The sequence below is a fragment of the Hyperolius riggenbachi genome, chromosome 6, assembly GCF_040937935.1.
Source record: "Hyperolius riggenbachi isolate aHypRig1 chromosome 6, aHypRig1.pri, whole genome shotgun sequence".
In the NCBI taxonomy this organism is placed as follows: Eukaryota; Metazoa; Chordata; class Amphibia; order Anura; family Hyperoliidae; genus Hyperolius; species Hyperolius riggenbachi.
The window spans coordinates 48,899,445-48,971,533 of NC_090651.1; the positions used below are offsets into that span (position 1 = coordinate 48,899,445).

The 72,089-nt window shown below is 45.2% G+C and overlaps 1 protein-coding gene across 1 annotated transcript; it reads left to right on the top strand.

Moving 5' to 3' along the window:
• Positions 1–13,290: 13,290 nt before the first annotated feature.
• Positions 13,291–60,453, top strand: ZRANB2 (zinc finger RANBP2-type containing 2). Its single transcript, XM_068239228.1, has 10 exons — positions 13,291–13,576; positions 28,066–28,118; positions 28,201–28,309; positions 28,830–28,912; positions 41,063–41,139; positions 45,593–45,742; positions 46,903–47,057; positions 51,990–52,070; positions 55,883–56,020; positions 60,121–60,453. The coding sequence occupies exons 1-10, from the start codon at positions 13,521–13,523 to the stop codon at positions 60,185–60,187; spliced, it is 969 nt and encodes a 322-aa protein (XP_068095329.1). The 5' UTR covers positions 13,291–13,520; the 3' UTR covers positions 60,188–60,453.
• Positions 60,454–72,089: the final 11,636 nt, after the last annotated feature.

Below are 72,089 nucleotides of genomic sequence, written 5' to 3' on the forward strand. Positions count from 1 at the left end.
ATCTAAATCCAATCGAGAATCTGTGGCAAGATCTGAAAACTGCTGTTCACAAATGCTGTCCATCTAATCTGACTGAGCTGGAGCTGTTTTGCAAAGAAGAATGGGCAAGGGTTTTAGTCTCTAGATGTGCAAAGTAGAGATGAGCGTAATGACCTAATTACGATTTTGCGAAATTTCGCGTAATTAGTGTAATTACGATTATGGCCGTAAGTACATAATCGTAATGAAGAAGGATTTCGCGAAATTTCGCGTAAGCGTAATTTTCGCATTACAGTCGTATCATGCCGTAATTTCGCATTAAACGCTACCGGAATTTCGCGTTAAACCGTAACGCTCCGTATAATATAAAAAAGCCGCCGACTTTAAGGGTTAATAGCAAAGCCCCCTTAAATGCTAAGAGCCTCAAATTTGGAGAATATATTAAGGAGATCAGGAGGAATAAGAGGAAAATGTTTTTTTTCAAAAAGACCTTATAGTTTTTGAGAAAATCGATGTTAAAGTTTCAAAGTAAAAATGTAAACATTTAAAAACCCGCCGACTTTAACGGTTAATAGCAAAGCCTGCTTAAAGTTTAGGAACACCAAATTCCCAGGGTATATTAAGGGGATCAGTGGGAATAAGCGGAAAAATTTTTTTTTCAAAAAGACCTTATAGTTTTTGAGAAAATCGATTTTTAAGTTTCAAGGGCGAAAATGTCTTTTAAATGCGGAAAATGTCAGGTTTTTTTGCACAGGTAACAATAGTGTATTATTTTCATAGATTCCCCCAAGTGGGAAGAGTTTTACTTACTTCATTCTGAGTGTGGGAAATATAAAAAAAAAACGACGTGGGGTCCCCCCTCCCAGACCTCTTTAACCCCTTGTCCCCCATGCAGGCTGGGATAGCCAGAATGCGGAGCACCGGCCGCGTGGGGCTCCGCACCCTGACTATACCAGCCCGCATGGTCCATGGATTGGGGGGTCTCGGAAGGGGAGGGGCAGCCAAGCTCTCCCCTCCCCCTCCGAGCCCTTGTCCAATCCAAGGACAAGGGGCTCTTCTCCACCTCCGATGGGCGGTGGAGGTGGAGGCCGCGATTTCCTGGGGGGGAGGTTCATGGTGGAATCTGGGAGTCCCCTTTAAAAAGGGGTCCCCCAGATGCCCACCCCCCCTCCCAGGAGAAATGAGTATAGAGGTACTTGTACCCCATACCCATTTCCTTTAAGAGTTAAAGTAAATAAACACACAGACACTTAGAAAAAGTATTTTAATTGAACAAAAAACATAACCACGAAAAAAGTCCTTTAATATTCTTAATTAACCATTAATACTTACCTGTCCCTTTAAATAAATGATCCCTCGCAATATCCTCGGAAATGTTCTATCAGTTACAATGTAACTTTGTTACATTGTAACTACGCCGCACCCGACGCCACTCGCCGCTCAGCCGCCGCATACGCGTCCGTGCAGGACGCTAAGTCCCCGCAGCTCCCGCTGTCCACCCCGCCCACATCTGTCACCCACATGTCACCCACATGTGGGTGACATGTGGGTGACATGTGGGAGAGGCGGGGAGGGCAGCGGAGCCGGCGGGGACTTAGCGTCCTGCACGGACCCGACAGAGCTCTGAGCTATATAGCTCAGAGCTCTGAGAAGCATCTTTGTATTTGGGCTCCAAGGAGCCCCATTGGTCCTTAGCAGACCAATGGGGTTCCTTCAAATCAGAAGGAACCCCATTGGTCTGCTAAGGACCAATGGGGCTCCTTGGAGCCCAAATACAAAGATGCTTTCGAGAGCTCTGAGCTATAGCTCAGAGCTCTGTCGGGTCCTGCAGCACAGACGCGGAGGCGGCGGCGGCGGTGAGTGACGTCGGGTGCGGCGTAGTTACAATGTAACAAAGTTGTTACATTGTAATAACTTTGTTACATTGTAACTGATAGAACATTTCCGAGGATATTGCGTGGGATCATTTATTTAAAGGGACAGGTAAGTATTAATGGTTAATTAAGAATATTAAAGGACTTTTTTCGTGGTTATGTTTTTTGTTCAATTAAAATACTTTTTCTATGTGTTTGTGTGTTTATTTACTTTTAACTCTTAAAGGAAATGGGTAAGGGGTACTACAAGTACCTCTATACTCATTTCTCCTGGGAGGGGGGTGGGCATCTGGGGGACCCCTTTTTAAAGGGGACTCCCAGATTCCACCATGAACCCCCCACCCAGGAAATCGCGGCCTCCACCTCCACCGCCCATCGGAGGTGGAGAAGAGCCCCTTGTCCTTGGATTGGACAAGGGCTCGGAGGGGGAGGGGAAAGCTTGGCTGCCCCTCCCCTTCCGAGACCCCCCAATCCATGGACCATGCGGGCTGGTATAGTCAGGGTGCGGAGCCCCACGCGGCCGGTGCTCCGCATTCTGGCTATCCCAGCCTGCATGGGGGACAAGGGGTTAAAGAGGTCTGGGAGGGGGGACCCCACGTCGTTTTTTTTTTATATTTCCCACACTCAGAACGAAGTAAGTAAAACTCTTCCCACTTGGGGGAATCTATGAAAATAATACACTATTGTTACCTGTGCAAAAAAACCTGACATTTTCCGCATTTAAAAGACATTTTCGCCCTTGAAACTTAAAAATCGATTTTCTCAAAAACTATAAGGTCTTTTTGAAAAAAAAAATTTTCCTCTTATTCCCACTGATCCCCTTAATATACCCTAGGAATTTGGTGTTCCTAAACTTTAAGCAGGCTTTGCTATTAACCGTTAAAGTCGGCGGGTTTTTAAATGTTTACATTTTTACTTTGAAACTTTAACATCGATTTTCTCAAAAACTATAAGGTCTTTTTGAAAAAAAAATTTTTCCTCTTATTCCTCCTGATCTCCTTAATATATTCTCCAAATTTGAGGCTCTTAGCATTTAAGGGGGCTTTGCTATTAACCCTTAAAGTCGGCGGCTTTTTTATATTATACGGAGCGTTACGGTTTAACGCGAAATTACGGTAGCGTTTAATGCGAAATTACGGCATGAACGAAACGCGAAATTTCGCGTTGAAAATTACGCTTACGGTATTTTCAATTACGATTTTAATGGCAATTTCGCTACGCTAATTTCGCATCGTAATCGCAAATTTCGCATGCGTAATTATAGTAATGCGAAATTACGAAAATTTCAGCTCAACTCTAGTGCAAAGCTGGTAGAGACATTCCCTAAAAGACTGGCAGCTGTAATTGCAGCAAAAGGTGGTTCTACAAAGTATTGACTCAGGGGGCTGAATAATTACGCACACGCCACTTTGCAGTTATTTATTTAAAATGTTTGAAATCAAGTACAATTTTTGTTCCACTTCTCACGTGTACACCACTTTGTTTTAGTCTTTCACGTGGAATTCCAATAAAATTGATTCATGTTTGTGGCTGTAATGTGACAAAACGTGGAAACTTCAAGGGGGCCGAATACTTTTGCAAACCACTGTATTTAGAAAAATGAGTCCTGTCTGCTGTCTTCACTTAGGAAAAGACTTCTAAAGACTTTTAATTAACTAACAATTTGTTTCTTCTCTTCATTCTTCCTGTAAGCCAAACTAAGAAAATGACAGCTGGATCCTCACTGTTTTTTCTTTTAAAGTGAAATCTTGAAGTGGATCCGAGATAAACTTTTACTCATTGCATAATTGTGTTCCTTTCATATAGTTTATAGGGCATTCCTCAAGCCAAATACTTTTTTTTTAATATTCTAATTCCCTATAAACTAATCAAGCCTCACCCACAGCTTCTCCAGTGTATTTAAACTGTATTTAAATAAGATATATAGACAAGTTACTTGTTATAGTTAGTTTGTCATCTCAAATCAAGTGACACCCATGCTAACCTAGACATAAAAAATGCATCTATAAGTAGATAAATTCTAGTTCTACTTACATAACAGATGTATTGCAGTTGGACACTGCAATACATCTGTTATGTAAGTAGAACTAAAATTTATCTACTTATATATGCATTTTTTCTGTGAATGTTATAAAGGAAAAGCAAAGAATCCTATTCTAGACAGTTTCCATCTTGGTTACCTTTGAATGAAGCTAATCCTGACATCATTTCCTCCCTCACTCTTTTATTCTCCTTTTGCTAATTGTGTATTCATTACCCACCCTCCTCCTAGAGCAGGGGTCTCAAACTCGCGGCCCGCGGGCCATTTGCGGCCCTCGATACAATATCTTGTGGCCCTCGCCGGCAAAAGCTTCCTTATAGTTCGCTTCAGTGTTCCCAAGTAACCTGCCGCATCCCCGCCGCTAAACGAGGGCTGCAGAGCCCCCAAATCGCCCGGGGGGGCAATCCACCGGCATTTCCTGGAAGGGGCAGAGCTTTCAACTTCAGCTCTGCCCCTCCTGACGTCAATCGCCGCACGGATCGCCGCCTCTCCCCACCCCTCTCTGTGAAGGAAGAGTGAGAGGGGTGGGCAGAGGCGGCGATGCACCGCGATTGTGAAATTCCTTATGCGGCCCAGCCTCATCCTGACTTTGCCTCCTGCGGCCCCCCAGGTAAATTGAGTTTGAGACCCCTGTCCTAGAGTCTTCAGACACTCCCACTGAGGTCTATACTAGGAAGTGCACTGTCATGTCATTAGAAGTCGATGGTAATGGCAGTTAAAAGGCCAGTGCTCTTAAGGTATGTGATAACTTCAAACCATAACAGCAGAGAAAGTTTTGACTACAAACTTTATCACTCAATACACTCAGACCAGTTGCTGTTGAAATTTGATTTTTATGGTGACAATCCTGCTTTAAAGGACTTACGAGGCGAAAGTAAGAAAAAAAGTTAATCACCTGCCTCACCTTTTAAGGCACGGAGGACGCCGTCCGCGCCGATTCGCCGGGCCCCCCCGCTCATTAGCCCCCCGGGCCGGCTGCCGACCCCACGGCTCGGGCTCTCTTGCCTCTCGTAAAATGGCCGCTTGTTGTGGCTGCGGCTGCGCAGTCCGCATAGCCGCTAGTGTGGCTGCGCAGCTCTAGGGCCAACCCCCCCGATCATCTCTAGGGCCAACCCCCCCGATCCACGCTACGTAGTGTGGATCGGGGGGTTGGCCCTAGAGCTGCGCAGCCGCACTCGCCGCTATGCGGACTGCGCAGCCGCGGCCACAGCAAGCGGCCATTTTACGAGAGGCAAGAGAGCCCTACCCGGGCCGTGGGGTCGGCAGCCGGCCCGGGGGGCTAATGAGCGGGGGGACCTGGCAGATCGGCACGGAGGGCGTGGACGGCGTCCTCCGTGCCTTAAAAGGTGAGGTAGGTGATTAACTTTTTTTCTTACTTTCGCCTCGTAAGTCCTTTAAAGGATACATGAGGTGATCTGAAAAGTAAAAGTTTCACTCACCTGGGGCTTCTTCTGGCCACTTGAAGTCTGTTAGGCCCGACGGCGCTCTGTGCCAGGCCTCCGCTCTCCCGCCCAGCTCACTGGCCCCATTCTCCGGTCCCAACTGCAGTCCGGGTCCGTGCTGCGCACATGCGAAGTAGGAAAAAGCACTGACCCAGCTACACAGGGACAGCGCTACGCAGGGACTCAGGGGTTTTATTATAGAGGATTTACCTTTGTCTCTATCCCCTGTTCTCAGAAGCCCAGTTCTCTGCAAGGAACATGTTTATGGCTGTAATGCCTTATCAGCGAGCTACGCTACAGTCCGAGTGTGTCCCAACTGGAGCGAAACTGTCAAGCTGCATAGTTGTATATTAACGCTTTCAGACAAAGGAAGAAGAAAAGGAACACAGCATATTTGTTTGCATGCCACTGTACATACACATGTCTATCTCATAATGTCACATGTCTTTTAAGTTTCCCTATAATCAGAGGCCTCTGCAATGGCTAGGGGATGCTCCACTTTCAGGATTGTAGCCATGGCCACCAAAGGCTGTTGGTTCACTTAAGGATCCCTTTAAGCAGAGGCGTAACTACTGTGGGAGTGGCCTCTTCCATGGCTGGAGGGTTGGGGGGAGCACTACTATTTAGCCTCAGGCCCCTTTACACCTCCAGAGCAGATGTTTTGGCAACACTAGTTAGGTGTGGGGAAGCCACAAGTGGGATGGAGGAAGTTCATGTTGGCCACACTTGTTGTATTATGCCTGGTAGATGGATCACCTTAAAGTGTAACTGAGGTGACAAGTGACAGGATAAGATAGACATGTACAGTGGGTTGCAAAAGTATTCGGCCCCCTTGAAGTTTTCCACATTTTGTCACATTACTGCCACAAACATGAATCAATTTTATTGGAATTCCACGTGAAAGACCAATACAAAGTGGTGTACACGTGAGAAGTGGAACGAAAATCATACATGATTCCAAACATTTTTTACAAATAAATAACTGCAAAGTGGGGTGTGCGTAATTATTCGGCCCCGAGTCAATACTTTGTAGAACCACCTTTTGCTGCAATTACAGCTGCCAGTCTTTTAGGGTATGTCTCTACCAGCTTTGCACATCTAGAGACTGAAATCCTTGCCCATTCTTCTTTATAAAACAGCTCCAGCTCAGTCAGATTAGATGGACAGCGTTTGTGAGCAGCAGTTTTCAGATCTTGCCACTGATTCTCGATTGGATTTAGATCTGGACTTTGACTGGGCCATTCTAACACATAGATATGTTTTGTTTTAAACCATTCCATTGTTGCCCTGGCTTTATGTTTAGGGTCATTGTCCTGCTGGAAGGTGAACCTCTGCCCCAGTCTCAAGTCTTTTTCAGTCTCCAAGAGGTTTTCTTCCAAGTTTGCCCTGTATTTGGCTCCATCCATCTTCCCATCAACTCTGACCAGCTTCCCTGTCCCTGCTGAAGAGAAGCACCCCCTGAGCATGATGCTGCCATTTGACAGTGGGGATGGTGTGTTCAGAGTAATGTGCAGTGTTAGTTTTCTGCCACACATAGCGTTTTGCATTTTGGCCAAAAAGTTCCATTTTGGTCTCATCTGACCAGAGCACCTTCTTCTACATGGTTGCTGCGTCCCCCACATAGCTTGTGGCAAACTGCAAACAGGACTTCTTATGCTTTTCTGTTAACAATGCCTTTCTTTTTGCCACTCTTCCATAAAGGCCAACTTTGTACAGTGCATGACTAATAGTTGTCCTATGGACAGAGTCTCCCACCTCAGCTGTAGATCTCTGCAGCTCGTCCAGAGTCACCATGGGCCTTTTGACTGCATTTCTGATCAGCGCTCTCCTTGTTCGGCCTGTGAGTTTAGGTGGATGGCCTTTTCTTAGTAGGTTTACAGTTGTGCCATACTCCTTCCATTTCTAAATGATCGCTTGAACAGTGCTCCTTGGGATGTTCAAGGCTTTGGAAATCTTTTTGTAGCCTAAGCCTGCTTTAAATTTCTCAATAACTTGATCCCTGACCTGTCTTGGACCTGTCTTGTGTGTTCTTTGGACTTCACGGTGTTGTTGCTCCCAATATTCTCTTAGACAACCTCTGAGGCCGTCATAGAGCAGCTGTATTTGTACTGACATTAGATTACACACAGGTGCACTCTATTTAGTGATTAGCACTCATCAGGCAATGTCTATAGGCAACTTTACATCAAACATTGCGAGATATACTTAAGTGGGTATGATCCGAATGAACAAACACCAACAAACTGATTCAGAACAAATCTATACAAAATCTTTATTAATCAATATTATCCAATAAAATTCACATTAAAAATGTGCCCCCGTTCTGCCTGCCTCCCTCCCCACCTAACGGACCACCCCACCCCCACATCAACCCCCTGCCAGCCCACCACTCCCCAAAGGATCACAGAAAAAAATAGTGAAGCATATGCATATAAAAGGCAAATATTAATCGTCCACCTGAGCTCAGGATGAAAAAAATTATATATAATAGGCCAGCAAGCTATATGCAGTTTGTCAACAGGCAGTATGATCCATGAGGAACGCTTGATCTGATAAGCATTAATTCCAGAAGTTTAGCGGGTGCATGCAATTCAGGAGAAATGGATACAGTCCAGCAGCTGTAGCAAGCCAGAGAAACTCAGCAGTTAGTCAGCAATTAGTATAGTAGCAGAGAGCACCTCTCCAGGCGGCCATGTAATGCAGCAAGCCATGCGGTAAAGCACACACAGTATTGTGAAAGCATATAGCTCAAGCATAGTTCAAAACAGGTGATAGTAACATCAGTGGCTCATTGTGGCATCAACATCCATGCAGCCAGCATTACAGTTTATCACATGAACCAGTTCTCCTGTGTAAATGTGGCATAGAGAGTCTACCACAATTGATGCCCATAGGGCTGCTTACGTCTCCTAGCGCTGAAGTCAATGTCTGGCAAGCGCTGGTATCCGGAAAGGACTGGTGGGGCTGGTAGCCCTGTGGATCCACTGGGAAGATGGGATGCCTTGATGGAGGCCTGTGGCCAGGCAGGTCCGCTGTGAGGGGGTACCCAGGTCGGGACGCAGCACATGCGTACCTTCTATAGGCAACTGACTGCACTCAGATCAAAGGGGGCCTAATAATTATGCACACACCACTTTTCTGTTATTTATTTGTAAAAAATGTTTGGAATCATGTATGATTTTCATTCCACATCTCACATGTACACCACTTTGTGTTGGTCTTTCATGTGGAATTCCTATAAAATTGATGCATGTTTGTGGCAGTAATGTGACAAAATGTGGAAAACTTCAAGGAGGCCGAATACTTTTGCAACCCACTGTATATGTACAGTGTCAAATATATCAATAACTAAGCTATGTTTTTTTTTGTTTCCTTTTACAGCCTGAAAGAGTTAAACTTCAGGCATGCAAGTGACAATTTCACTCTTGTTGGACCCTTGTCAGTTTATTTTGCAATCCTCACTGATAAGGAATTACAACCATAAAACTCAATGGATAAACTCCAATGACATTAATATGGAGTTTACTGGCAATTTTTGGTGACACTGAAGTGGAATTCTTGGACCTCATGATTGAAGTGGAGGAAGGATGCCTCACCACAAGGGGTTATAGAAAGACCACGGCCACCAATAGTCTCCTACATTATGAAAGCTACCACCCCAGACATGTAAAGGATGCCATCCTATACGGCCAATTTCTTAGGCTCAGAAGGAATAATTCCAATGTGAGAGTATTTGAAGCTCAGACATCTGACTTGACTATACGTCTTTTAAAAAGGGGATATCAGATGAAATCTATCGAACAGGCGTTGGAAAAAGCTAGATTAATACCTTGAGCCCAACTATTAACCAGACGGGCAAACAGGAAACAGGAAGAAAGGAGATTTAATTTCATATTTGATTATACCCCGATGTCCAATCAAATTCTTTCAGGTCTTCCAATATAGCAGCGTCCTTTGCATCATGTCCTTGGAAAGCCCTGGTGTGCATCTGGTTGGTGCAGATGCCCATATGTATATATACCTTTGGCTTTTTTGCCTTTTAGTTGAGCCTTGCAGAGCTGTGTGTTATGGCCTGTGAAGGGCATAATTGTTTAATAAAACTGCCCGAAACGAAACAGGTGTCGTTGCCACTTTTAATACATACATCAGTCAAGGGTTGCAACTGAAACATCGAGTCAAGCCAGAATATTGCCACTATCAGTCTTAGTCATTGTTGTTGATTATATGAAGACTATGTGGAACCAAAGATATCGGTTTTAACGTTTTTTGCTTTTTTATGCTATATGTATCAATAAAGTTTTGATGAAGAAGTTTTTGTATCAGAAAACGGCATCTCATTTCCTCTTTTTTGCAAACTCTGAGTCCTTTCCATAAAAGTAATAAAGATCTAAGTGGGCAAGGTGGACTGCCTCTTAAAAAGGACTGTGCTTTTTGGCCCTTTTTGCTATATAAAGGACTTAACCCTATTGTATTCTTATAGCTGTCCAATCAAATTCATCAGGTGATATGTAAGTCAATGGCATTTACTGTCACTGGACGAACATCTCAAGGAAGTTGTTAGTAGACCCCCTAGAGTCAGTTTTAGGAGGGGTTATACAATTAAAAGGATGTTAGTCCATAGTGAATTTAAATCAGTATAGGAGAAACAGGTAAACAGGCTTACGGAGAAAAAATGGAAAGGGAACTTCCCGTGTGGCCATTGCTCAGCTTGCAAATTCATGAAGACGGGCAAAGTGGTTCAGGTAGGAGGCATTACGTGGCAATTTATTAATTGTAGGTCCAGATATGATATGTGGTGTATTGCATTTGGTGGCCCTGTGGGAGATTCTACATAAAAGAAACCACTCAGCCACTCAAGAACAGGTTCTTACAGCATAAAAGATCGATCAGGAACAGGGTGGGATCCACACCGTATGATCGATCATGTAAATTCATGCCATGGAGGTGAAGCGGACTGCCTAAAAGTAGCTGGCCTTTTAAAATTTTCGGATATGGCTAGAGGGGGTTCAAAAGAGGAGTTGTTACTGTATAAGGAAGCCTCCTTGATATCTATGAACAATGCGTTGGGGAATCTGGGTTTTAAAGACAGAAATGAGATTTCAGCTTTTTTAAGATACATGAATCAGTTTTTATCTGCATAGAATTGTATGTATGTATATATTGTTCTTCCTCTGAAGGGTTAATGCTTAACCCTCCTGGCGGTTTGCAAAAAAATCGCCAGGGGGCAGCAAATCTTTTTTTTTAAATTTTTTCATGTAGCGAGACAAAGTCTCGCTACATGATAGCCGCTGCTCAGCGGCATCCCCCCAGCCCCTCCGATCGCCGCCGGCGATCGGAGATCCGGAGATCCCGTTCAAAGAACGGGATCTCCTGGAGGGCTTCCCCCGTCGCCATGGCGACGGGCGGGATGACGTCACCGACGTCATCGACGTCGTGACGTCAGAGGGGACTCCGATCTGCCCCATAGCGCTGCCTGGCACTGATTGGCCAGGCAGCGCACGGGGTCTGGGGGGGGGGGGGGCGGCCGCGGCGAGAGGAATTGCGGCGGATCGGCGGGTAGCGGCGGCGATCGGGCACTGCACGCAGCTAGCAAAGTGCTAGCTGCGTGCAGCAAAAAAAAAATTATGCAAATCGGCCCAGCGGGGCCTGAGCGGTGCCTTCCGGCGGCATAGCCCGAACTCAGTTCGGGCTTACCGCCAGGAAGGTTAAAGAACAAGCGACACCCATGCTAACCGAGATATAAAAACCACATATATAAGTAAATAAATACTACCTCTACTTACATAACAGATGTATTGTGCTATCCACGTAATGATTCCTGTGAATTTTACAAAGGAAAATCAGAAAATCCTTTTCTAGGCAGTGGCCATCTTGCCAAGCTAATGCTGACATCATATCCTCCCTGACTCTTCTCTCCCCCCCCCTCCCTTCTCTTGCTCGTTGTGTATTCATTAGCTGCCCTCCTCCCAGAGTCTTTTTTGTTATTTACACATCCAATCACTGAGTCACCTCAGCCTTGCTTGTAAACACAAGTGATCAGCTAGGCAGGGAAATAAATGGAAGAGGAGGAATATATTATAGATAAAAAGAACTCCCAGCATTCAACTTTTTGGCACTGTTTGGCATTAGTGCCAGTGCTCCTATAGTATGTAATAACTCCAAACCATAACAGCAGAAAAAAAGTTTTGAATGCAAGATTAGCATCTTTATCACTTAACCCCCTTGGCGGTATGAAAAATACCGCCAGGGGGCAGCGCAGCAGTTTTTTTTTTAATTTTTTTTTTTTTTAAATCATGTAGCGAGCTCAGCGGCATCGCCCCAGCCCCGCCGATCGCCTCCGGCGATAGGCGATCAGGAAATCCCGTTCAAAGAACGGGATTTCCTGGAGGGCTTCCCCCGTCGTCAGGACGTCATTAGGAGACCCGATCCACCCCTTGGCGCTGCCTGGCACTAATTGGCCAGGCAGCGCAGGGGTCTGGGGGGGGGGGGGGGGGGGGGGCGCGCGCCGCACCGGATAGCCGCGATCGGGCGCGCGGCGGCGGCGATCGGGGTGCTGGCGCAGCTAGCAAAGTGCTAGCTGCGTCCAGCAAAAAAAAAATTATGTAAATCGGCCCAGCAGGGCCTGAGCGGCACCCTCCGGCGGCTTACCCCGTGTCACACACGGGGTTACCGCCAAGGAGGTTAATACACTCAGAACAGTTGCTGTTGAAATTTGATTTTTATGGTGACAATACCGCTTTAATGCTGGGTACACGCTACGAGACTTTCTGGCCAATTTACTGTCAGATCGATTATTTCCAACATGTTCGTTTTCCTAACAGATCGATTTCCGAGCACTTTAATAGGAAGACGATCAGAAAATGCTCGTAAATCGATCGGAAAGCAAATAGAACATGTTGGAAATAATCGATCTGACAGTAAATCGGCCAGAAAATCTAAGTGTGTACCCAGCATAAGACTGTGTCTGAAGTGTATGTGCCTGCCCTCATAGATAGGTATATAGGTGGGGTTTGGAGAGGAAGGGGTGCGCATTGGTGTCCTGAGGCGTGGGGTCACGCAAAACAGCTGTCGACACAGGCATATTTGTAACCTGTTGAAAGTTTTGTACCGTGCTTAAATAAATTACTTCTGCATTGGAGTTCTGGAATCCGCCTTCTTCTTTCAACATTATACAACCATAAAACTCCTGGCAGAGAACAACTTCTGTGCAGGGGATATGTAAAAAATTTCAATATTTCATGTATTTTAACAATAACAATCGCCAGCGATCAGCAAATCGCTGAAAAATCACCCAGTGTGAACTAGCCCTCATACTTCATGTGCTTGAGTGTGACCATTTAGCAAACTTCTGATATAGTACATACTAACCAGCAAGTTCATGGTGACCCAGAACTCATTGGAGTGTGTAAGGGACTACAATGGTCCTAAAAGCCCCCTTACTAAGATGTTAAGAAAAACAAAAATTTGCTTTCCTAAAACAGAAAGAATTTGCGATAATTCAGGTTGGAGTGAGCTCGAGATGTCTCCCAGAGCACCACTGCTGAATATATGCAAATTAACCATTGTGCCCTTAGAAGCTATATATGCAAATTAACAATGGTTAATTTGCATATATTCAGCAGTGGTGCTCTGGGAGACATCTCGAGCTCACTCCAACCTGAATTATCGCAAATTCTTTCTGTTTTAGGAAAGCAAATTTTTGTTTTTCTGATATAGTAGACTCCTTTGCTCGGTACCTATAAAGGGATACTGTACAATAAAACAGAATGTGCACGTGCTGAAACGTCAGCTCTAGTAAACGCCCTTGTTTGTTTACGCACGTCACTTCCTTGTTTCAGCCCACCTTCGAAACGAAACGTCACTCACAACCCGCTCTAGGAAATGTTCTTGGATTGCGTGCGTCACTTCCTTGCGTTCCAGCCCACGCCTTCCCTCCGCTGCGTGAGCATACGGGGCCTCTTCAATCATTTAGTTGTCCTAAAAGAAGCCTGAGTAGATGTTTGGCTGAATAGGCCCGGATAGGCCGTGTCTTCCGTAGGAAAGCCATTTTGTGTAACGTCCTCGTCTCTTCCGGAGTGGTGCGGCGCGGCGGGCAGGGATTTGGTGGCCTATCGCAGCACACAGGCGTCTTGTGAGCGCTCGGATCCGGGGTCCTTCTTCAAAGTGAGGACGGTGGCCGCCAATATGTCGTCTAAGAATTTTCGCGTCAGTGACGGAGATTGGATTTGCCCGGATAAGAAGTGAGGGCGGTTGCTGTGCGGGCCGGGGTGGTGTTGGGGACTCTTGTGGGGGGTGAGGGGAGACTTCGGCGTGTACAGTGCGAGGCCTGAGCTAGAGTGACTGAGGAGGCCCGGGGGCTGTAGAGCTTGTGTAGGCCACTCCTCACTGCTGCCCTCAGCTCTGTGAGGAACCACCAGGCCTAACTAGAGATTATATAGTGCCCAGGCAGCTCAGGGTGACCTACAACCACGGGGAGAGTATAAAGGGCTAACAGACCAGCAAAAACCCTCTTACTCAAAGGTCAACTGCAGTGAGAGGTATATGGAGGCTGCCATATGTATTTGCTACATATCTAATCTTTCCTGGACAGAGATGGCGGCATACCTCTGGGTTAGGCTCCACCCCCTGACCCCAATAGGACAGCTTGCTTATAAAAACAAAACCCCGCCTTCCCCCGCCATTCTCTTTTTTCTGTCCTCTCATGGGCAGGTTTGCTTTTATTTTTTCTCTCATTTTTTTATTTTTAAAGCTGCCATTTTTGTTCCTTTCTTTGAATTTTTGGGCAGTTTGACGGGTTCAGCCTCTCCCGTCAGGCGGTACGCATTGCGGCCTCTAAATGGGGCTTAAATATGCGAGGGCAATCCCTTTGTTGCCGCCCCCCTGTGTGCTGTGAGCCGTCTTACCCAGCGAGAGTGGCTGCTATCTTCCGCCCTCTCTCCTTTACCTTCCGGATTGGGCGGCAAGTGACGTCAGAGGATCTCGCGAGATCCGGGCGTTCATTTAACTAGGCACATTACCAGGAAGTATTGTGCAGGACGCCAGAGCGGGTGCAGTGGGCTTGCTGCGGTACCGCTTTGCTCCGATCCAGGCTGCAGTTGGAGTGTACGCAGGAGGACCACCCGGTGCAGGAACGACAAGGTATTCCGCCAAGTCTGCAGGAGCAGGTGATATTGTTTTTGGTTACCTTTTGGATTCATCTGATGTTTGGATTGTTTGCTTTTTTAAGATGGAGGATGCGGATAAAACTGCCTCAAAGAAACAGATGAGGTAATGAGGGATTATTTAATCGCTCTTGATTCTATCACAGCACCAGGGTGTATATTTAAAGTTAATTGCACGGGCTTAAAAGAGGGCTATTTTCTCCCATCAGTAGGAGTGGATGTTTTAGTGGAACATATCTTTTTGTGTTTCCACAGTCCGCTTGATGGAGAAAGGAGGAGTGAGGGGTCTAAAGGGCGCCAATCCTCTGGAAAACTTCGATCCCCTTCGAGGTCAAACAGAGATGAAAGATCATCTAGAAGGGATTCGCCCAGAAGACAGAGCAAGAAACCTGATAAAAGACAATCGCCTAAGGAGCATCAGTCTAGGAGACGATCTCCCAGTAGAAGCAGATCTCCTAGGAGATATTATTCAAGCAGATATTATTCCTCACGCAGGAGTAGGTCTCCACAGCGCAGAAATTATTCACCAGAATACAGATCTCACAGACATAGACGCTCTAACAGTCCTTATGAGAGACGAAGATCTTCTCCAGGACCGAGCAAAGCACAAAGATATTCTCAGCCAGAAAAATCAGGTTGCTGGTCATGTGGGCAGGCAGCAATGCCTGACAAGATGGTATGCGAGACCTGCTTTATGGAGCTGGGCAAAGAGAAGGAGTCAGATAATCAGCAAGTAATGATGTTTATACAACAGGCGGTTCAAGAATCATTTGAAAAATTGGCTGCTACTCAGGCGCCTGCAGTTAACCCACAGAATCAGCCAGAGGAAGCTTCTACCTCTGCGGGTCTACCACCAGTAGGCTTTGACTTCGCACTAATTCCAGCCTTTGTATCGGAAGTGAAGTCGGCGATAGGCTGGGAAGAAGAGGGAGCAGCACAAGAACCGGATAAATATTATCCCCACCTTGACAAACAACCAAACAACTTTCCCTTTATGAAAGTGATTAAGGATATCTTTCATAAAGAATGGAGCAAAGTAGAACAGAAGCCGTCTTTGGCGAATAGATTCACAAAGCTTTATCCCTTCAATGAGGATGATGTTAAGATAATGGAGTCTCCGCCAGTGATAGACGCCTCAATAATGAGGTTAGCCAGGCACGTAACTCTCCCTATGGACAATGCAATTTCATTCACCAACCCTCTAGATAGGAAGATCGATACGGATTTAAAGAAGGCTTTTCTGGCAGCCGGAGCCGCTTGTAGACCAGCAGTGGCATTGACTTCTTTGGCAAAGGCGGCGAAGGTGTGGATAGAAAATATCGAAACAGCTTTAAATTCTGACACTGACAGAAGTGAAATTATAAAGGCATTGGATGAGTTGAAGTTGACCAGTGAATTCATGGGAGAAGCCGCTATCGACACCATCAGATCATCGGCAAGAGCAATGCTCCATACTGTGACAGCAAAGAGGGCTCTTTGGTTAAAACCGTGGTCGGCAGACCAATCATCTCGGAATAATTGGTGTAAGATTCCGTTCGACGGAAAACACCTATTTGGCCCTGAAATGGATGGCGCAATAGCAAAAGTTACTGGAGGAAGGTCCGGATTGCTGCCACAAGATAGAAGAGCTAAGCCCTTTCGCCAACAGTCAAACACAAAACAATCAACAAGCAGATTTCAGCAGGCAAGATCTTATAAACCAGGGAAGCAGTTCAACAGAAACTGGAAAGGTTCACAGTCTTCCTTTCTCAAGTCAGGAAAACCTAAGTCCACTCTTAGTTCCGGGCAAAATCAGAAACAATTCTGAAGGTACGTCCACCCGGTCTATGCCAGTAGGAGCAAGATTGCAATACTTCTGGAGAGTCTGGGTGGAATCGATAGAAGATTCTTGGGTGCACAGGACTCTAAGAAAAGGGCATTCGTGGAAATTCAAGAGAACTCCACCAAAGAGAAAGTTTATAGAAACAAAACTACCAAGAAACGGGCTGAAGGAAAAAGTATTGATGGACTATGTAGACTCATTAGCCCAAGTAAGAGCAATAGTTCCAGTTCCATTCAAGGAAAAGTTTTCAGGGATTTACTCACCTTTGTTCGTAGTTCCAAAAAGTTCAGGGGGATGGAGACCAGTGTTGGATCTCAAATTTCTAAACAAACACATAAAGATCCATCACTTCAGGATGGAGTCTCTGCAAACCATAATAAAATTGGTGAGAATAGAGGACTGGATGACGACCATCGATCTGTCAGACGCCTATCTCCACATTCCAATAAAAGACAGTTTTCAGAAATTTCTCAGATTCTCAATAAAAGATCACCACTGGCAGTTCCGGAGTCTTCCTTTCGGTCTGTCAACGGCTCCAAGGACATTTTCCAAAGTCCTTCTCCCAGCAATTGCCTCATTAAGACGCAGAGGTCTGAGGGTATTTCACTATCTAGACGACATTCTGCTAGTTCATCAAGATCGGTCAGTCTTACTACAGCATCAGAAGATTCTAGTAGAGGAGTTGCAGAGACTGGGTTGGATGATAAACTTTCAGAAAAGTCAACTGAGACCATCCCAAGACATGATTTTCCTGGGGGCCAGGTTTATTACCAAGGAGAACAAGATATGCCTTCCAGATCAAAAGATAGTGATTATTCAACAGAAGGTCAGAACGTTCTTAGCCCAGAGGGTAGTATTAGCCAAGCAGTGTCTGAGTCTCCTAGGAACCTTTTCATCGGCAATACCGATGGTGAAATGGGCACATTGGCACATGAGAGTGTTACAGATCTTCTTCCTCAGATCATGGAACAAGCGGAACCAATTTCAAAGGTTTGTTCTACCTCTGAAGGTGAGGAACTCGCTGTGGTGGTGGACGCTGTCAGCCCACCTCAAGACGTGTCACCAGATACAACAGCAGATTCCGGTAGTGATAACCACAGATGCAAGTCTGCAAGGATGGGGAGCACACTGCAAGGGATTTTGCGTACAAGAGAAGTGGAGAGTCCCTCGAGTAGAAGTCGCTTCAAATCTCCTGGAACTAAAGGCAGCCTTTTTAGCTTTAAGGGCGTTCAGTCATCTGATCCAAGGGGAAGTAGTACTTCTCCAGATAGACAATACTACAGCGGTATCCTATATCAGGAGGCAAGGGGGGACAAGGAGTCAGTCCCTCTTAGAAGTAACAGCCTACATCATGGACTGGGCTCAGAAGAACTTGTCAGATTTGACAGCTGTATATCTTCCAGGGAAACAGAATATCCTAGCGGATCAGCTGAGCAGACACTTCTCCAGTACCCACGAATGGTCACTGAACCACAAGGTATTCCAGCAACTTGTTCTCAGATGGGGATCCCCACAGGTAGACTTATTTGCTTCAGTCAAGAACTCGAAGGTAACCAGGTTCTATTCACGCCTTCACCATCCAGAGGCTTTAGGAACAGACTGTTTCTTGCACCCGTGGACTTTCAATCTCGGGTATGCCTTTCCACCGTTTCCAATGATAACAAAATTCTTGCAGAAGTTAGCGAGGGAATCATGCACGATCATTGCTATTGTGCCCTACTGGCCGAGAAGACCATGGTTCACACTACTATGGGAACTGAGTATGGAGGAACCATGGAGCCTTCCAACGATTCCAGACCTGCTCTCGCAGGGAAGCCTGCTGTGTCCAAATGTCAACAGCCTCAGTTTAACGGCATGGAAGTTGAAAGGGAAAAATATAGGTCCCTTGGATGTTCTGAGGAAGTGATTAGTACTATGCTGCAGGCAAGAAAGAGATCTACGAATTCAACATACCACAGAATCTGGGAGAGATTTGCAGCATTTGCTACCACAGAACGTTTTAATGTGTTGATGCCTAATGTCCATCATATTCTAAACTTTCTACAAACAGCAGTGGACAAGCAGTTGAGTTTATCAGCAGTCAAGGTTCAGGTCTCGGCTTTATCGGCCTTAACAAACGAAAGATGGGCCTTGAATCCGTTGGTGATGCAGTTCATACAAGGAGTTCAGAAGATTAGGCCTCCGAGAAAGCCTTTCTTTCCCCAGTGGGATTTGTCTCTCGTATTGCAAGTTTTATCAGAGCCTCCGTTTCATCCGGTGGAATCTGCTTCCCTGTGGAATATAACTTTGAAAACTATTTTCTTAGTAGCCATAGCTTCTGCAAAACGTGTTTCAGATCTGCAAGCGCTGGGGTGTTCACAGAATTTACTTCAGTTTTTCCCAGATAGAGTTGTAATCCGACCGGTTATTGATTATATCCCAAAGGTCGCTAGTTCCTTTCACATAAATCAAGAATTGACTTTGCCAACATTCCCAGTGGAGCATGAATGTCACCCAGTGGATGTAGGTAGAAGCATAAAGGCTTATTTAGACAATACAGCCTCTTTCAGGTCAACAGATCGTCTGTTTGTAAATATTCAGGGTCCAAAAAAGGGAGCCTCAGTTACGGCCAAAACAATTGCTAATTGGCTGGTCAAGTTGATTCAGCAAAGTTACAAAAGTAGAGGTTTAGAAGTTCCAGTCGAAGTTCATGCACATTCGACCAGAGGAATGGCTGCCTCTTGGGCGTCATTCACGAAAGTCTCAGTTGATACAATCTGTAAGGCCGCAAGTTGGTCATCTCCACATACTTTCCTATCCCATTACCATGTTGATCCTGCTTCTCTGACTACATTGAGTTTTGGGAAAGCTGTTCTGTCGGCAGTTGTAAAATAAAATATGTTGTTTTTGCATTTCCCTCCCTCGTGTTGTGATTTTTTATGTCCCAGAGGTATGCCGCCATCTCTGTCCAGGAAACAGGAAAATTGAATACTCACCTTCCGGTAATTTTCCTTTCCTGGAACAGAAGATGGCGGCATACGAATCCCACCCTCCTGTCCATTCGAGGACTGATTTTCATGAGAATGGCGGGGGAAGGCGGGGTTTTGTTTTTATAAGCAAGCTGTCCTATTGGGGTCAGGGGGTGGAGCCTAACCCAGAGGTATGCCGCCATCTTCTGTTCCAGGAAAGGAAAATTACCGGAAGGTGAGTATTCAATTTTCCTGTTTCAGTTCTGACAATATTGTCTGAAACCCTTTATCTGCTGCATGCTTGTTCAAGAGAGCCCGAGGGGGGCTCATGAAGTGAGAAAAAAAGATGAGAGAGAGGGACACTTAAAGAGACACTTAAGCCAGGAAAAAATTAGTTTTACTCACCTGGGGCTTCTGCCAGCCCCCTGCAGCAGTCCTGTGCCCTCGCAGCCACTCACTAATCCTCTGGTCCCCCGCTGCCAGCTAGTTTCGTTTTTGCCGACAGGCCCGTCAGGACTGGTCGAGCGTAGCTTTTTCTGCATTCTTGACTGTAATTAACCCCTGCAACACCCCTGATCACACCCCTAGTCACGCTTACCATAAAGATTACATAAGTAAAATATGTTGTTTTATTATTCAAACCACATTGGTCTTTTCTATCCTGGTTCGTTTTCCTTCATATTAAAGTGGATCCGAGATGAACTTTTACTCATTGCAATAATTGTGTTCCTTTCCTATTGTTTATAGGGCATTCCTCAAGCCAAATACGTTTTTTAGTTTTAATACCCCAATTTCCTATAAACTAAACAAGCCACACCCACAGCTTCTCCAGAGTGCCTTGGCGCTTGCAAGGGATTGTGGGATTTCAGTCTGGGCAGGTGAAAAAGGTGTTACTAGCTATAGATTTCAGAGGCAGAGTTTTCACAATCTGAGAGCTGCAGTGCAGATACAGATCAGTTGCCTGTGTAATGGAGGAGATAAGAGTGGAGTTTTCACAGAATATGCAGATTAGCATGCCTAGATACAGATAAGCTTGCCTGTGTGTGTAATTGTGTAATAGTGACAAGCAGAAAACATGTCTGCTCCCATTGTATCACAGGAAAAAATATTAATATACTGTTGAAGCTGTTTGAAGATAGATTTGCTGTGTAAACTATCTAAACTTTAGATAAGATATATAGACAAGTCACTTGTTATATTTAGTTTTTCATCTCGGATCCGCATTAACATTTTAAAATTAGTAATATATCAATTGAAAGGGTGGGAATAAAGTTTAGAATCAAACACATTTTTTTAGCAGAGAAATATATATTTATATAGAAAGAGGGACAAATGAGTAGGAAAGAGGGACAGGGCTCCCAAAGAGGGACTGTCCCTCCAAAGGAGGGAGAGTTGGGAGCTATGCTACCTGATCTGGGGGGGCTGTGTGGATCACGTAGCCTCCAAATCCGTGGGCCGCAATGATCCGCTTACACTTTTATGACCTCTGGGTCGTGCCGCTGGAATGAGAAATTAATTCTCTCATTCATAGCGTGTGGGGAGGTGGGGGAGTGGCAGGGGGCATGGTCAGGAAGAGGGCAGCTCTGGAAACCCTGCAGGAATGGGCATTTTAAACATTGAATCCCTCTTCAACATGCATAGCAAAAAAATTGAACATCCGTGTTTTTTTTTAGCTATGCTTCGTCTCTGGTTCCCTTTAACAGGCAATAAATATGTCAGCCTCCTTATCCCTCTCACTTCAGTTGTCTTTTAAAAAGCAGTGCTAAATATTATTGTGCTACCGAAAGCTATATATAATTGTGCCTTTGTAAAGTGACCCTGTAGCTAAAAAAAACGGGGGGGGGGGGGGGGGGGGATTTTACCTACTAGCTAGGTAGGGGAAAGCCTCTGGGTCCTAAAGAGGCTTCCCCCTTCTCCTTAGCAGACACCTGAGAGTCTTACATGTCGCTGCTGCGTGCATGCCCACTAGTGGCTTTCCGCTCTGGTTCCTGTGGTACTAGCCAAGCCCCATCAGGTCCGCTGTACTACACACAAGCAAGCCGCCTGTGCTGTATAGCAGACCTTATCATTCTCAGCTATTTCCGATGGACCCCGAGGGGAAAGTCGCTGGTGCATTTGCGCAGGCAGGCCAGTGTTATTGTTGTTGGGTTTTCCGGGCTGGCAGTGCTGTATCAGGCTGGCTGAGGAGGGTGGGGGAAGCCTCATTGGGGTCCAGAGGTTTCTCTCTCCCAAGGTATCTGTTTTTTATTTTTTTCACTTACTGATTCCCTTTAAAACAGGAGGTATTTGCAGTAATTTTTATTTGCAATAGTTTTAATGCAAATCTGTGACTTTGCAAATACACTAGACTCGTTATAGTAAAGTATGTATGACTAACTCGGACATACTGTTTTGTTTTTTTTGTTTTTCACGGCGCCCGCGCTGCATACGGTCTGGTTTAAGGTTGACTGTTTTTTAATGACCTGAAGGAGCGGGCCTTGTCCCATGAAACACGTTGTCAACAGTAAAACCGATATTTTAAATAAAGGCTCCCTGAATACCCCTCTTGAGAGTCCTTCATAAGAGGTAAGATACCTCTTTTTTTCTTTTTAAACGTTTAATATTTATCTTACTATACATACCTTTTGGGCGCCTCCTCACAACCCTGTTCCAGTTCGGACATAGTAAACTACTTTTCCTGGTCCCTTGAAGTTTCACTATAAAGAGATTCTACTGTAATAAAAAGTTAGATACCTCAGGAGTCTGAAGATTCTGGATACTCCAGAGGGCTCTCTGGCCCTTCTTGGGTCAACTGATGGTCACCAGGACACTTTTCTTTCTCACGTACATGAACAAGCATAACTGCACTGTCGTCCGTGGAGCGCACCCTAAGTGGCTGCAGCCCTGTAGTGCTTTTAATCCGCCTGGAGAAAAACGTGATATAAATGTTCTGAGTCTTGTCTTGATGGCCCGTGCTCATGCACAGAGGTATAAGCCATGTGCAACTGGCTCCATGCTAGTGTGTAGGAGTGGTGCAGATGCGCAAAAAAACGATTGACAAGTCCTTGTTGATTGGGTCCCGGCGCTGGAACGGCAAGCTTGCGTAGGATGGGGGTAGCCTCCTGATGTAGTTAATAAATCTTCCGGCCGGGAGATATAAAGATTGCATCTCTCGGCATGCATCAGCGTCTGGGAATGTCACATCTCCCATGATACACCAGTGACAGAGAAAGATTTGGACTGTACTTTGGCAGCAGTGACAGCTGCAAGACAGACACCCTCGTCGATGTGTGTGTGGGGGGTTCTGATGTTGTCTTTGTGGGGGTTGCCCACAAAGCCAACAACATTTACGAACATCTCATATTTTTATGTACATGGTACTCAGGTAAAGCTGAATTATTCTGTTTTTAAAGGAGTCCTCAGGCAACTAAAACGCAAATCTGATTTACTTACCTGGGGCTGTCTCCAGCCCCTCGCAGCTGTCTGTCCCACGCTGAGAGCTCTGTTCGCAGCCACCGGCCCAGAGTCCCCACACGGTGCAGAGGACGACCTCGAGGTCGTCCTTACGGCGCCTGCGTGGAGCACCGCAGACAGCGTGGGTTTGACTCCTAGCGGCGCTTCACACAGGCAAAGTAAGTGGGGACCCCGGGCCGAGGGCTGCTAACGGAGTGCTCCCCGTGGGACAGACAGCTGCAAGGGGCTGGAGAAAGCCCCAGGTAAGTAAATCAGATTTGCATTTTAGTTCGCTGATGATTCCTTTAGGCTACTTACACACCAGGATGTTGCATTTAGGGGACGTTACAGGGCACATAACGTGCCCCTAATGCCACGCCTGGTGGTGTTGGAGCAGGACGCTACCAAGAGCCGCGTTACAAGCAGCTCTTGGTGCACCTGCGGAGGCGCTGCGGAGACCACGTGAGCGGAGCTCTCCGCATCGCGTGGTCCCGCCAGCCAATCAGCGGCCGCTCCTGGAAGTAAACACTGCAAGTGCAGTGAATATAAAGTAGCCATGTGCCTGGCTACGTAGCGGCCTCTCCCTGCCTCCTCTCCGCCCCTAAAATTAAAAAAACTACCCGTACTGAGCATGTGCAAACAGTCTAACGCGGCTTAGCCGCGTGTAAAGTACTGCATGCAGTACGTTGTCTTGACGTGAAGCGTTACTGTGTACCGCAACATAGGCACTGTGAACAGCCCATTGATTTTTCATTGCTGTGCGGTGGGGTTGCGTTACAGGCTGCTCTAACGTGCGCCTGTAACGTCCCACTGTGAAAGCAGCCTCAAGGTTAAAAACAGAATCTCATGTAATATTGACCACCTGGTCTGAGTGTTGCAGGCTCACCTGTCCACTGCCACACCTTCTTCTGTGTTCCACCTCTTTCTTTATTGCCACCAGGGTTCCTGTACCATGTGACCCTGTTTCCTATACTGATGTTATTACATGGTTGGAGACTGGTTGTCAGGACGATAGAATGCCGCTACTGCCATGCTCCTGACTGAGTGAGCCCTTTCGATCGAGATATTTCCAGCATGCTGTATCGGACGTTTGGGCCAGAAATCGATGGAAACAATGATCAGGTGGCCATGTTGCAGCACTGATCTTTGCCAGATTTGATCATTATGATTTAATCTGCGTGATATCGATGTAGCAAATCAAGTAATGTATGGGCACCGTAAGTTGTACTGATGACCTTGCTCACCTCCTGTCCTGCAATCAGCCAAGCTGGAGAAGCCTCGACCAATATTTTACTTGCAGCGTGCATGGTTGCTACAAAACTATAGCCCATAGAAATTAGGACCTGATTGGATCTAGCTAGCAATGATGTGGTTCTGGATCCCAGCAGAATGCTCAATGATGTGGAGGGGAGGAGGCCACACAACACATACATGCACAACCGAAAATAGCTGTGCTGATAAAGACTTGTAAACGTTGGCAATTGTTTACACAAATCAATTTCCCAGTAAATAATCAATGCTAAACTAAAGGTGGCCATACACTTATAGATTGTCAACAGATTCGAACATCAGATTTCTGTCAGATGCCTGTCAAGTCGAATCTGACAGGAATCTGATGTGTGCCACACACTAGGAACAGATTTCCAACAGATTTCAGAATGAAATTGATTGAAAATCGATCAAAATGCATTATTGCACCATTCGATCCAATGCAACTCTATGGGCCAGATCTGCAGATTGACCTGGATTTTCCATTATGTCGAAATCGGCCACAAATTGAACGGCCATCGATTTCCGTTCGATGGCTGAAATCGACCAATGTATGGGCCCCTTTACTAGTGTGGTTTGCCTTCTTAAAACTGAAGGTACTTGTGATAATTCAGATTTAAATGTGTAACTGTGGTTACCCACAATCCACACTGCTGAATATGCAAATTCTCTTTATGCCCCTAAAGCCAGGCTTTCATCCAGAACCACTGGTGTATAGCAAGCCTATAACTTTTGAAATTTACAGAGTAAAATAATCAGTCGCTCAGAAATGCAAAAGCACCGTAATTTCATGTGACAGCTCCTCTGACTAAACCTTTGTTCCATGCAATGTTTTCCATTGATCATATAGGACCAATAGATATTTACCACCCAGTGTAATCGGTGAACCTTCGATGAAGCCAACGCCTTCTTAAAGGAGTTATCAGGCAATCTTACGAAAATAAGTGCTATTTACCCGGGACTTCCTCCAGCCCCAAGCTCCCAGCATGTCCCTCGCCGCAGCTCTCCCTTCAGCTGTTCGCCGCAGCTCCGTCCCGGCCCACGTGGCGATGACATCAAGGCAACCTCCAGGTCGGTCTGTACTGGGCTTGCGCGAGCGGCACTGTCAATCACCGCCACGTGAGCCAGAGCGGACTGCGTGCGCACAGTAGTGCTGCGACTGCGCAGTAGTACTGCGACTGCGCAGTCAACCCCACCCCTCATGTGACTGTTTGGCAATGGCAATTAAAGGGCCAGTGCTCCTAAGGTATGTAATAACTCCTTAACAGCAGAAAAAGTTTTGAATGTGTAGATTAGCATCTTTATCACTTAAAGGGATACTGTAGGGGGGTCGGGGGAAAATGGTTTGAAGTTACCCGGGCTTCTAATGGCCCCCCACAGACATCCTGTGCCCGCGCAGCTACTCACCGATGCTCCGGCCCCGCCTCCAGTTCACTTCTGGAATTTCTGACTTTAAAGTCAGAAAACCACTGCACCTGCATTGCCGTGTCCTCGCACCCGCTGATGGCACCAGGAGCATACTGCGCAGACCAAAGACCATACTGGGCTTGTGCAATACTCTCCTGGTGCCATCCCCCCCCCACACACACACACACACACACACACACACACACACACACTCCCTTTAATACACTCAGACCAGTTGCTGTTGAAATTTGATTTTTATGGTGTAAATCCCGCTTTAATACATTACCTCTCCTCCAGGCACCTCTTCCGGGTTCTTGCCACACATGGTTGCCACCACATTGGGCAAGAACCAGAAGAGGAGTCGGACGGGGAAGAGGTAATGTATTGATGCAGGGGCCTGGGGGTACATTTACACTATGGGAGGGGACAGTGGCCGGGGGTTTCTGTAGCGTTCATCGCTCGCAATTATCTCATGCCGTTACCTCCGCGCACCCGATCCAGCATGTTGGCTTGCTTTGTCTGTCTTTTTGGATGTGCTAATAAGTTTCTTGGATTTTACGTTATGATGTGCTGGGGGCTTCTGTGCTGAACTTCTATACAGTATAATCTTGTTACAGTAAACTCTGACATAGTAAACATTCTGGTATAGTAAACTAAGTGTCCAGGTCCCGGCCAAGCCCCATTATAAGTATATGGGAGTAATGCCTGGTATAGTAAACCCTGATCAGTGTTCTCCCCAGGCTCTTTTAGCCGAGTGCTCCACCCGGCTAATGTTGGTGACCACCCGGCTGTCATAAGCTCGCCTCACCTGCCTCATATGCTGTACACAGAATTGCGCAGAGCCCAGCTTCTGCATTCTCCGGCTGTGGCCCGCCCGGCTAATTTTGGTTAGCACCCGGCTGTCATCAGCTCACATTCTCATCTGCCTCATATGCTGTACACAGAATTGCGCAGAGCCCTGCAGAGAATTGCGCAGAGCCCAGCTTCTGCATTCTCCGGCTGTGGCCCACCCGGCTAATTTTGGTTAGCACCCGGCTGTCATCAGCTCACATTCTCATCTGCCTCATATGCTGTACACAGAATTGCGCAGAGCCCAACCCCTGCATTCTCCCGTTGTGGCTACTTTTTCATGCCACCCGGCTGGAAAAAATTTCTGGGGAGAACCTCTGATACAATAGAACTTCTGCTATAGCAAATCTATTTTTTGGCCCTTTCGTTCTTTGTCCGGCTGCAGAGGAAAGTTGGCTGGCTCATGCGTCATACGTCAGCCGAAAACCCATGAGCCGTGGTCGGTGGGCAGGCTGGCAGCAAATAGTAGCCTGCTTGCTATCTCTACTTCACTCTGGGCCTGCGTGGATTACCTCAAAAGCACCAGTCAGTGAGATCTATGCTTCCTGTGTAAGCTGCTATCTGATTACTGAGGGAATTGCCTGTCATCTGTGACTTGATTGTGCATGGCTGCAACGTTACAGTATCATACAGGCTGCACACACATGTGGATATAGGAGCACACTATCAGTACTGTACCTGAATTAACTGACAAGACCTATGCTTTCTGTGCAAGTAGCCCTCTGATTACCGAGGGAATTGCCTGTCATCTGTGACTTGATTGTGCATGGCTGCAACGTTACAGTATCATACAGGCTGCACAGACATGTGGACAGAAAAGCATACTATCAGTACTGTACTGTTATTAACCGGTAAGACGTATGCTTCCTGTGCAAGCCATTACGGTTGCATGCAAATCCTGTATATTTCAGGCAGGGAACACACTTGACTGTTTTCGTACGTGTTTTCTGCACAGAAAAACTGAGAACTCATGTTAATCAATGGGCTAGTACACACTTAATATTTTGTTCGCACGCAGAAAAAAAACATTCTGCATCATGACTCTGCACATTTTGTCAGTTTTTTGTATCAATTACATCAGCTGCTATGAAAAAAAGCGCGCGTTTTCCTGCATAGAGACACACTTGGTGTGCAGAAAAAGTATGCAGGAAAACGCGCGCAGAAAACTGAAAGACAAGTGTGTTCCCTGCCTCATACTATGCAGTTTGATGCATTGAAAAGAAAAAATGACTCCTAAATATTGACTGGATTAAGATCCAGTACTATAGTATACTTTTTATGCTCAAGTATGACCATTTCTGAACTAGTAAACTTCTGATATAGTAAACTACTTTTTTTCCTTGGAGTTTACAATAAAGGGATTCTACTGTATCTTTAATTTCATAAGTACGCCTAGATGTATTTTTATAAAATGGGAACATTGTGTGTGCTGCATTGTTTAACTTTTGGTTGTATAAATCTTTTGTGATATGAAATGGGGCAAGTACCGTACAGACTGCCAATGTCATTATGTATGAAAGGGATTATGTAAACGGTAGGCTATGAACCACGGTCCAGAAATGGATATATTTACAGTAAATGGCGCAATGTTCCAGATATATTCGGCCTATTTACTGTGCATAATTAATTCCTGTGTCTGATCCTGTCATTTTAATGATTAACTTTACAGTGAAGGTCGTACATTGTGTACATTATCGCATATATTTGCCATAGATTGTGTACAGTAAAAAAAAAGGATCTTGGCTTTTTCGAGAAGGACCATGTAGGATTATTGAGTGCAAGTTATATATAGAGGTTCCACAAATAGAGTACATTACCTAACTGTTCTCCTTTTCCCTTAGATGTGGCAATGTAAACTTTGCCAGAAGGACGAGCTGTAACCGGTGCGGACGAGGTGAGGTCTTTACTATCGCTGTTTGGTTTTTAACCAGACAATTCCTGCTTTTGAATGTTCATGGATCTCATTTTCCACTTAGACAAAACAACAGATGCCAAAATGATGAAAGCTGGAGGGACCGAGATCGGCAAAACTCTGGCGGAGAAAAGCCGCGGATTGTTCAGCGCAAACGACTGGCAGTGCAAAACGTAAGAGTTTCTTGGCTTTGTGAATAAAAATGTTTTTCACCTCGGGTATCCTTTAAAGAGAACTGTAACCCAGGATTGAACTTTATCCCAATCAGTAGCTGATACCCCCTTTCCCATGAGAAATCTATTCCTTTTCTCAAATAGATCATCAGGGGGCTCTGTATGGCTGATTTTGTGGTGGATTAGCAGGACTGCCAGCAACTGGTATTGTTTAAAATGAAATAAATTTGTCAGGCTCCATACCCCATACTTGCTCCAGTTGTCCTTTAAAAGAAAATAAATATGGCAGCCTCCATATACTTCCTGCTTCGGGTTCCCTTTAAAGATACACTTGCCCCTTTTTACACTTTAAGATAGACGAACTGTGGACCAACTGAGAAATAAACATCTATTCTAGGAAATGTAGCTTTTGTCCTCCGAACTATTGCTCTACAATATTCAGAACTGTCCAGAGAAAGTGATGTTGTGCCTGCGCTAAAATAATCTTTTTTTTTTTTTTTTTTTTATTCTTCTATTCTAGTTGTGGGAATGTAAACTGGGCCAGAAGATCAGAGTGCAACATGTGTAATACACCAAAGTATGCCAAACTGGAGGAGAGAACAGGTATGGCTGCACAGGGCCTATTGCCCATCACTTTAAAGAGACACTGAAGTCTCCCTGCAAAGTTCCTCGACTTGATTTTCCTGCCTCCTATCCAGACAATCTCCGCCTCTCCCTGCCACACTCAGTCTTCTTTAACTGAGAGGGGGAGGGGAGAGGCGGAGATTGAGTGGAGAGGAGGCAGAGCTACTGCACACAGCCCTGCCTCTACCAGGAAGGAAAATATGCGAGCCCTGGAATTTTGCAGGGCTATTTCTGGGCAATAAATCACTTGTTCTGTCGCGGGAATGCGACAAAACCACTTAGAATTTAATGCTGAAGAGGACTGAATAAGAGAATAAGGTAAAAAAAAAAAAGACGTCAGTGTCTCTTTAACACCATATATGAAGCATGAGTGCAGATTTCAGTAAGGTGTGAAAACTAGGCATGGGTTTTCAAGTAGCAATCTATTCGAAATCAAAATTAAGTCTAATGACTTTGCCTTTGACCGCAGGATTGGGGGGGAGGGGCGGGTTAACTCACCCTGAAGTCTTTGGGCTGTCTGCGTTTCATTACGCATGACAGGTGTAATGAAAGCTGTGTTCCACCACGCACTTCTGCTCTTTGTTCTTCCGGCTTGAAAGAGGAACACGTCAGTAAATAATGCAACGCGGCTTTCATTACGCCAATCATGGGTAATGGCAGGCAGACGGCCCGAAGACTTCTGGGTAAGTTAAGCCCCCCCATCCCGTGGTCACAGGCGAAGTCATTAGACTTCATTTGAATTTCAAATTCGAATAGATTACTACCCGAAAGCCCATGCCTAGTGAAAACCAGCGGTGATCTATGTGCAGGTTATAGCGGCCTCACTGAACATCAGGGCATTAGGCTCTAGTTGTGACAATTGAATAATATAGTAGACTCTCATTATAGTAAACTCTAATATTGTAAACTCAGTCCTCAGGTCCATGTGTCTTTTTATAAATATACAATGTTTGATCAATTCTGATATGATAAACTACTTTTTCTGGTCCCTTAGAGTTTACTATAAAGGGATTCTACTGTACCATTATTTGTATTCTACATCCCCCCCCCCCCCCAAAGTGAGAATTGTTTTATCTGCTTATTAGATGGCATAATTATAGGCAAGGCCTACTGAATCATACACCTTATCTAGAAGTACAATTGAAGGCGTCAAAAATAATTGCTAAATGCAGAGTTTATTGTCCCCCTCCCTACCTCTATCTCCGGAAGCTTCCAAGTGCTGTACATTGTCCCACTTCCCCCTCAGAAATAACAAACTATTGCAGACTGGGGCCTTAAAGCAAACCTGAAGTGATGGCAAAAAAAACTTGCCTAAGAAAATACTCTCTCCATCCCCTTGTTCCCCCGCTTTCCCTTTTATAAAAATGTACGCCTTTGGGACTCCTCTGCCAGCTTCGGAAACATTTGTGCCCTTGTGTGCATCCAACGACGGGCACGCCCATACTACAAATATGCCTAGACTGGCATGTGCTCAGGACGGATCACCCATACTACACTTACCCCTAGACTGGCATGTGCTCAGCACGGATCACCCATACTACACATATGCCTAGACTGGCATGTGCTCAGCACGGATCACCCATACTACACTTACCCCTAGACTGGCATGTGCTCAGCACGGATCACCCATACTACACATATGCCTAGACTGGCATGTGCTCAGGACGGATCACCCATACTACACATACCCCTAGACTGGCATGTGCTCAGCACGGATCACCCATACTATACATACCCCTAGACTGGCATGTGCTCAGCACGGATCACCCATACTACACATATGCCTAGACTGGCATGTGCTCAGCACGGATCACCCATACCCCACATACCCCTAGACTGGCATGTGCTCAGCACGGATCACCCATACTATACATACCCCTAGACTGGCATGTGCTCAGCACGGATCACCCATACTACACATATGCCTAGACTGGCATGTGCTCAGCACGGATCACCCATACTACACATACCCCTAGACTGGCATGTGCTCAGCACGGATCACCCATACTATACATACCCCTAGACTGGCATGTGCTCAGCACGGATCACCCATACTACACATACCCCTAGACTGGCATGTGCTCAGCACGGATCACCCATACCCCACATACCCCTAGACTGGCATGTGCTCAGCACGGATCACCCATACTACACATACCCCTAGACTGGCATGTGCTCAGCACGGATCACCCATACCCCACATACCCCTAGACTGGCATGTGCTCAGCACGGATCACCCATACTACACATACCCCTAGACTGGCATGTGCTCAGCACGGATCACCCATACTATACATACCCCTAGACTGGCATGTGCTCAGCACGGATCACCCATACTACACATACCCCTAGACTGGCATGTGCTCAGCACGGATCACCCATACCCCACATACCCCTAGACTGGCATGTGCTCAGCACGGATCACCCATACTACACATACCCCTAGACTGGCATGTGCTCAGCACGGATCACCCATACCCCACATACCCCTAGACTGGCATGTGCTCAGCACGGATCACCCATACTATACATACCCCTAGACTGGCATGTGCTCAGCACGGATCACCCATACTACACATATGCCTAGACTGGCATGTGCTCAGGACGGATCACCCATACTACACATACCCCTAGACTGGCATGTGCTCAGCACGGATCACCCATACTATACATACCCCTAGACTGGCATGTGCTCAGCACGGATCACCCATACTACACATACCCCTAGACTGGCATGTGCTCAGCACGGATCACCCATACCCCACATACCCCTAGACTGGCATGTGCTCAGCACGGATCACCCATACTACACATACCCCTAGACTGGCATGTGCTCAGCACGGATCACCCATACCCCACATACCCCTAGACTGGCATGTGCTCAGCACGGATCACCCATACTACACATACCCCTAGACTGGCATGTGCTCAGCACGGATCACCCATACTACACATATGCCTAGACTGGCATGTGCTCAGCACGGATCACCCATACTACACATATGCCTAGACTGGCATGTGCTCAGCACGGATCACCCATACTACACATATGCCTAGACTGGCATGTGCTTAGCACGGATCACCCATACTACACATATGCCTAGACTGGCATGTGCTCAGCACGGATCACCCATACTATACATACTCCTAGACTGGCATGTGCTCAGCACGGATCACCCATACTATACATACCCCTAGACTGGCATGTGCTCAGCACGGATCACCCATACTACACATATGCCTAGACTGGCATGTGCTCAGGACGGATCACCCATACTATACATACCCCTAGACTGGCATGTGCTCAGCACGGATCACCCATACTATACATACCCCTAGACTGGCATGTGCTCAGCACGGATCACCCATACTATACATACCCCTAGACTGGCATGTGCTCAGCACGGATCACCCATACTATACATACCCCTAGACTGGCATGTGCTCAGCACGGATCACCCATACTACACATACCCCTAGACTGGCATGTGCTCAGCACGGATCACCCATACTACACATACCCCTAGACTGGCATGTGCTCAGCACGGATCACCCATACCCCACATACCCCTAGACTGGCATGTGCTCAGCACGGATCACCCATACTACACATATGCCTAGACTGGCATGTGCTCAGCTCGGATCACCCATACTATACATACCCCTAGACTGGCATGTGCTCAGCACGGATCACCCATACTACACATATGCCTAGACTGGCATGTGCTCAGCTCGGATCACCCATACCCCACATACCCCTAGACTGGCATGTGCTCAGCTCGGATCACCCATACTATACATACCCCTAGACTGGCATGTGCTCAGCACGGATCACCCATACTACACATATGCCTAGACTGGCATGTGCTCAGCTCGGATCACCCATACCCCACATACCCCTAGACTGGCATGTGCTCAGCACGGATCACCCATACCCCACATACCCCTAGACTGGCATGTGCTCAGCACGGATCACCCATACTACACATATGCCTAGACTGGCATGTGCTCAGCTCGGATCACCCATACTACACATATGCCTAGACTGGCATGTGCTCAGCACGGATCACCCATACTACACATATGCCTAGACTGGCATGTGCTCAGCACGGATCACCCATACTACACATATGCCTAGACTGGCATGTGCTCAGCACGGATCACCCATACTACACATACCCCTAGACTGGCATGTGCTCAGCACGGATCACCCATACTATACATACCCCTAGACTGGCATGTGCTCAGCACGGATCACCCATACTACACATATGCCTAGACTGGCATGTGCTCAGCACGGATCACCCATACTACACATATGCCTAGACTGGCATGTGCTCAGCACGGATCACCCATACTACACATATGCCTAGACTGGCATGTGCTCAGCACGGATCACCCATACTACACATATGCCTAGACTGGCATGTGCTCAGCACGGATCACCCATACTACACATATGCCTAGACTGGCATGTGCTCAGCACGGATCACCCATACTACACATATGTCTAGACTGGCATGTGCTCAGCACGGATCACCCATACTACACATATGCCTAGACTGGCATGTGCTCAGCACGGATCACCCATACTACACATATGCCTAGACTGGCATGTGCTCAGCACGGATCTGCTCGTCTTCGGAAGGTCTCGGGGGATGCAAGTATTTCTGAAGTGTGCAGGAGTCATCCCAAAGAGTGACAGCAGTGGAATGAAGGGATTGAGAGAGCCAGGGGTGTAACTAGAAATCACTGGGGCCCCTTGCAAAACTTTGCCCCCTCTCTTTCTGCACAGGTAAACTGAGAACCAATGTTACTCATTTGTGTTTTCTCACATGCAAATAAAAACAGCAGTGAATCACCGCAGGCATTTTCTCTATCAATTACATTAGCTTCTATGATAAAAACATGCATGTTTTCACACATACAGACACACATGGTGCACATAAAATTGACAGACTAGTGTTTTCCCAGCCTCAGCTTTATTATGCTCACTCTGTCCATCTCTGATGGAGCAGAACTGGCTCTGCAGACTCCTCCAGCATCACTACAGTACACAGCACTTGGGGGGGGGGGGGGGGGGGGGGGTAGAAGGGCTGGGCACTGAACACTGAATAGGGACTGTCTGCAAAACTTTGTAGGATTCATTATCAGTGGCTGAGCAGATGCAGTCATTAGAACAATTGTGCAGAGGGCAGAAAGCTTTTTTCTCTCTCCGTGTCCTTAGATGTCAGTCTTTCAGGACAGGGAAAATAAACTTCTCCCTCCACAAGGCCCCCTGTCAACCCTATAGGGGTTGATTCGCAAAACTTCTTAGAATACCCAAGGAGCTCGGGGGGGACCCAAAACCACTAGGAAAGTATAGGGGACCAAAAGAGACTAAAAAGCCCTCCTACTAAACAGCAATGCTTAGTGTGGTTTGCCCTCTTAAAACAGAAGGTACTTGCGATAATTCCGCTTTAAGTGAACATCTGTGGTTTCCCACAATGCACTGCTACTGAATTATCGCTTTTCACTTCACCTTTATAAAACCTTTTCACCATCCAGCAAGAAAACAAATACTGGAAGCAATTATCGACTTTTTTTTTTTTTTCGCTTGAAGAATGAAGAAAAGTTACTTTATAGAGAAGTGGAGTTTGTTCAAGAAATAAGTTTTTGTGAATAAACCCATAGCGCACTGGTGTAGAACTCCTGCCTTCCGGGGCCATATCCATGCCAGTGTTTAGGATGGACTGAGAAATGGGAAGATGGGTTCTACTTAAAGGACACCTGAAGTGAGAATACAGAGGCTCCCATATTTCCTTTTTAAACAATACCAGTTGCCTGGCAGCCCTGCTGATCTATTTGTCTGCAGAAGTGTCTGAATAACACAAGAAACAAGCATGATAATCTTGTCAGATCTGACAATAATGTCAGAAACGCCTGATCTGCTGCATGCTTGTTCAGGGTCTATGGCTAAAAGTATTAGAGGCAGAAGATCAGCAGGATAGCCAGGCAACTGGTATTGCTTAAAAGCAGATAAATATGGCAGCCTCCATATCACTCACTTCAGTTGTTCTTTTGGCCGGTGCATTTGTGATGTGGTGCCCCATTGCAACGCACAAAACATTGTTCATATGACCCTACGCAGAGCGTACAGGGTCATATGCATAGCGCAGCCCCACCCGCATGCCCACTGTCCAGTGAAGTATTCCCTGCTGGACAGGAAGTACATCACTGGGTTTCCCGGTTGTATTCACGTGTCACGTCACCGCCAACCTACTGTATATACTCGCATATAAGCCGACCTGTGTATAAGCCGAGGCTCCCACTGTTCACTCAGAAACCAGGAAAAAGTGATTGACTTGTGTATAAGCCCCCTCCCCAGTATAGCCCCCTCCACATTAGCTAGATGTTCCTCCAGTACAAGTCAGCCCCCCTCCCTATAGCCAGATGTAACCCAAGGATCATACAGTTGTGTCTCAAGAAGCCACTAGATGGTGTCATAGATCCCTGATCATTGCACCGCTGACACATTGCTTTCACGCTCCACTCCACAAGCCAGGGGACACGGGTAGTCTTGAGCAGTTCACTCTGTGCACCATGTTGCGGAGGATGAGGGGCAGGGAGCCAGCTGGTAAAAGCAGGCTCACTAGTGCACAATCCTTACGCTCCTCCTGTCAAAAACCTGAGCGGTTCTTGCCTTTTTCATGATTGCTAACTCAGTAAAGGACCCGCCTTTAAAGCGTTGCTATCATATAATTCCGGCATAGCGGGGTCTGAACCCTCTAGAACAGTAATTATAGATTGACGGTATACCTTGAAATGAATCGGAGCACTCAGTATATGATTTTATATAAAAAATTGTATTTGCTTATCATACAGCATATATACAAAATATGAACAATTCCAAGTAGTGTTTCCTTCTAACAGTATTCCATCTCATCAAGGCTTTATAGCCAAGCGATCATCAATCTTCTAAGTACATTCAAAAAGTAATATACCGGTTGTGTTATGTAGAAGAAGTTCAAAAATAGTCTCATCTGTATCAATAGCTGTGTAAAACTTGTAGTAATCTTCTTAAAGAAATAGCATAAAAAATAGCTTCTAAAAAAACGTCTTGCTAACATCTTAACAGAACTTAATGCTGAAAAATTAATAAAGTAAATCACCAGAATATTAAAGAGACTCCGTAACAAAAATTGCATCCTGTTTTTTATCATCCTACATGTTCCAAAAGCTATTCTAATGTGTTCTGGCTTACTGCAGCACTTTCTACTATCAGTCTCTGTAATAAATCAATGTATCTTTCCCCTGTCAGACTTGTCGGCCAGTGTCTGGAAGGCTGCCAAGTTCTTCAGTGTTGTGGTTCTGCTATGAACTCACCCTTTCTGGCCCCTCTATGCACACTGTCTGTGTGTTATTTAGATAAGAGAGAAGAGAGAAGCTGCTCTAATCAGCTGGATAAATCGTCCTCTGAGCTGGCTGAGCTTTCACATACTGAGGAATTACAAACAAGGGCAAAGCTGTTTGCAGGAAGAAAAGAGCAGCCTGAAACTTCAGTGCATGGGGGAAAGAAACACACAAATGATCTCTTGAGATTCAAAAGGAATGCTGTATACAGCCTGCTTATGTATGGATGTATTTTCTATGTGTGGACATACTGTACATCAACCTACTTCCTGTTTTGGTGGCCATTTTGTTTGTTTACAAACAAACTTTTTAAAACTGTTTTTAACCACTTTTAATGCGGCGAGGAGCGGCGAAATTGTGACAGAGGGTAATAGGAGATGTCCCCTAACGCACTGGTATGTTTACTTTTGAGCGATTTTAACAATACAGATTCTCTTTAAGCATATTACCCCTTCTCTGTCATCTCTTCAGCATCTAGAACCACTTGTGGGAAGGTAGCTTCTGCCTAATGTGTCTTCTCAGGAGATTGTTGGGCTTCTGCAAACTATGAGCTTACAGCTCCTACCTTTATAGGGGCAGGATGCAATATGGCTGCCTAATCTGTAATTTCCCTGGATCCCAGGTTATGATTGGCTAAAGCTTCCGTGCATCAAACGCTATCTATGTTTTGAATACTTAAATCACAATATTGTTTATAAATTCTTAATTACCTTATCTTGTGGGAATTAACGTCATCTGACGTTTGATTAAAAGGTCATATTTGCCGCAGTTAATTAAAAATGGACATCACCAGCCATCTTGTCTGCTGGCTGCCCCAGACATTGAGACTAAACAATGTCATTCATGACACATTTCTGATAAAGTGTTCACTGCTAATTAGGTTGGAATGTCTCGGTACTTTCCCAGACATAAGATTGGTCAGGTTGACACTGCAGTGTTCTCCCCAGAATTTTTTTCCAGCCGGGTGGCATGAAAAAGTAGCCGGGTGGGAAATTAAAGGGAACCAGAGACGTTGGGGGAAAGGTTTTATACATACCTGGGGCTTCCTCCAGCCCCATAAGCCTAGATTGCTCCCACGCCACGTCCCCCGCTGCCTGGATCTGCCGGTACCGGGTCTTGTCATTTCCGCGAGTCGGCCGTAGGACGCGGCCAATTGTTTGCATCACAGGGGCTCCCTCCATATACCTACGCATGCGGCTGCAAACTGCGCAGCCGCATGCGTAAGGGTATGGAGGGAGCCCCTGTGATGCGGACAATTGGTCGCGCCCGCCGGAAGTGACAGGGCCCGGTACCGGCGATACAGGAAGCAGAGGATTGCGGCGTGGGAGCAATCCAGGCTTATGGGGCTGGAGGAAGCCCCAGGTATGTATAAAACATTTTCCTATTTTTCCCTATCCTTCCTCTCTGGTTCCCTTTACGGTCACCATGTGTGGGGAAGGAGGGTGATGTTGTCTGCTACTACTAGGTGAGAATGGAGAGGGAGGATCATGCTGGGTGCTGCTTGCTGGGGAGAAGAGTAGGTGGAGCACGCTGGTTGTTACCTGGTGAGGTAGTCATGCTAGCCACTGCTGATAGGGGTAGAGGGTTACACTAAATGATGCTAATGGAGAAAGAGGCATCTTGCACTGAGTGGTGCTGTTTTGATGGGCAATCAGATAAAGTGCTGCCAAAGCCGGATTAATACCAGAAAGGGGCTGTGGACAGGGTGACTAATTAGGGCCAAAACCACACATCCCCACAGACTGTTTTGTTATCTCATTCAAAAAGTCTCACAATAATTTTGGCTGACAGTAGTAGTAAACCCAGTGTAGACATGCTTGTTGTTTGTCCATGCTAATCAACATGCACTACAAAGGAACATAAAAGTGCTTGGGGGTTTCTGCTGTGGCTTCTACCCTTAAACAAAATCAAGTACTGGTAAGCAGACATACATACTGTATACAGGAAATACGGTATATAGAGGACAGAGGGGAGTTGAGTAGAAAAAGGTGAATACAAACTGAAGGGAAGAGGAATAGGTGTGAGTCTGGGAGATAGATTGCCTTCGAGGGACAGAGAGAGAGTGTGAAAAGGACTGGGAAAGGGGAAAGAAAAAAAAGAGGGAGAAAGTGTGTGAGAGACAGAGGGAAATGTCTAAGAGGGAGAGTGAGAAACAGACTAATGCAGAAAAGAAAATGTGAGTGCACACTGCAGGAAGTCTGCAGACTGATGTCCAGGACAGCTAGCTATGTAACCTGTCCGGCCAGAGCAGTGGGGGAAGGGAAGCAGTAGTAGCTAGCTGTAAAGTTTTCTAATACCTGTCTTGAGAGACGGCAGCTGAGTCACAAGGATTCCTTTGCTGGGGGCGGGGGGCATTACTGCTTTCAGATAACCATCTGCCCTGCTGCTGCTCTCCCCGGCATGAACGAGCACTGCCGCTGCAACACACTGTTCTCTATGTGCTCTGGTCCTCTGATCGGGGGAGGCTGGGGCACGTGCTGGGAAATGTCTTGCATGATGGGAAGATAGGAGGCCGAGGAGAGCCGTTCTCTGCACTACTCAGGCAGATCAGTGACTCAGAGGGAATACAGCAAGCCCACGTTCTCTCGGCTCTTTTTCTGTGTGCACCCAACCTCTTCAAAGCTCCCGCGGTCTGGCTTGTAATGTCAGGAGGGCGGAGATTGTATCAGAGTGACAGCGGCCAGCTCCAATGCCAAAGCCGCTGCGCACTTGTGCTGGATGAGTGTGGAGGACGGCAAATATGCCGTAGACAGGGATTAGTGATAGTGATCACAGCAGCCGGGCGGGGACTGACCACCAGCCGGGCGCTCCGCCCAGTTAAAAGGCTCTGGGGAGAACACTGCACTGTAACCAGACCTGTGAGAGTCTTCAGCAATTTAAGGCTTATTGAAACATACAGGGCTTCTAATATACTTATTTAAATATAAAGCTTATTATATAATTCTTCTTAAAACAATCATATAAGAAATAATTGCATATTAAATCTTAATAATATAAAACCATTTTCTATATAAATATAATAACTTCAACCGCAGAGGTCAGCCTTTCATAAGAAATAATATTAATTTTATAAGACTATGAAACCGCCAGGTGGCATCATTGAATCATTTTTAACTAATTGGGAAAACACCTTTTTTGTTTTATATCTTCCATGTTTTGACTTTCTATGTCTGGGAAATGTTTATCTTTTCTTGCTGGCCTTGTAACAAGTACATGTCAACAACCCTCTAAAACAATCTCACGAGAATATTTTACTGTCTCAAATCATCACTGGCTTTGAAATATATTTCAAAGTATTGCCGTATATACTCGCAAGCAAGCCGAATTTTTGACCCCCCAAAAGTGGGCCAAAAGTTGGGGGGTCGGCTTGCTTGCGAGTCATGTTGGCTCCGTCACCCGCCAATCCCCCCCCCCCCCCCCCCCCCCCACGGCCGCGGCTGCTGCTATTACCCGGTGGCTTCCCATATGACAGCTTTTCCTGCATAAATAAAACCGCTAGAATTCTGACACTCCACTGTTAACAAAATCTGCTGCACTAGCTGCATATAAGCCAAGGGGGTAACTTTTCAGCACATTTTTTTTGTGCTGAAAAATTAGGCTTATACATGAGTATATACAGTATTTAAAATTCCTACATTTTGCTGCGTCGCAACAGATTCAGGCGGTAATGCAATGTTGACTTTGCATCGGCTTTTTGAGCATTTCCATCACAATGCAGTAAATGTTAGGCCCCATTGCCTTGCATTGCTGTTGAGTTACCCTGTGGTAAAATGGTAACGCTGCGCAGATTTCCAATGCAAGTGTAAAAGGGGCCTTAGTGAACCACACCTTTCCTAATTCAGTCCTAATCCATCAATTAAAGAGATACCGTAACCAAGAATTGAACTTTATCTCAATCAGTACCTTTCCCATGAGAAATCTTTTCCTTTTCACAAACTGATCATCGGGGGGCTCTGTATGGCTGATATTGTGGTGAAATCCCTCCCACAGTGTGATGTCAGGACCATGGTCCTGACAGTTTCCTGTCTGTAAACCTCATTGCATTGTGGAAAATATCAGCGGTATACAGCTGGGCCAGCTGCCAAAAACAGCAAGCAGCATCTCCTTCCACTGACAACACCTGCCAGCAGTAAAAATGTCACCATGTAGTAAATGTCAGAATGTAAATCGGGGAGAGGAAATATTTTACAGTGGACAAACACTGACTAAATAATTTATACATAATTATTGTAAAAATGAAGCACTTTTTTTTTTATTACATTATTTTCACTGGAGTTCCTCTTTTAATTTGAGTTGTGCCAAAAATGTTTGAGGACCTCGGTCCTTGAGGACTGGAGTTAGGGCTAGGGTGACATCCCTGCCATGGAGCACATTGACTGATTCTCACCTCCTGAAACTTATCAAAGCTTGTAGAGCGATTCCGGGAAAGGAGTGGGTGGAGGCACTATGTGTAAGTTTGAAAGTGCATGTTTACGAGCAGTTTAATTTCTTTATTTCCACTTCAATGGTGCTTTAAATATGCTGCAGAAGAGTTGTTGCTAGGTGACTGCCGGCAGCTTTGGAAGATGTGAGGGATAGGAGGAGGTACGCTACGTCTATCACTGAGGCTTTGAACATTTTAATCACAACACTCTTCATGTCATATCGCTCTTTTTGAATTATTTGTGATGCGTGTAACTACACAGCTTTGTCTCTTTTGATCTTTCCACTTCAAGTTTTTTAATTTTTCACCTGCAGGCTATGGAGGGGGTTTTAACGAACGTGAAAATGTAGAATATATTGAACGGGAGGAATCTGATGGAGAGTATGACGAGGTAAAACTTTTTGTCTTGTTACACTGCAAAGTATGATAAGGGCGGAGCATCTGAAGAACAGCAGATGGCTCTTAATGATGCATAACTCTGCAACCTGGAGAGCTTTTAAGGCCCATACCAACGGCGCAATACTTTGTTGTGGCGAGGGATTGTTTCCGCAGTCTCGTGGCGTGGGTTCAGATCCCCGATCACATGAACCTTGTTTAGTGGCAATAATGACTGTCGCATCGCCCCCGACGACTCGGCTTAAAATATTGATTGCTTGACTTCCTCTGTCGGGTGGCAAGTACCGTATATACTCGAGTATAAGCCGACCCGAGTATAAGCCGACCCCCCAACTTTTCCCTAAAAAATTTGGGAAAAAGTATTGACCCGTGTATAAGCCGAGGATAGGAAATGCTCCAGCTACTGATCCAACTGAGAGGCCCCTACCCGCCACCATAGGCACAATAGAGCAGGGAGGGCACAGTGGAGATAGCTGTCCCCCTCTCCTCCATGGCAGAGTGCATGCTAAATGGCCTCCTCCCCCCCACCATTGCCACAACGGGTCAGTGGGGGCACAGTGGTAATAGTTATGTGGGCTTTGTGCCATGCTACCCCCCCCCCCCCCTCATCCATGGAAGAGTGCATGCTAACTGCCCCCCCCCCCCCCCCCCGAGTGTCCCCTCTACCCCACCAAAGGCACAATGGAGCCATGGGTAAACAGTGGTGACAGCTGTGTGGGCTTTGTGCCATGCTGCCCCCCTCCGTGCAGAGTCATGCTAATTGCTCCCCCCTCTGAGTGTCTCCTCCCTCCACTAGCCACAACAGAGCAGGGAAGGCACAGTGGTGATAGCTGTGAGCTTTATGCCATGATGCCCACCTCCATGGCATAGTGCATGCACTGGCCCCCCTCTGAGTGCCCCCTCCCTCCACTAGCCACAACAGAGCAGTGGGGGCACAGTGGTGATAGCTGTGTGGTCCGTGCTGCCCCCTCTACCTGACTGAGCGTATGCTCTGAGTACCCCCTCCCGCCGCCGCCACCTCTTACCCCGCCATAGGCACAGCGGAGAAGTGCGGGGAAGGCATTAACAGCTGTGCGATCCGCGCTGCCCCCTCTCAATGACTGAGCACATGCTAATTTGCATAGTGTGGTGAGGCCTATTGCGCTGCTCTCACCTCCCGTCCGGGCCTCTTTCCGTGTCTCCGGTAGTTCCTCTGCTCCAGGCTCCAGCTCTTTCATCGCCTATGCCGCTCGTTCTCGCTGTCAGCAGCATGGAGCTCCGGTCTCGTCGGGGCAGAGTGCAGCCAGGGACGCTCATAGTCGTGCTATGACGCCATCTAGTGGCGCTTCCCACGATGTGCTGCACGCGTCATAGCAATGAGCCTATGAGTGTTCCTGGCTGCGCACTGTGTCCCGACGAGACCGGAGCTCCATGCTGCTGACGGATAACGAGCGGCATAAGGAGATGAAAGAGCTGGGGGGCAGAGAAAATACCGGAGAAGCAGAAGGACGTCAGGACAGGAGGTGAGAGCAGCGCGATAGGCCTCACCTCACTATGCAAATTAGCATGCGCTCAGTCAGGAGGAGTTGGCAGCACGGATCGCACAGCTGTTATTGCCGTCCCCGCACTTCTCCGCTGTGCCTGTGGCGGGGTAAGAGGTGGCGGGGAGAGGGGGCACTCAGAGGGGGGGTCACAGTAACTTGTCAGACTCGAGTATAAGCCGAGACCCCCACTTTTGGACCACTTTTTTGGGCCCAAAATCTCGGCTTATACTCGAGGATATACGGTATTTATTATTTATATAGCACCGACATCTTACACAGCGCTGTACAGAGTATATAGTCTTGTCACTAACTGTCCCTCAGAGGAGCTCACAAACAAATCCCTCCCCTAGTCCTACATGTATCTACATGTGATAGTCTTGTCACTAACTGTCCCTCAGAGGAGCTCACAATCTAATCCCTCCCCTGTATCTACATGTTTTTGGAATATGTGAGGAAACAGGAGTGCCTAGAGAAAACCCACACAGACACGGGGAGAACATTCAAATTCCTTGCAGATGTTGACCTAGCTGGGATTCGAATCAAGGGCCCAGCACTGCAAGGCGAGAGCGCTAACCACCCCGCCACCGTGCCACCCAAGTATTTGGCTCAGGCCTCGTTTCCATCTGTGCGCTTCTGTCTGCTCCTGTCCGCTTTTTAGCAACATGTATCAATCTTTAACATTGATGTGCTGATAAAAAGAAGGCAGAAGCGCACTAAGTGGAAATGAGACAGCGTTTTCTCATCTCCTCCAGGATTATTTAGTGCTCAGTGCACTGCCTGCAAGAGACACCTTGATGGAGATTTAGAAATTGGTTTGAGCGTATTTATGTAAACATGGGCTAGAGCAAAACTTTTTTTATTAAACTAGCAATGGAACATTTTTTTTTAATGCAACCATTGCTTATGTTCTCTAGTCTAAGGAGGACCTTGGTAAATCAGGTCCCAGGTATTTGGAGTCACCTATTGGTTTGTGGGCACTGTTAGGCAGAATTACGGTAGGGGTTAAATCTTAGGCACAATGGGCATGATTCGCAAAGCTTTTTCACCTTAGCAGCCAGCAGTGGCTTGATAGTGTAATGGTTAAGGGCTCTGCCTCTGACACAGGAGACCAGGGTTCGAATCTCAGCTCTGCCTGTTCAGTAAGCCAGCACCTATTCAGTAGGAGACTTTGCGCAAGACTCTCTAACACTGCTACTGCCTAGGATCGTGTCCTAGTAACTGCAGCTCTCGTGCTTTGAGTCCGCCAGGAGGAAAGTGGACTCAAAGCACGAGAGCTGCAGCTACTAGAACACGATCCTAGGCAGTAGTAAATGTTCTTGTCTTCTGTGTTACATTTTTAAGCTCCCAAAGAAATACAATTTCTTACCATTTCTATATTTTCTATTAAGTGAATATATTTAAAGGATAATTTAGGCAGTTCCATTTATATTCTTCACGATAGACTATAATTTACTAGGACCCTGGCGCTTATGTGGTACATCTGCCGCAAAAGAGAAGTTGCAGTACATGCTGTGTTTTTGTTTACTTTCCTCCCCTTTTCCCCTCAGACATAACTAATGCAGCCTGATTGGCTGAAATTTCTTTCACTCCTGGTTTTCCCCTCCCACACCTTTTCCTCTCTGATTGGCCAATATTTCTTGTACTGACAAAGTAACTCAGCTGAAATCCGATCCATACAAATAAACCAAGTCTGCAAAGTCACACAATGATTTGTGACCTTACTGCAGAGCTGTGTGGGAGTTTTTGAAGACTAGGAGGAAGCCATGCAAGCATACTAAATCAGAAAGATGAGAGGAAACAGAGTAAGGGAGGGAATGACATCAGGATTGGCTTCAAACACACGGATTCCAAAATGGCAACTGACAGAATTCTTTTTATTTACTATATAAAACTGACTGAAATCAAAATGTGGACAGTGCAATACATATGTTATGTAAGTAGAGAAAGTATTTATCTATTGTGTTTTTTTTCCTTCTGATATAGTATGGCTGACAACTCCTCTTTAATGCAACTTAGTGCGTACACCCACTGAGAGGGAGTTGTGGAATCTGAAGCTTTTTTTAAAAATAAAAAAACAGATACTCGCCTAAGGAGAGGGATGCACTGGGTCCTACAGAGCCTTCCTGTTCTCCTCCCGGTATCGGTGTTCCCACACAGGCTCCCCCGATAGCATCTCTTCCAGGTTGTGGAGACTTCGGCAGTCTTTAGAAGCACTTCGCTGGATCCAGGCTGGGTAATGTATAAACGGGGGGATCGGGGTGCCGGGCATTTGTACTAGCTAGCCTAGTGCTAGCTAGAGTGTTTTCAGGCATGGGATGTCAGGGGGGCACAAACTGGCAAAACCTTCTGAGCGGCGTAACGCTCAGGAGGTTAAGTGAGTATCTTTTTTAAATTATTTTTTTATTTATTTAACCTCCTTAGCGGAATGCCCGACACTGTTGGGCATACCGCTTCCTGGCCCCAGGAGTCCCCCTTGCATAGTAAATGAGATCCCATGCCTGAAAAACCTTTATCTAGCACTATGCTAGCTAGTACAAGTGCCCGGCACCCCCCCGATCCCCCATTAATACATTACCCCCCTGGATCCAGCGATCGCGCAGCCTCCCTGCACAGCTTCGGTCTCTCTATGGGGAAGACCACGATCCTCTCCATAGTGAAGACCAGAGCTGTGCGGGGAGGCTGCGCCGATCGCTGCATCCAGGCTGGGTAATGTATTAATGGGGGATCGGGGGGTGCCGGGCCCTTCTACTAGCTAGCCTAGTGCTAGCTAAAAGTTTTTCAGGCATGGGATCACATTTATTATACTGTGTGGCACAGTTGCAAAACCTGAGCAGCGTAACGCTCAGGTTAAGCTACAGATTCACTTTAAAAGAAAAAGACCTTCAATCTGATTGGGGATGTCTTATTGCACTCTCTGCCTTTTAGTTTGGGAGAAAAAAGAAAAAATACCGTGGAAGGCCATCATCTGCTGCCAAGCCAGTAGTCGTTAAGGGTGAAGAGAAGGAATCTGGAGGAGAAGAGGAGGGGGATGAAGAAGAGGAAGAGGCCGACCTGTCAAAATATAAATTGGATGATGTAAGTTGCAGTCCACTAAACTAATCTCCAAAATGACAACTATGAAGAATAAAGCACTGTAGATTTTCCATGACTGAAACGATTACTTGTGAAGATGTATAGACGTGTGTTCAGGTGTTCTCTGATGTTGCTGAGAAGGTCTTCATTGATCCTTGTGATGGATCACCAGCGACCAACCTTTATTATTGTTATTATTATTATTATTATTATTTATATAGTAATGACCTCTTTCACAGCACATGGTCATGTAACAATTTCTTACCATAGTCGAAGGCCAATCCTGAGGGGGGGAATCGGTTAAAGCGGACCCAAACTAAAAATACAAGATTTCTGAAATAAAATCTATTTTCTAAATTATAATAATAAATAGCAGCCTTTTTTCAGCTGCATGATGACAAATATAAAATATTTGACATGTATTGGACAAACCTCTCCCTTCCTTTCATATTACCGGCAAATAATCCGGCAAACTGGTGGAGTAGATGGTGTCCAGCAATGGAGGAATTGCTAATGGCTGCCACCTGTATAACCCTAGTTAAGCATAGAGGAGGGTGAAAAGCATGCACTGAAATGCTCATAGGCTTGAAGGAGTGTTTATTTATCTTTGTATGTGTCAGAGTGTTGCAACTAAATATTTTGAATTAAAAAAAATGTTTGGTTTGGGTCCGCTTTAACATACAGTGGGATGTGAAAAGTTTGGGCAACCTTGTTAATCGTCAGGATTTTCCTTTTTGATTGAGGCAGAGCTTAGGGCTGTAGCTCTGCCTCTTCGCGCATCAATCCCCGCTGATCGCCGCCTCTCCCCGCCCCTCTTACTCTTTCTTCACTGAGAGAGGCGGAGATCCGCGGGCAGATTGACATGAATGGAGGCAGAGCTGCAGCTCAAAGCTCAGCCTCCATGGGCAGCAAAATCCACGACCAAGAAAGTCATGGATTTTGCACAGGGGATTTGGGGGGGGCGGGGGGTATATAAACCCCTCATTTCGCTGCGGGGATGCTATAGAGTATGCTATAGAGTATACATTAATATAAGCATTGATTTTATCTCGCTTCAGTGTTTCTTTAAAGCACATTTTTTGTATAAAGGACAGATCTTTGTGCTTTTTGTTACTCTACTTCCTTGTACCAAATTGGTATTAAGAACGTTTTATTGGCTCTAGGATGAGGAAGATGACGAAGATGGAGATCTCTCCAAATATAACCTTGCCAGTGATGAAGAAGAGGAGGCGAATAAAAATAAGAAATCTACACGCAGCAGATCTAAATCCCGATCATCCCGTTCCTCCTCCCCCTCAAGCTCAAGGTCTAGGTCCAGGTAAACGGGTACAGGTCAAGGGTAAAGCCGGGCAAAATGTCAGTATCTAAACTTTTTTTCTTACCTTTTTATTTAATTAATTTATATAATCTAGAGACATTAACTGCCATTGAATGTCCTCTTTAATAGCTGTATTGTTTACATGTCTTATTAATTTATAATTTGCCTGTACTTGTACAGATTACTAAAACATTTTTTTTTTAATTTACACTTTGGGCCAGCTTCAGTTGCAAAACACTCACTGTAGAGCTTCTTATAAAATCACACATGATAAAGTGTGATGTTCTCACCCCCACGGCCCGTATTCCACATATGGTCTTGAAATCCCCGTCCCCAGTGTGAAATTGGGCCCTGGCTTTTTTTTTTTCCAAACCATAGGTGCAAAGGATGATTGATGTCCTAACTCCACCCCTCATGTCCATGTAATCTAATCTAGGCAGACAGACATCTGAAATAGGAATTATAGCAATCAGACATAAGAAAGGCTGCAACAGTTCTCCAGTGTATCCACTCTGTTACACACTGTGAAAAGAGAAGTAATTTGATCCAGGCAGGCAAAGAGCAAGGGAGGGAACCAGGCTGGAAGGGAGGACACAAAGCTTCAGTATTAGAAGAAATAAGTGCTGCTACAGATGTGAATGTGTTTGTATTGCCATTCAGATCCTTTTTTTTGGGGGGGGGGGGGGGGGGGGGGCTGGAGGTGGTCTTTAATGTAAATTGGAGAGGATACTTGTACTGAGCACATTTACAGCTGAGGATTTATGTAGCACCTCATGTAGGAGTGGCCACCTGTCACCTCATGTCTTGTTCAACTGACCATTTATAATGTCTCTTCTTTGCATGCCTTGTTGTTAGCATTATGTTATGTTTCTGCATACAAACTGTATTTAATAATTTTGGGTTTCCTGTGAGTGTTGAAGCTCAGGTCAGTTTTTTTTTCTTTAAGTGTAGAAAAGGTTTTAAATGGGCAGGCTTATTTGTTTGGTGATCTGAAGTGCAACAATCTACAGATCCAGTGCCATGTTTTTTTTTTTTTGTTGGTTTGATTCTTCTTTTAAAAAAATAAGGGCATTTATACTTACCTGGGGCTTCCTTCAGCCCCCGTTAGGCCATGGGCTCCTCCCAGGATGCTCCAATCCTCTGCTGTACTGTGCATGCCTGGCAATAGGCATACATCCATCACCATTGAACGTTCCTGGTGAAAGGAGCATGATGCAGGGGCAGCCTGGCCAACTATGTTCAGTACAGTGGGGCTGGCAATGACTGGAGGAAGAGACTAGGCCAGCCAGTGGAGGATCAGAATTTCCCAGCAGGACGGTGAGGGAGCCCATAGCCTAAACGGGGCTGGAGGAAGCCCTAGGTAAGTTTTATAAATGCATTTATTTTGTTTGTTTGTTCAGGTTTCTTTTTAAAGGAAACCTCTATCAAGACTGATTTGTATTTATTTTCCTCCTCCTCCCCAGGTTTAAGGTGGCCATACAATAAAATGATCCAATGTTATGGCATTTCAATGAAAACGAATGATTGTCCAGAAAATCTAAAGTATTTGTTTCTATATCAGTCGATCGGGAGCGATGGATTATTCTGATCAGTTTTTAGGAAAATTGAATGGTGTAGGGTACATTGTCAATGTAACTCTGGGGTTAAAAAATACACACGTGTGGGGTGTATTAATTTTTTTTTAAAGATGATCCGAGATGTAAAACTGTAACAAGTACCTAGTCTATATATCTTGTCTACAGTTTAGTTTACACAGCAAATCTAGCTGCAAACAGCTTCAAAAGTTTGATTATTTCTGTGATACAATGAGGGCAGCCATGTTCTGTTTGTCACATTGTCACAGGCTGAGGGCTGGAGATGCTATCAGTTTGCCTGTGTATAAATTAAGTCCCCTCTCCTCCTCCCTTCTCCCCTCTGCCTCTGAAATCAATGGCTAGTAACCTCCTCCTCCTCCTGCCCAGACTGAGCTCCCATAAGCCCTTGCTACACTGCCAAGGCACAAAAAGAGCTGTGGGCGAGGCTTGTTTAGTTTATAGGGAATTAGCGTATTTAAACAAAACAAAAATTATTTGGCATCAGAGCTGTGGAGTCGGTACAAAAATCTTCCACCTCTGACTCCTCAGTTTATGAAACCGACTCCGGGTACCTAAAATGGCTCGACTCTGACTCCTTAGTCTAATACTTGCCAGTGCTGTGGATTTTATACAAAAATCATCCGACTCCTCAGTTTATGAAATCAGACTCCAACTCTGGGTGCCCAAAATTGCTCCAACTCCGACTCCACAGCCCTGTTTGGCTTGAGGAATGCCCTATAAACTATATGAAAGGAACACAATTATGCAATGAGTAAAAGTTTCTCAGATCCACTTTAAATGTTACAATCCATCAGAAAAAGTGATTGTAATTCTTGAATTGAAAAGAAATGTAAAACATTGTAGTGTGGCCACCTTTAGAGACATGTGGAGGGACAGTGGAGCAGTTTCTCAGGAGGACTCGTCAGAAGCATTGTTTTATTCTTATGATTACTGACTGGTTGCCCTAGGCAACTGCTCCAGTTGTGTGTTGGGCTTTTGTTACAGACCTAAGTACCTCTACAAGTCCTACATGTTTGCCTTTGTGGCACTCATGCTAGTGACTTAAATTTTGGCTTGCCAGGGTAGTTTTCTATATAATTTGCAGAAATAGTATGTACCTAACTGGAACTTTTTACCAGGGCTGTGGATTTTGTACAAAAATCACAGACTTCTCAGTTTATGAAACCTCCGACTCCACGGCCCTGCTTTTTACAGGGCTAGTCTGATTCTACAGTAATTTTTTTAGCTTGCAGTTTGATTATTCAAGCTGCCAATTGCGGTAATCTTATTCTTGGACACTGTTTAGCCCTGTTGAAAGCCCCAGCCAGTCCCCCGCTAATTCATTTATTTTTTTTATACAGCAAAAATATCACGCATAGCCAAATTTTAAAGTTGTATGGAATTCTAAATTTCATCTAGTATAACGCTCATGGAAGGGTTAATAACTTGAAGGTCCACTTCACTTAAAAGTTAAATGAGTTATATCTGTTTTGTTTGATCTGCAGTTGGTAAATGCAAGACTATCTAATAATGATGAAATTGGCTTATCAATTATTAGAGCTTTTATCAAAACGGTGTACTTCCCAGGAATTTTTCCCAGCCGGGTGGCATGAAGAAGTAGCCGGGTGGGGCGAGATGAGAATGCAGGGCCGGTGCTTCTCTGCACAACTCTGCTTACAGTATGAGGAGGCAAGCCGATGACAGCCGGGTGCTCACCAAAACTAGCTGGGTGGAGCACCCGGCTAAAAAAGCCTGGGGAGAACACCGCGAAAAATGGAAATTTGCATCATTAACCCTTACAGCAACTTTATACTAGTGTGTTTTTGTTTCTAAAAGTTCTTTTGGCATGTCTAATCTTTTAAAGCAGAGAAGAAATGTGCATTTCATACATTAAAGTAAACCTGTTAGAAAAAAGACTGGGGGGGGGGGGGGGGGGGGGATTGGGGGTACTTACCTCCAGGATGGGGAAACCTCTGGATCCTAATAAGGCTTCCCCCATCGTCCTCGGAAAGCTCATTCCAGTGCTGGCAGCCCCCGCACAACCAGGCACAATAATATTTATATTTTCCTGCAGATGCATTAGCAGCTCTCTGGTCTGCTTTTACGTAAATTTGCCAAGCCCGGTTGGATCTACTCTACTGTGTAGGCGCAGACGTCTCGCACCTGTGCAGTATAGCGGATCCGAGTGGGCTCAGGTATTTCCACCAGATCCCAAGCAGAGGGCCGCTAGTGCGCCAACAAGGAAGATTCATGGGGAGCCAGCGCTGAGTCCCCTCTGCTGCAGAGGATGGGATCCTGAGGCTTCCCCCTCCCAAGGTAAGGAACCCCCGGGGACACTCTTTCTCACTGTATGTACCGTGTTTCCCCAAAAATAAAACACTGTCTTATATTAATTTTACAACCAAATAATGTGGTAGGTCTTATTTTCGGGGAGGGCTTATAATGTTGGTCCCCAGTGGCAGTTCCCATCCCAGTAAAGCCCTGATGTGCTGCCCAGCAGGGATAGCCGAGGGGACCTGGTCCATAAGGGCAGCCCCCAGCCCACGATATCTGTGGGAAGAGACATGTTATGCACAGGTGAATAGTCCTTCCCTCCCTCTGCAGAGTGGCGAGCGGAGCATTACAGCAGAAGAAACTCGCCGGCTTCCGACATGGCAGCAATAACTTCTCTCCTTAGCAGTGTCCGGGTTCCTCTGGTTGACAACGGTGACACTTGTCATGTGACACAGCGGGACGTGCGTGCGTCACATGAGCCGCCGTTATCAAGGAGAAGAAGCTGGACGTAGCTGAGGAGAGACGCTAACGTTGGCATGTCTGAAGCCGTTGAGTTTCTTCTGCTGTAACGGTAATGCTCCGCTCGCCACTCTGCAGGAGGGGTGGGGTTGCGATACACACATTGGGTGGCCCAGCTAGGTCTTATTTTCGGGGGATGTCTTATATTTCAAGTTTGCTTGAAATATAAAATAGGCCTTATTTTCGGGGGAGGTCCTATTTTCAGGGAAATGCGGTACACTTTAAGCTCATCTGTACTCATTCTTGATTGCAGTCAGTGTAGCAGTCTAGTGAGTTTCTTCTGCAAAAAAAACAATCTGATTGCCATAGGTTACTTTGCATTGCTTAGGTGAATATATCTAACTGTGTAAATAACTTGCTTATTTGCCTCACTCACTGTAATACTTTTGAATTATTTATTATTTATGGGGTCTGAGTAACACATTTGCTTTCTAATCTTTTGGTAGAGATGTCTTGTGTGAATGATTGTGTGTGTGGTGAGCGCCCAGTGCAATGTATGCCCAGGGCGAATGTGTGTTCATTCTTGGTCATCAGAGCCGGACAAAACTGCGCCATGTTGTTTCAGGTCGCGCTCGAGATCTTCTTCCAGCTCAGGATCGCGCTCCAATTCAAGAGGCCGCTCTCGATCTCGGGGGTCCAAATCAAGGTGAATGGGTGTTGCCACGCTCTCTGTCACAGCGAGAGAAAAGTGGTTCAGGACCGTGTGATGCGCACATCTCCTTCTCTACATGTTGATTGTGTTCTGTTTACCTGTTACATGAAATGCTTTCGTCCGTATTGAACCTATTGCTGTTACAGAGGAACTTCAGCCTAAACAAACATACTGTCATTAAGTTACATTAGTTATGTTAATTAAAATTGATAGGTAATATGATCTCTTACCCACCCTGTTTAAAAAAAACAAAAAAAAAACAGGCAAATGTTTGTGATTTTATGAGGGCAGCCATCTTTTTGGTTGAAAGGAGGTGAAGGAGCATGAGACACAGTTCCAACTGTCCTGTGTCCTGATCATCCCTGTCAGTTGCTAGGCAACGAGAACACAAGAAATCCCATCATGCTTTGCACAGTATTAGAGGAAAAATGCCTGGGCAGTTTTCTTTGATGGGGCGGAGCTAAGCTTCTGGGCAGCTAAAAATAAAGCTTAGATAAGAAAAACAAAGTTCTGATGCTGTGAAACTGGAACGCAGGCGAGTTCCGTTCAGAACACAACGCACAGGAACGCACGTCATGTGCGTCTCTGTGCGTTGCGTGGCTGATCCCATTCACTGAAAGTGAATAGGACAGCCACGCGTTTTTACAAAAAATGCGTGCAGCATGCATTCCCGGACCGCACAGGTCCGGAACGCATGCAGTGTGAACATCAGACATTGCACTCTATGCAATGTCTGATGTCGTGCGTGTCGGCCACCTGCACGCGTTTCCAAAACGCGACTGGAAACGCGTGCAGTGTGAACGGGGCCTTAAAGAAACACCAAGCCTTTTCAGTGCTGCTGAGTACATTTTTAGTCTGGAGGTTCACTTTAAGGATTTAAATAACTTGTCTACTGCACTGTTCCGGCTTTGAAAAGAGTCCCCCTGTCCAGTTCACGATTTAAAGCTAGAATAGTGCAGAAGACATGGTATTTAAATCCTTAACATGATTTATAGATAAAATAAGGAAAACTATTTCACTTCAGATTCTCTTTAAAGGGACCCTAAGCAGAAGCTGTGGCTATGCATATAAGCATACTCACAGCTATTTAGTAAAGAGGGGATACTCGCGCATGTACTCCAGACCAGGAAGCCTGGGGGTCCTCTCTGCACATGCGCAGGCTTCCTGGTTTCTTCCTCCGCGCGTGAACTGCACCATGACGCACGGCAGAGGGAGGTGGGGGGAAGAAGCCAGGAAGTCTGCGCATGCGCAGAGAGGACACGCAGGCTTCCTGGTCCAGGGCACAGCGACACTTTGCTTCAGTGACGCTTGTTGCCATGTAATTTATAGCGGTCACTGGGGAGAATCAGAGCTTACTGAGGGGGGGGGGGGCTGGTGAGTGTCCCCTCTTTACTAAATAGCCCTGGGTATGCCCCAGGGGGTCCCTTTAAGTATGTGTTTTTTACTCGAGGTTCGCCTCAGGTACACCTTAAATTTAACATACAATTTGCATCAACTCAAAATGATTAACAGCTCATTAACCAACTTTACTTGACACAAGCCACGTTCACAACCTCTGACTGCTTCCTGCAAACCGTTCTCTAGGTGTTACCTTCTCATTGGTGCCAAAAGAAATCCATCCTGAGTAACAAGCATTTTGTATTTGAATTTGATTTTGGAAATCCCATAGGTTTGTGGTAGAAATTATGTTCTCTTTGTAAAATAAATGATTGCTGCATTTTAAGAGGGCTAAAATAAGTATACAGTAAGGTTAGTTTGGTATATTGGATATTCTAAGATTAGTTTGGTAAATTATCAAACAACTTCATGTCAATTCACAAAGGTGTTTACTTCATGCGGTATTTAGAATCTTAAAGAATCCTGAGGTATCGAATTCGGTATTTGAAGGATTATTGCAGTGCATGGAAAATAGAAGACAGATCTGATACAGAAAGCATTATTTTTTTTATTATACTGAGTGAAGAGCAAGTCAAGCTGAGTAACATAACATTTGTATCAACTCAAAGCTGTTTGCAGTAATAACAAAAAAAATGGTTAATAAGATGCTTAGTAATGTGTGGGTGTGTTTTTTGTTTTTTTGTTTGTTTTGTTTTTTTATCAACTTTCTTACTTTCCTGGACAGTTTCATTAACTATTCCTCTTTTCCTTGCCCTCTGTGTCTCCCCCCCCCCCCTTCTCTCTCTCTCTCTCTCTCTCTCTTTCTCTTTCTCTCTCCCTCTGTCTCTCGCTCTCCATCTCTCGCTCTCCATCTCTCGTCTGTCTCCCTCTCTTTCTGTCTCTGGCCCAGTGCGCACCAAAACCGCTAGCAGATCTGCAAAGCGCTAGAGGTTTTTGAAGCAGATTTTCAGAGCGATTCTAGGCATGTTTAGAGAGATTTTCTAAACATGCCTAGCTTTTTTTGGGAGCGATTTTGTGTAGCAGATTACAAATATTGTTACATTGAAGCTGTTACTGAACAGCTTCTGTAACAAAAACGCCTGGAAAACCGCTCTGATCTAGTGCTTTTCAGAGCAGTTTGAGCTTTTCCTATACTTTACATTGAGGCAGAAACGCTTCTGCAAACAGCAAAAGTGCTGCAGGACCCACGTTTGCAGTTTGCTAAAAACCTCAAACCGCTGGTGTGCACCAGCCCATTGAGATACATTAGCCAAGCGTTTTCACAGGCGGAAGCGGTTTGCGGAACGCTTCAAAAAACCGCTTGGGGTGCACCAGGCGCCTCTCCTTCTTCTCTTTCTCTCTCTCTCTCTCTCTCTCTCTCTCTCTCTCTCTCTCTCTCTCTCTCTCTCTCTCGCCGCCCCCCCCCCCCTTACCTCCTTCTGTAATATTCCAAAGAGGGAGGGGGGGAGAGACAGGGGCTTTCTGAACAAGGAAGTTCATTCCAACAGTGGGACTTGCTACAACTCTGCAGTGTCTTTGTGGCAGCAGCCTGCACTGTCAGTCCTCTACAAGTTTACTTCAACGGCTGAAGTTGCTAAAGGGCAAAGAATAGAAAAGGCTGGGTCTCCACCTGGATTTTGCAGTATTTGCTTAAAGTAAACCAGAGCTGACAACATAGGAAGAATTGATACTTACCAGGGACTTCCTCTAGCCCATAAGCACATTTGAGTCCCTCGCTCTGCCGGTCAGCCGCGACCAGCCCCGGTAAACGGCTCAGCCGCATCAGTTGTGCAGTCGTGGTGTTCCGCGCATGCCTGCGGCTGTTACCAGAGCTGATCGTGGCTGAATGGCAGAGCGCGGGAGGACAGCGACGGACTCGCACATGCTTATGGGGCTGGAGGAATCTCTGGGTAAATATCAATGCTTCCTATTTTGTCAGCTCTGGTGCACTTTAATTTATTAGTGATACCATATGCACAAAAAACACAATGTTTTGGCACTCAGGCCTTTGTCAAGCACTCAACAAAGGCCTGTGTGCCGAAACGTTGCTCTTTCTGTGGCTATGGTACCACTAATAAATGAAGCGAATATTGCAAAATCTCAGTTGGAGACCCAGCTTTTTCTATTCTTTGCACCTGATTGTACACCCCTGTGGGATCCAGGTGCATGCTGGTCGAGTCCCTAGTGCTGCGACTGTCAGTGGTTGGAGCTCGGGGGCAATTCTTTTTCGTGGTTAAAGATGCTAAGGAGCCAGAACATGTATTTGTTTGGAAGTCAACCGCTTGTGACTCTTAACACAGATATCCTAGCGTAGGAGTGTCTATACTTCTATTCCACAGCATAACTTATTCTATGTGTGATGTTTTATACATAAATTGCTATACGGTTTCTTTTCTGTATTAAATCCTCTTCATTTTCAATCAATAAAGATCCAGCTCCAAGTCGCCACAGGGCGCCAGTTCGGCGGGGTCTTCATCGTCATCGGGGAGGGGCAAGAAGAGAAGCCGCTCCAGATCCTCCTCCAGTGACCGCAAAAAAAAGAGATCAAGATCACGGTCAACTGAAAGGTTTGGGTTACTGTAGAATTAGAAGGGGAATGGATGTGATATTTGGGAAAATAACAAACGGTTTACTTATTTCTGTTCTACAAAGTCTGAACAATCTTACCGTATAGTCAAAAACTAAGCTTTTATTCGTGGACTACAAGGATCTTCTGTAGCACAGCATGTTGGTGTACAGCTTCCCATAATCCATGTTTCAAGCCAGTCATTAAAGAGAATCTGTACTCTAAAATTCTTACAATAAAAAGCATACCATTCTATTCATTATGTTTTCCTGGGCCCCTCTGTGCTGTTTCTGCCACTCCCTGCTGCAATCCTGGCTTGTAATTGCCATTTGTATGCAGTGTTTACAAACAAGACATAGCAATTGATAGGCTGAGAGGAGCTGAGTGTGTGTCATACAGAGTATGCAGGGGGCCTGGAGAGGGTGTGTATAGCTTCTATCCAATCACAAGCAGCACAGCACATTCCAGCCTGACGGCCTGAACCCGACAGACCTGACAGAGGAGAGAAGATTAGATCATATAACAGAGATAATACAGCCACTGTGCAAATAGGAAAGGCTGCAGTTAGATAGAGCACATTAGAACAGGCATACGAACTTATCGGATAGAAGAAATAAGGCTCAAAATTTTGTTTGAGTCTCTTTAAAATGGACCTGACCTCTTGCACAGCACAGAAGGAAAACACAGAGAAATGCACCCTGTATGTATTTAGAGCGTTTAGCCTGTCTAATTCCCCCTCATCTGTGACTAATCACAACTGTAGAAAATACAATCTTGCAAAAACCGCGCTGATATCAAATCTCAGGTGTATTAAATACGGTGGTGCGCCAACTAAATATACATATACAAAGTCCACTTTCAAATTCTAAAGTTTCGTCGCTACATGTTCATGGGAACATTAGTGCACAGCTCTTTTCTAGAATTTGAAAGTGGACTTTGTAGAAAATACAAGATGGTCCGCACTTGTCCACTTGTTAGTTTAGACTTTATTCAGGACATATCCAGCATCACAAAAACCCTTTTTTACGATGTTGGATACGTCCTGAATAAAGTCTAATTAGCAAGTGGACAAGTGGGGACCATCTTTGTACTTTCCTCAGTATTGTTTGGAATCGAGCTTCCAGGATCCAGTACTGGTGGCAGAGCGCTATATTTTATTTATTTTTTCGTAATCACAAGTATAATTTGATCTCTCAGCTTTGTCAGCTGGCTGCCTCAGCAGAGCAGCGAATTTATAAGCACAGGATGTTAACCCTATGTCTGTTCCATGAAAGCAGGAAGTAGACACTGCAGATTTATTGCTGGATTTGAATCCATTGTAACAGAAATGTCTTTTTTTTTTTTTTGTTTGTTTAAAGATTATGCTGTTGCGTATATTTTAGGGCTGGTGCACACCAGAGCGGTTCTGGCGCGTTTTTCAAAACGCTTGTAGGGGGAAAACCGCTTGGCTAGTGAATGGGATGGTGCACACCAGAGCGTCTTGTTTCTTACACAAACTCGGGGGCTGCAGAATTTTTTAGATTTCTGAGGCGTTTCTGCCTCAATGTTAAAGTATAGGAAAACAGCTCTGAAAAATGCTAGATCATAGCGGTTTTCCAGGCGTTTTTGTTACAGAAGCTGTTCAGCAACAGCTTTACTGTAACAATGTTTGTAATCTGCTACACAAAAACGCTCCAAATAGGCATGTTTAGAAAACCCCTCTAAACATGCCTAGAATCGCTCTGAAACTCTGCTTCAAAAACCTCTAGCGTTTTGTGGATATGCTGGAGGTTTTTGGTGTGCACCGGGCCATAGAGTAGAAAGGAAGTTCAGGTCCACTTTAACATTACAGCATAACAGAAGATAAAGGCGCAATGTATTACAAATATGTATTTACAGAAAATATGTTTGAAAGGCACATCATGCAATGCAAATTGTACATACAAAGTCTTGCTTAACTCACTTAATAGGCACAGGCATAAACCGGGAGGAAACTTCCAATACTTAACTTGTATCTTCCTGGGCACAACGTTTTTAAAACCAATCTTTTTGGATATTAATTTACAAGAGATATTTGATGTTTTGTCCACTTGGGGGTGCTGTATAGTCGGCATAAACCAGTGACTAAACTCATTGCAAAGGAGTGTAAAGTCTCTTGTCATTTACAAGGAACGTAGGCAGCTGCTCCAGCTAATTCACAGTATGAAGGAAAGTTGCAGATCTGCCTTTTGAAACGTGCAACATTTTGAACAGATAAGATCTATAAGTATTAACAGGACCACCGTTGCAAAAAATTGTACATTTTAAAATAGATGTAAGTAGGTTTCTAACAGAGTAAAATTTAGCTACGAATTACTTTTCTCCTACGGTGCTGTCACTTACAGTAGTTAGTAGAAATCTGATGGAACCGACAGCTTTTTAACTAGTCCATCTCCTCATGGGGGTTTCTTAGTATTTCACTTATTTTTTACAAAAGCACTCCCTGGAAAGGATCTATACAAAGATGTAGACCGCCCTCCCTACCTGTTTGCACACTATTCTTGCAGTTGAACGGAGCAACTGCTATTCACTGCCATTTCTTTTGAAAATAAAGAAAACCCTGAGCGAATCCCCCATGTGGAGATCGGCTAGTCCAAAACCTGTCAGTTCTGTCAAATTTCTACTACCTACTGTAAGTGACAGCAACATAGGAGAATAGTAATTTATAGAAAGTTTAACTCTGGGAGAAATTTTACTTATTTGTGTTTTTTTTCATGCATTTTAAAATGTTGTCGCAATGGTGGTGCTTTAAAAAAAAATGTCTCTTTTGCTGTAAAAGTCCATTCGGGAATGACTTCAGTCTTTTTGAAGTCCTGACTTGATGTGGGTTCAGCTTCGACCCACTGGATCAGATTTGTCGCTCTAATGCCTTGCACATATATATGAGTACTGCCGCCTCAAAGGGAAGATACAGAGACCTGATCCCTCATGGGATAGTGCAGGGTAGAGGCTATACACAGGTGACTCTGGCCTCTGTTGCTATGCACGGGGAGGAGGTCCAACAGCAGGCGGATTGCTCGCCCAAGGGCCACAGTACATACGCTATATTCTCAGCAGAGGCCGCACTAGCCAAGTTTAATCTAGTGTGTGTACACGCCATGCAATATTCATTTCAGATCCTATTCAAATGAGTCATCAATTCAACATTCAGATCTGAGATGGATTGGGTACAGAAGAAAGCCAGCATACTCACATATGCAATTTTTTCTAATCTCTATCAGATGTCCAATCAATTTTCCAATTGGATAGCAATTGAAAATGAATGGAAAGGAACGATGGCCAGTCTTTTAACAAAAATATCTTCCAGCATGTCCGATCTGCTTCCGACTGAGAAACGGATCGATTTTGAGCTTGGGATCAGGCGCTTACAATCAGTAGGCTGTATATATTTTCTCGATTGGAAGTAGGAACTGAAGTGAAAATTGCATGGTGTGTACCAGGCCTTAAAGTGTACCGGAGATGAAAGAAATAATATGTAATATGTCAGCGCTGCGTAATATGTTGGCGCTTTATAAATACAACAAATAAATAATAAATAAATCTCAGGTTTCCATTCTTACCGGAGGTTTCCTCCAGCCCCCTTGAGGTTGTGCGGTTCCTTGCGGTCTTCCTAGGCCGCTCCTGTCCTCCGCTGGACTGCCTGGTATTCTATCCCAGTTGCGCGTCATTGCACATGCCCAGTCACGCGCACTTCCGTGGCTTGGCATACGTGACTCTGCCAGAAATACCGGACTGTCCAGCAGGGGACAGAATCAGCCGGGGGATACCTCCAGGGACCAAGCGGCCTCAAGGAGGCTGGAGGAAGCCCCAGGTAATTATGGAACCTGAGACTTCTTTCATCTCAGGTTCCCTTTAAGTACCTGCTCCACATTTGTTCCTCCTTTTTTGTTTGTTTTCCTTAAACTGTTTTTCATAAATCTGCCCCCTTGTCCCTTGGTGCAGCTGTATTTACTTGGCATCCACCTATCTTCCATTCTAAATTCAGGTGTAAAGTAATGCTACAACGTTTTGCTTGCTTTGTTGTGAGACTGATCAGTACAAAGAGATTAACGAAACGCCCACCTTTCAATTTCTGTTTTCCAGGCGCAGAGTCTCCCCTTCGGGCTCATCTCATTCTGGCTCCCGATCGTCCAGTTTCAAAAAGAAATAACTGTTTAGGAATAACACCCGCTGTAGCGCATGAGGAGGATAAAAAAAATGAAATATACTTATATTGGAAGTGGAGGAATTAAAAACAAATCCACAGAATTATGTGTAATCCGTAGCAGCAGAAGTGCTCTCAACTGTGCTTCCTCTCAACCTCAGATTCCTCAGCCCAGACTTAGTAGCATTTTAAGCCATAAGCTTAAAGGACAACTGTAGTGAGAGGTATATGGTGGCTGCAATATTTATTTCATTTTAAAGGGACACTTAAGTCAAACAAAAAAAATTAGTTTTACTCACCTGGGGCTTCCAATAGCCCCCTGCAGCTGTCCGGTGCCCTCGCCGTCTCCCTCCAATCCTCCTGGCCCCGCCGGCAGCCACTTCCTGTTTCGGTGACAGGAGCTGACAGGCTGGGGAAGCGAGTGATTCTTCACGTTCCCAGACACATTAGCAGCCTCTATGCTGCTATATAGTATATGATATATGCTATAGCAGCATAGATGGCGCTATTGTGGCCAGGAACGCGAAGAATCACTCGCGTCCCCAGCCTGTCAGCTCCTGTCACCGAAACAGGAAGTGGCTGCCGGTGGGGCCAGGAGGATCCGAGGGAGACGGCGAGGGCACCGGACAGCTGCAGGGGGCTATTGGAAGCCCCAGGTGAGTAAAACTAATTTTTTTTTGTTTGACTTAAGTGTCCCTTTAAGCTGTACCAGTTGCCTGGCAGCCTTGCTAATCTAGTGGGATGCAGTCGTGTCTGAATCACACCAGAAACATGCAGCTAATCTTGTCAGATCCGACAATCTTAGAAACGCTTAAAAGGACACTTAAGCCAGAAAAAATGAGTTTTACTCACCTGGGGCTTCTACCAGCCCCCTGCAGCAGTCCTGTGCCCTCGCAGCCACTCACTAATCCTCTGGTCCCCCGCTGCCAGCTAGTTTCTTTTTTGCCGACAGGACTGGCCACGCGTAGCTTTCTCCGCATTCCCGACTGTAATTAGCGCTATTGCGGGCCGCAACGCATACAGATATGCGTTGCCGCATTACCTACGCATAGATATGTGGCAATGCGTATTTTTGTATGCGTTGCGGCCCGCAATAGCGCTAATTACTGTCGGGAATGCGGAGAAAGCTACACGTGGCCAGTCCTGTCGGCAAAAGCTAAACTAGCTGGCAGCGGGGGACCAGAGGATTAGTGAGTGGCTGTATTTTTTTTTTTTTCTTTCCTGGCGTAAGTGTCCCTTTAGAGGATTCCCGAAGTGACGTGTGACATGAGATAGAAATGGGTATGTGCAGTGCCTAGCACAGAAATAACTATGCTGTGTTCCTTTTTTTCTTTCTCTGCCTGAAAGAGTTAAATATCAGGTATGTAAGTGGCTGACTCAGTCCTGACTCAGACAGGAAGTGACTACAGTGTGACCGTCGCTAATAAGAAATTCCAACTATAAAACTCTTTCCTAGCAGAAAATGGCTTCTAAGAGCAGGAAAGAAAAAGGGTCAATAGTTCATAGATTTTAGCTCTGGCATACTTCAATGAATGTGTCATTGAGCAAAAAACAATAAAACAGTTAAAACTTAAAAAGTAGAGTTCAACATAAAATAAAACTGTGGAATATCTTAAAAAGTCATTTTTAGGAGAAGGAATATGGACACAATTGTTTATTTCATTAGTTTATTTTTGCTTTGGGTGTCCTTTAATCTGCTGCATGCTTGTTCAGGGTCTATGGCTTAAAGAGAATCTGTACTGTAATTCTTACAATAAAAAGCATACCATTCTATTCCTTATGTTCTCCTGGGCCCCTCTGTGCTGTTTCTGCCACTTTCTGCTGCAATCCTGGCTTGTAATTGCCATTTTTATGCAGTGTTTACAAACAAGACATAGCAAGTAATAGGCTGAAAGTAGCTCAGTGTGTGAGTCATACAGAGTGTGCAGGGGGCCTGGAGAGTGTGTGTATAGCTTCTATCCAATCACAAGCAGCACAGCACATTCCAGCCTGACTGCCTGAGCCCGGCAGAGGAGAGAAGATTAGATCATATAACAGACAACACAGCCACTGTGCAACTAGGAAAGGCTGCAGTAAGACAGAGCACATTAGAACAGGTATAGGAACTTATAGGATAGAAGAAATAAGGCTCAACATTTTGTTATAGAGTCTCTTTAAAGTATTAGAGGCAGAGGATCAGCAGGGCTGCCAGGCAACTTGTATTGCCTAAAAGGAATAGAATGTGGCAGCCTCCATATACTTCTCACTTCAGTTGTCCTTTCATGCCGTGTTCCCCTCACCATATAGGACGGGGACAACATGATCCTTTGCCATAAAATGGCTTACACTTTCCGTTTTAACCATCATTGTAACTGGTCTTTGTTAGGATTTGTTTTTTAATATCCCCCCCCCCCCCCCTTAATTGGTTGTGTGCCTATGTTTACATGCTTCTATAATCTTATAGCATGCAAAGAAATGTGAATTTTTGTTTCCTTATATCGGGGTTTTTTTTTTTTTTTTGGGGGGGGGGGGTTCTACTTATGGCTTAAAATGCAAACCGGTATTTTCACTGGGAGCAAAATAAAGCTGACAGTGATCTCGTTTTCAAGAGAATAAAACCTATGTATTTTGGTGGTGTTACAAGGTAAGTATTAGTCATTTTTGTATGGAACAGTGTCAGCATATCTCAGAATTATCAAGCTCGGAGACTTTATTATCCAATCAGTTCCGCAGTCCACAAACTTTTTTTTTTTTTATTCCGTTTCGCAGACAGAATTGACAACCATATGAATTGAAGGCAAAAGAGTGTTTTTCAAGTGTCTACCTCTCGCACCAGATGATATTACGATTGTTTTTATAGTGTAATGTGCACAAGGATGCTGAAAGCTGATTGGTTGTCTAGCAAGTGTTCTAAAAATGAACCTGACCCTTTCAGGCATAGATAATGTAGTGCAGAACGTGGTAACCCACAGCAACCACTTGGCGTTCACCATACTGCAGTCCAATAGAGAAATTCATTGGCTGACATTTTACAACCGCTTCCGGTCCTTGCTGATTAGAATCTACGCCCATTTTGGGTGCTGCTACTCCTGCCAGTGCGTAGTTTTCAATCAGCCACGCCGCGGGGTCTCGTTGCTGCAGTACTCGCGCTCACATGTTTAAAAAGAAAGGACGGCTCTGGTCCTTAAGGGGTCAGAGACGTCCTCTAGTGTGTAAGCATTTCTGGTTGTGAATTTTTTTTTTTATTTTTTTTTTAAAGCAAACTTGAAGCGTAAAAAATATGAATTGTATGTATAGTATGGATAATGAAAAGAGCATTAGTAGCAAAGAAGTCTCATATTTTTATGTTCAGTTATATAGCTTTTTTTATTTTTTTTTAAACATTGCACCATCCTGTCGTATTTGCAGTTTATAAACCACACTCTGTATTTTAAGCTATAAAACAGAGCAGAGCTAATGACCCTTTGAACTTTCCTGCAGTAAAACCTTATACCACTGTTTAAGTGCTTCAGAAAAAGGACTGTTTTCAACCAAGTGGGTGGAAGAGCTCAGAGTAGCTCTTTTCAGAATCAGAATCAGATAGATGAAGTTTTTTTTTTTAACTCTTCCTGTATTGGAAAACAATATGAGACTCTTTTATTTCCTTCTGATGATCTATTTCTTAGCTGTGCTACACATACAGTTCATTATCTCATAAGTTTATTTTTGCTTCAGGTTTGCTCTAAGCTTCCATAGTGTCATTAAATCTGCTTTTTTTTAATTGATTTATTAAATGCCAATTAAAAGAATAAATTAGCCGTGCAATGCTACGTAATCTGCAGGAGTGGTAGAAAGGGCACAGAGAGCTTGAGGTGGGTGTCGCCCATGAGGGTGTAGTCATTGGTAGTCAGTAAGGAGGCGGGGCAATGGCACATACTAAATTGCAGGTTCTGATATGTTTATCTTCTGAGGTTCTACAGTAGGGTCAATGAAGAGACAGAGATATTTAGAATACGTTAAGATAATGACTACAGTGATATTTCATCCATGTAATTTGATTCGAGTCTGGGGCTGCATTTACAGCCTCTGGTTACTCTGGATAACAGACCCATTTTTTTCCCACTTATCTGTTCTGTCCTAAAGCCCCGCCCCTAAATGGCGTGGGCCAATCTCTCGTTGCCATCACTTGCTGACCGTTGTATTGACTTCTGTGTCCTCTCTTCTTCTGAATGTAAGCGGTCACTCAGTAATTGTGCCTCCCTCTATATCTCCTGAACTTATGTGCAAAGCCTCTTATGGGACTTTATGAAAGGTATTCACTACTTTATCCAGCTTTTTGTATCACCCCTGGTGAGGGTCGTTACTGTTCTTTAGCAGGGGAGAAAGGAAACTCCTTTATGATTTTTGTCAGATTTAGCCAACGTGTAGTTCAGTTTAGGGTGGTCTCTCTGTAGAAATGTGTAAATAAAGAACAATACTGACTCCCGCACCACGTCTCTGGCTGATTTATACTATGGAGCGTCTTGAAATGGTGGATACGGGGAGAGGTGATCAATGAGATGCAAATCAATGCGGCTTGCATGCAAATTGTATGCAGCTTGGAATTGAGGGCGTGTCAGAGGCCCTTCCCGACATTTTTGATTGGCCCAGTTCCAAGCTGCATACAGTTTCCATGGCAGCTGAAATTATGGTAAAACCTCTACTATCCGGCACCAACTGGGATCGGCTGATGCTGGATTAGTGTTTCTGGTTGCTTGAGAGTCTATGTTAAAGGTACCCTGGGCAGTGTCTTTAAATTAAATCTGCACTTACCTGGGGCTTCCTCCAGCCCCCCCCCCCCCCCCCCCCCCCCCCATTGCCCGTGAGGTCCCTTGGCGTCCTCTGGGTCCTCACCTGATCCTGCTGGCAGCTCCGTTAAAGAGGAGCTGTTAGGTATAAGGTCTCAGAGAAAATAAACACATATATCAGTAGCTAAAGATTGGCTGTACTTACATTACATATGCATTTCACTGTCCACGTTTGTACTTCACAGAATTTTTATATAGTATATGCAGAGATTGATGCTCCTGACAGCTCATGGCAGGTTCCATGGTTTTCTGTCAAATGTGTCGTCATGTCCTGCCTGCTTCCTGATCACAGAAAAGCTCGTGCTGAATAACAGTGTGCAGTGAATATTAATGAGCCATGTGGCTAGGAACAATAGCTGACTCCTGCAGTGTACTCTGCCCGGAGATTTATCAGTGCTACGCGCTGGACTGATTACAAGCTGCTGTAACGTCTCATTAGCAGCTGAGGGGAGGGCCCCAGAATGCTTTGCAGTATAGTATGCGGCTTGCGTCCTCTTAGGTCTAACAGCTTTTCTGATAAGAACACATCAAAGGTAAGAGAGATTTTTATCTTCAATAATGCCTTTATGGCTTCCTTCTCAACTGTTTAACACAGGAGAATAGAGGTTTAAATTAGCTTCTGCAGCCTGACAGTTACTCTTTAAGCTGGCAACTTCGGCTAAAGTCGAGCTACTGCGCCTGTGTGGCCTGTCCACGCACCCGTCACCGTAAGCCTGCGCGGTTCTCAAGACTGAACCACACAGGAGGCTTATGGCGACGGGCACGTGATAGTGTCGGCTGCGCTGATGGGCCACTCAAGTGCAGTAGCTCAGGACATTGGCTAAAGTCACCAGCTTAATGGAGCTGCCAGCTGGACCACAGAGGGGGCCCAGAGGATGGTGAGGGATGTGCAGATTTTAATTTCCAGGCACTGCTCAGGGTCCCTTTTAAAATAGCCCTAGTTACAAAGAAAAAATAACAGTATTATACCCCACACTGTATACATACCATAAACTGTGTATTAAAGTACACCTTGGAAAGGGGAAGCCTCTGGATCCTAATGAGGCTCCCCCGTCCTCTGCAGCCTCTGGGATCCAGTGCTGGCAGCCCCCTAACTCCAGGAGCGGCAATATTTACCTTCAGGGCTCCAGTGCAGCAGAAACGTTCCAATCAGCCTCCAGCAGAAATAGACAAGGCCGATTGTGTCCGCCTCTACTGCGCTGGTGCGAGTGGCCCGCACAGTAGAGGGGTCCCTATTGGGGTCAGCTATTTCCACTGGAGCCTCATCAGGAAGTTTCTACTGCACTGGAGTCCTGAAGGTAAAGATTGCTGGCATGGAGTTTGGGGGCTGTCGGCGCTGGATCCAGGAGGCTGTAGAGGACAGGGGAACCCTCATTAGGATCCTGAGGCTTCCCTCTTGAAGTAAGTATCCCCTGGGGGGGGGGGGGGGGTGTTACATTACAGATTTTCTTTAATGTTGAAATACAGTAATTAAAAACAAATTGCGACAAAGTACAGACTTATAGGAAATATCCAGGAAATAAAAAAAAAAAACACCTTTACTTACCTGGTGCTTTCTCCACCCTCTTGCAGCTGCCATGTCCCCCGCAGCAGCTCCGCTCCGGGGTCCTCGCCGGTGCAGAAGCCAACCTTGCGAGGTTGTCCTCTACTGCGCCAGCACTGCTGTCGGTCAGTTCTGCGAAAATCACTCCTCACCACGTCCAACTGATTGCTAGAGCAGTAGAGGAGGACTTCGCGAGGTCGGCCTCTGCACTGGTGGGGACCCTAGGTCGACAGTTGGGAGCGGAGCTACTGCAAGGGGCTGGAGGATGCCCCAGGTAAGTAAATGTCGTTTTTTGTGTTTTTAAATCTCCATGGATATTCCCATTTAAAGGGAACCTTAACTGAGAGGGATTTGGAGGTTTCCTTGTATACAATACCAGTTGCCTGGCAATCCTGCTGATCTCTTTAGCTGCAGTAGTGGCTGAATCACACCTGAAACAAGCACGCAGCTAATCCAGTCTGACTTCAGTCAGAGCACCTGTTCTGCATGCTTGTTCAGGGGCTGTGGCTGAAAGTATTAGACACATGATCAGCAAGAGAGTCGGGCAACTGGTATTTTAAAAGGAAAAATCTAAATCCTTCTTAGTTTAGGATCCCTTTAAGGCCTCGTTCAGCCTGTACGTGCTGCAATGAGCATTTTGGCAGCGCTTCTAGTGTGTGACACGCAAGAACTGTTGAAGAGCATAGACGGCCCTTCTATCATTCCCATTCTATGTGCTGTGCATCAGTGCGATGCACAATAGCACTGCTGCATTCATCTTTTAAGAGTCACACTGCTGACCTAGTCACTGTAGTGAATGGGATGCGCAGATGGCGTGCGATCGTACGCATTGCGTTCCAATTGCACAGCTATATGCTCTAGTTGATGTGAACAAGGCCTTACTGTATTTGAATCCTGTTGACCTTCTCTCCTAAAAATGGCCAAACACACATTGATTGTCCTATTTGCAGATTCATTCACTTCGATGGGAATCGATTCCTTTAAATGTTGGATTCAATAGATTTTTGACCAAAAATCAATCAAAATAAAGGATTGGACAGCATGGAAAATCTAGGTGAATTGGGGGCGGGGCAGAAAGAAGCACGAGATGGATGTGCTTTAGGGCTGCATTGAATTGAATAGTGCAATGCTGAGGTTCAATTAATTTTCATTGGATTCCCTGCTGGGATTTATTGAAAATCGATGCTTGTGTGGTAGCAATCAATGCCTTCTGAAATTTGTTTTTTGAACATTGGGTGAAAAGTGTATGGCCAGCTTTATGGGTCATCTCGCACAAGGCGGTAATGACTCTTTTCATGCTGGTTTTTACATTGCTTGAGCTGAAAGTTATCATTGACACTGGAAATTTGAAATATTATTGAAATAATTATTGAATTAAAGGACACCTGAGGTAAGAGGGATATGTAGGTGGCCATATTTGATTCCTTTTAAACAATACCAGTTGCCTGGCAGCCCTACTGATCTATTTGGCTGCAGTAGTTTCTGAATTACACCACAAGCATGCAGGTAATCCTGTCACATTTGTCATAAATATCAGAAACACCTGATCTGCTGCATGCTTGTTCAGGGTCTATAGCTAAAAGTATTAGAGGCTCAGCAGGACAGCTGGCAACTGGTAATGCTTAAAATGAAATAAATATGGCATCCTCCATATAGTTCTCACTTTGGGTTCACTTTAAAGAAAACCTGTAACTAAAAAAAGTTTCCCTGGGGAGTACTCACCTCGGGTGGGGGAAGCCTCTGCATCCTATCGAGGCTTCCCCTGTCCTCCTTGGTCCCACGGCGGTCTCTCTGTGCCCCTCCGAATAGCGGGGATGTAAATTTACCTTCCCGCCTCCAGCGCAGGTGCAGTATCGGCTCTTCGCTCGGAGGTAGGTGGAAATAACCAATCGTTGTCGGGCCACTCTACTGTACAGGCGCAAGTCGCCTGTGTAGTAGAGCGAACCCGACAGAGATCCACTATTTCTGTAAATTTCCGTGCTGAGCGCCACCCACTGGAGCCAGGGAGGGTAAATATATCAATCCTTGTCAGGCTTGTCGAGCCAGGATTGCTGGTCGCTTCGGGGGAGCCAGTGCTGGATTGCCTGCAGCTACAGGGATGGGGGAAGCCTCATTGAGACCCTGAGGCTTCCCCCTCCTGAGGTGAGTACTCCCCAGGGGATGTTTTTTTTATACAGGGTGTCTTTAAGTACTGTAGGCTGACATCAAGTGAGATTCAGAGGCAATCTGTGGTGAAGTTTATGGCAAGAAGTTTGAAAGTAGCTCCTACAAGCCGGGCTGGTGTCATCCAAAGCCAAAAAAACCTTCATCTGTGAGAAGCAAAGAGTTGGGCTGAGGTTTGCTGAAGACTACATGATTGGACTGGAGTAAGGCCATCTTCTCTGATCAATCCAGTTTTTTCTTCCAATAGTTGGTTGGATGGGAGACTTGGAGAACCCTACAACCCGCAGCATCTTGCACCAACTGTAAAATGGGGAGGTTCAGTGGTGATCTGAAGGTACTTTAGTAAGGCTGGCATCAGACAGATGTGTGTTAGTGAAGGATGCATGTTGACATACCCTTTCAGCTTTTGTTGAATATGTACCATCTTTTATAGAAAATGTGAGTGATCAGGCAAAATCCACCTCTTTTATTTTTTAATGGGTTTCAAATTAAACTAGGAAACATCTGAAAATTTAAAAAATAAATAAATAGAAAACAAGATAATATTTAGATGGTTTCTTAACAAAATTTTGCATACCCTTAGTTATTAACACTGTGCATTCCACTTTAGAATGAATGATGGCTTGTGGTCTTTTGTGATACAGTGGTTGTGGATGAGGGGCTTAATTTTCTCAGATGGTAAAGCTGCCCATTATTCTTTGCAAAAAGCTTCCAGTTCCTATAAATTTGTGAGCTGTCTTGCATGTTTAACCTCCCTGGTGATACGCAGTTTCAGTGGCTGCGTCCGCAGGAAGGATTTTTTTTTTAATTAAGTGTTTTTAATTGTTAGCTAGCACTAGGCTAGCTAACTATGTGCCCCAAGTCCCTGACACCTCTCTGACCTTCCAAACCCCCCCGGATTGCCGCCAGCTATATTTTCCCGTCCGCAATATTTTACTGCTGTCAGTGGAAGGAGATGCTGCTTGCTTTTTTTGTCAAGTTCACAGACGGAACTGCCAGGACCATGGTCCTGACAGTTTCCTGTGGGAGGGGTTTCACCACAATATCAGCCATACAGAGCTCCCTGATGATCTGTTTGTGAAAAGGAATTTAAAACAATTTATCATGTAAAAGTGGGTATCCGCTACTGATTAGGATAAAGTTCAATTCTTGGTTACAGTTTCTCTTTAAAGGAAATCAGAGATGAATGCTTTGGCACAAAATAAACATATCCCCCTATAGATTTTACAAAATAAATACCTGGTATTTTCGCTGCTCTGGAGTGCAGTTTCTTGTGTCTTTTTTTTTTTTTTTTTTATAAAACTCAAAACACAGTTCATCAGAAAAGCATATTATTTAGTGGGCTGTGTGCAAAATGAAATCACCATTTCTAATAACCTCTTATGACTAAAATATAGATTAAAAAAACCATTTTTCAACAGGCATATCTCCTTACTCAGCACTAGCAGCTCCTCCCATCTCATCACAGTTCTCTGTGATGATGTGAGTATACAGAACAGGAAAGCAGAGCCAGAAGGAGGCAGGCTTGGGCTTGAAAAGACTTTAGAGAAGACAGATTCAGCTATAATAATTCCTGAGCAAAGCCAGACTGAATGCTCAGTCGGGGATTTTGTCAGGGCTGATGGCAAACATCCTGAGCAGTGAAAGGTTGAAGCAGAGAGCAGGGTAGGTGTCTTCTCTAATGTTCCCAGTGATATATATGGTAAAATACATGAGGATGCTTCGTCTCTGGTTCCCTTTTTAAGATTTAATGTTTATTTACAGTTTTAGACTCAGTGGTGTAACTATAGTTGCAGTGGAGGGCCTGCCCCTCTCCCTTCTGCAGAGTAGCACAGTGGATCAGTTTTAATATTTACCGGCTCCAGTGCTGCTTCGTGTCACCTCTGATCTTCATGACAGCAATATGTTCTATGCATACCTCTGGCTCCAAATGCATGTCACATGAGCGGGAGGAGGTATGGAAGTACAGAGCATGTGACTACCAGGAAGAACAAAGGAGGCGGTTACCGGGGGGAAGGGGGGAATTTGGTTTAGATCAGAGGAGGGGATTATCCTCTTTTTGTTAGGGGGGTACTTGGGTGTCTTGTGGGTTATTGCTGGCTCAAACTGACAAGAACACTTACTGGTGGGTTCTTGAGGACAGGAAGGCAGCGCGCTCTCTTTCGTTTGCTGCTTACAATGATGGACATTATAGGGGCATGAAAAGCGTGAACACTTACAAAAATTTACCAAAAACCAGGGATGGTCTTCCCAGTAGTTACAAGTTCGTAGCTACTGTGATTAGACATTTTAATAAATGCATGTGTGACTGCAGGAGACATACGACGTGAAGTCTTCCACCACTCACTACCGCATTTCCTCTTTCTGGCTTGAAGGAGGAAGTGCAGTAGTGAGTGGTGGAACATGTCACATACGTCGTGTGTGAGGGGAATGATATGCATAGGATCCCATGGACTTATGGGTAAGTTAATCCCCCAGTGTCCTGTGTGTAAAAAGGATTTTCTGCACAGCCTACTGTTGTGTTTGTAGCCTATATGAAAGAGTAACCAAGTAGCTCGGGGTGACCCAAAACACTAGAAATGTATAGGGGGATAAGAGAGACCGAAAAGCCCTCCTACTAATAAGCAAGGCTTGGTGAAATTTGCCCTTTTAAAACAGAAGGAAACTTGCAATAATTCAATGAACATGTGTGGTTACCCACAATGCACCACAACTGAATATGCAAATTATCTATTTGCCCCTATATGAAACAAGCCATACTTCTACTTGTAACCTCCCCCATGACTAGAGAGGCTGGTAATGCGCAGATGGAAATTCCATGACCATTAGGCTAGGTTCATAGTGCTCAGTTGCGTTGCAGAACAATTCTGCATGTCAACTTACTGCCCATACAGTTCTATGGGGCTGTTCACAGTAATTGATTGCGTTATTCTAACTTGCTGCATGCAGACTTGCAGTAAAGTCTATGTCGTGTGTTATGTAAAGTCAACACGTGTGTTATGCAACTGACCACTGTGAATCCAGCCTTAGGGGGATACACACTCTCTTTAAAAATTCACATTCTGTATAGCAGTTAGCACACGGGACATGCTTTCTGATTTGATCTTTCTTTTTTTTAATTCATATTTAAGCCCTCCAACAACATTTTTTAGACTGAAAATTGATTGTACGCTGGAATTTAAGTCAGTGAAGTGCATCATTACTGGGCCATTTTCTTGCTCTCACTCAGACATTTTAGTTGCTGGAAACATTTACTTTGATTATCACATTTTTTGCATAATATGGATGAATCCATAATAAGGAGAATCCATATAATAATAGAGGAAGAGTGATGCTTCTGAGAAGAAGGGGCCAAATTGTCATCAAAATGACAAGCCAAGTGAGAATTGTGATAATT

Coding starts and splice junctions, on each gene's coding strand:
- ZRANB2 (XM_068239228.1), top strand. CDS start 13,521: ATGTCGTCTAAGAATTTTCGCGTCAGTGACGGAGATTGGATTTGCCCG. Junction 28,310..28,829: donor AACGACTGGCAGTGCAAAAC/GTAAGAGTTTCT, acceptor CTTCTATTCTAG/TTGTGGGAATGTAAACTGGG. Junction 52,071..55,882: donor TCTCGGGGGTCCAAATCAAG/GTGAATGGGTGT, acceptor CAATCAATAAAG/ATCCAGCTCCAAGTCGCCAC.